This window comes from Benincasa hispida, chromosome 4, assembly GCF_009727055.1.
Source record: "Benincasa hispida cultivar B227 chromosome 4, ASM972705v1, whole genome shotgun sequence".
Classification (NCBI taxonomy): Eukaryota; Viridiplantae; Streptophyta; class Magnoliopsida; order Cucurbitales; family Cucurbitaceae; genus Benincasa; species Benincasa hispida.
This window is the reverse complement of record NC_052352.1, coordinates 38,286,118-38,358,206: the sequence shown is the minus strand read 5'-3', so window position 1 is coordinate 38,358,206 and position 72,089 is coordinate 38,286,118. Positions and strand designations below refer to the sequence as shown.

The 72,089-nt window shown below is 36.1% G+C and overlaps 2 protein-coding genes across 3 annotated transcripts; both read right to left on the bottom strand.

The window, feature by feature from the left end:
• Positions 1–20,308: 20,308 nt before the first annotated feature.
• On the bottom strand, positions 20,309–54,919 carry LOC120075903 (endoribonuclease Dicer homolog 3). 2 transcript variants are annotated; one of them, XM_039029645.1, is made up of 26 exons: positions 54,686–54,919; positions 54,409–54,589; positions 54,195–54,308; positions 53,173–53,307; positions 52,985–53,054; positions 52,483–52,547; positions 52,264–52,395; positions 52,022–52,174; positions 51,187–51,316; positions 48,673–48,778; positions 48,402–48,594; positions 48,160–48,320; positions 47,858–48,076; positions 47,135–47,400; positions 40,616–40,887; positions 39,936–40,477; positions 39,749–39,843; positions 37,574–37,800; positions 37,287–37,496; positions 31,690–32,166; positions 28,263–28,535; positions 27,730–28,056; positions 21,715–21,778; positions 21,461–21,532; positions 20,908–21,019; positions 20,309–20,743 (listed from the first exon to the last, which is right to left on the bottom strand). In XM_039029645.1, exons 1-26 carry the CDS (start codon positions 54,811–54,813, stop codon positions 20,536–20,538), a joined length of 4,932 nt encoding a protein of 1,643 aa, XP_038885573.1. In that variant the 5' UTR covers positions 54,814–54,919; the 3' UTR covers positions 20,309–20,535. The 2 variants fall into 2 exon arrangements, with proteins under 2 accessions (XP_038885573.1, XP_038885574.1); XM_039029646.1 differs by lacking the exons at positions 54,409–54,589; positions 54,686–54,919 and having other exon boundaries at positions 53,202–53,307.
• A 7,467-nt stretch (positions 54,920–62,386) lies between these two features.
• Positions 62,387–63,297, bottom strand: LOC120076188 (secreted RxLR effector protein 161-like). Its single transcript, XM_039029954.1, has 2 exons — positions 62,664–63,297; positions 62,387–62,418 (listed from the first exon to the last, which is right to left on the bottom strand). Exons 1-2 carry the CDS (start codon positions 63,295–63,297, stop codon positions 62,387–62,389), a joined length of 666 nt encoding a protein of 221 aa, XP_038885882.1.
• Between the last annotated feature and the right edge of the window lie 8,792 nt (positions 63,298–72,089).

Genomic DNA, 72,089 nt, shown 5'->3' with positions numbered 1-72,089 from the left:
CTCAATCATTTATGCTCTAAGGCTATCGTGTAGTAAAACTCCTTTTACTCGATGATGAATATGTGAGACGTATCGACTGAATGATTTGGAAAACTATTTTTCCTTTTATCTCACAGTTACTATAAACCATGTATAACCACCCACTAAGGTGGTTATTGGAGAAAAAGAAAATTAATTATCTCATAATTAATAATTTATAAATAAATACAATAACTAACTTATCATATTATATTTATAACCTATAGTTTTAATATTGTATCATATGTAACATAAACCATAGTTCTTTTTCTCTTTTTATGACATTTAATATAAATCATATTTATATTAATTCATCTAATCAAATAATAATGTATCAAATACCACAAATCAATTATATCATATATAATTGAATCAATTTAATTATATCATATATAATCAAATTTCCTTTTGTTAATTTGAACATTTCAAACTAACCTAATAACTTATTTTCAACTTAAATCCACTGAGCTACCAAGGGGACCTTATGAACCTGTAGCTTGAAGCTCCAATGGTACGTAAATAACTAACTAAACTCTTTAATCATGATATCCACCATCCATTAACTGTCGGGCACTCCATTAAAGACCGACAGTTGTACTCTTCGCACTACAAATATATTTCTGTATCCATTTGATATAACCAATCAACAGTACTATCACCCTTCACAAATCACTCGTAAGTACATCTAGGCCAATTTACCGTTTTGCCTCTATAGTTACTTCTAACTTCTTAAGTACCACTGATTCTCTAATGAACAATAGATCATAGTCTCACTATGACTAAACCCTTCTTGGGCCAAGAGAAGGTGTGGCGCCACATTGTTCAAGCCCCGAAATCAACCCTTAAGGGAGCAATTTATCTACTTACCCCTGCTTCAGGGAATGAGTGAATTTTGTCTTGTGTAGCGGAGTCCAGCTCCTCAATTAGATGAATCCTCAAAATGGTAGGCTTGTTGAGTCGACGATCTGGCCACTCTCACCCATGCAAATCAAAGGATCGTTGTTATAGGCAGGAGCTCACAGTTCACTTAAGATTAAGGTCATGTTACCTATGGTCATCCTAGTGAAATAAAAGTCTCAATTATGAACAATATTGTATAACAAGACTAAAAATTTCGTGGTCCGGTCTTATACAAACTCCTTTGTATAATGCATCCCCACTCGCATGTCTAATACATGAATGATTAGGATCAGATCATTTGTAGCACTTTACAATATTTGTAACACCTATAAAGCGAGCCATACTGGTAGTGTCACCAGGATAAGGTATCCCTCCTTTATCCATATACTACAGACCATTTAGGTTATTACTTAAAGCACGATCCACTTGTATGTCTCCACATACATGCTTAATTTACAACGATAACCATGGATCTTAATTTATTGGTTTGTGGTTAATGCAACTAAAATATCTCATATTTTATAGACTGAAGCAAATAAAATTTCATATATTATATATCACAAAGTATTTGTTCATACATGTGTTTACAAACTATAGGATCCTACGAGATTTAGGGCATAAAACCCAACAGAGAGGGTGTGGCCACTATGTTTAAGACTCAAAATCAACCCTTAATGAAGCAATTTATCTGCTTACCCCTACATCGGGAAGGAGTGAATTATGTCTTGTGAAGCTGAGTTCTCAGCTCCCCAATCAGACGAATCCCCAAAATGGTAGGCTTGTTGAGTTAGCAATATGGTCACTCTCACCCATACAAATCGAAGGACCGCCTTCATAAGTAGGAGTTTACAACTCACTCAGGATTCAGGTCATGTCACCTATGGTCATCCTAGTGAAATGTAAGTCTCTATTATCAATGGTGTTATATAAAGAGACTAATCATTTCATGGTCCGATCTTATACAAACTCTTTGTATAGGATACCTCCGCTCGCATGTATCTACATGAATCATTAAGATCAGATCATTTGTAGCACTTCACAAGACTTGTAACATCTACAAAGCGGGCCGTATCCGTAGTATCACAGGATAAGATACCCAACCTTATCCATCTACTACAAACCATTTAGGTTATTATTTAAACGAGATTCACCTGTATGTCTCTACATACTTGTTTAAATTTACATAAAATAACCTCGGATCTTAATTTATTGGATTGAGTAAATGCTTATAAAATAATACTTATTTTATTAATAACAATATGTTTATACAGAGTTTACAAACTATGAGATTATAAGAAGATTTAGGACACCATTCCTAACAATCTCCCACTTGTCCTAAAGCCTAGGGAGACTAATGTACAATACAAAGACAATACAAAATACACTAAACTAGGGCATAAACTATACCCAGTAACATCTTCCACTTGCCTTAGACAAGGTGTCGCATATCCCGTAGACCCAGAATTTTCAGATGACCCTCGAAAACTTTAGCCGTGAGAACCTTTGTAAACAAATTAACAACGTTGTGCTCCGACGCAATCTTCTGACAATCATATCACCGCGATGCACAATCTCCCAGATCAAATGATATTTCCAATTCTATGTGCTTGCCTCTTTGGTGACTCCGAGGTTCCTTAGAATTTTCCACAGCACCACTATTATCACAATAAAGTGTGATGGGCAAAGACATATTTAGAACAACTTCCAAATCAACAAGGAACTTCTTAAGCCAAACAACCTCTTTAGCAGTTTCACAAGCAGCTACGCATTTGGCTTCCATAGTGGAGTCCGCGATGCATCCTTGCTTGATGCTTCGCTATACTATAGCTCCTCCATTCAGAGTGAACACTGACCCTTATGTGGATTTTCGAGAACCTCTATTAGTCTGAAAGTTAGAGTCTGTGTACCTGTAAGAATCAGATCCTTATCTCCATACACGAGCATATAGTCTCTCATTCTTCAAAGATACTTGAGGATCATTTTGACCGCCGTCCAGTGATCTAATCCTGGATTGGACTGATAACAATTGACAATCTCTACTGCATAGCAAATTTTAGGTTTAATACATAACATTGAATACATAAGGCTACCAATAGCCGATGCATAGGGAATCCGTCTCATTTCCTTAACCTCTTGAGGTGTCTTAGGACACTGTTACTTAGAGAAAACAATTCCATGTCTGAAAGGTAATAAACCCTTCTTGGAATTTTGCATCGAATATCTGACAAGCATCTTGTCAATGTAAAATGCTTGAGACAAGGCCAACCTTTTATTCTTATGATCTCTTATGATCTGTATCCCTAGAACAAACTGCACCTCTCCCAAATCTTTCATTTGGAATTGGGTAACTAGCCATTTCTCAATGTCAGTCAAAAAACCTATATCATTCCTAATGAGTGGATATCATCCACATACAGCATAAGGAAAGCTACTGAGCTGTTGATGATTTTCTTGTAAACACAAGGCTCATCAACATTCTGATCAAAGCCATAAGATTTGATCGCAATATCAAATTTTATATTCTAAGATCTAGATGCTTGTTTCAGTCCATAAATGGACCGATTAAGCTTGCAAACCTTTTTCTCTTGATCTTGTTCAATGAATCCTTCTGGTTAAACCATGTAGATGGTCTCCCCAAGATTACCATTTTAAAAGGCAGTCTTGACGTCCATTTATGATATCTCATAGTCATAATATATGGCTATGGATAGGAGAATCCTGATAGACTTTAACATGACAATAGGTGAGAAAGTTTCTTCATAGTTCACTCCCTCAACCTAGGTATAACCCTTTGCCACAAGTCTAACCTTAAAGGTTTGTACCTTTCCATTTACACCTCTTTTCCTCTTGTAGATCCATTTACAACCTATAGGTTTTATCCCATCAGGTTGATCTATAAGCTTCTACATAGAATTAAAGTACATAAACTCCATTCCTTGATTCATGGCTTTAATCCATTCATCTTTGTCAACATCTTCGATCACTTGCTTATAAGACAACGGATCGTTAACTTCATCATCAGATATGATGTTTTGGGCTTCTATTAAACCCATGTAGTGTACATGTGGGTTCACAACCCTTCCACTACGTCGAGGCAAACTCAACTCTTGAGATGGTTGACTAGATGAGCTGACATCAACAAATTTTGTTGATCTATCAGCCTATTCAACAACTCTTGTTGAAGTCTTAGCAGTCTCATTAGAAATCTCATTTAAAACAAGTTTACTTCGTGGCTTATGATCCCTTATGTGGTATTCTTCCACGAAGGTAGCGTTTGTCGATACAAACACTTTATTTTCACTTGGATCATAGAAGTATCCACCTCTTGTTTCTTTGGGGTGACCTACAAATATGCATACTTTCAAACGAGGTTCCAACTTTTTGGGGTTAGCCACAAGCACGTGGGCTGGACATCCCAAAATCCTGAAATAGTGTAAACTACCTTTACAACCTCTCCATAACTCAAAAGGTATTTCAGAAACACTTTTTGAAGGAACATTGTTCAAAATGTAAACTTTAGTCTCTACTGCATATCCCCAAAATGAGTTTGGAAGATGAGCATAACTCATCAAGACTGAACCATGTCCAACAGGGTTCTTTTTCTCCTTTTTGATGCACCATTCTGCTGAGGTGTACCTAGGGCTAAGAGTTAAGACGTGATTCCCTGTCTATCATATAGTTTTGGAATTCTAAGTCCATATACTCTCCACCACGATCAGATCGTAGTGTTTTTATCTTTTTACCTAACAAGTTTTCAACTTTAGTCTTATACTCCTTAAACTTTTCAAGAGCTTCTGACTTATGTTGCATTAAGTATAGATACCCATATCTTGAATAATCATCTATGAACGAGATGAAATATTCATACCCACCTTGTGTTCTTACATTCATCGGACTATAGAGGCCTGAATGTATAAGCTCCAAGGTTTCTTTGGCTCTATAACCTTTTTCAATAAAAGTTCGTTTGGTCATTTTGCCTTCAAGGCAAGATTCACATACTGTCAAAGAGTTTTCTTCTAAACCATTTAGAAGTCCACTTTTCACTAACTTGTCAATCTTATTGAGATTGATGTGACCTTAGATGCCAAAGATGGGCATTTTCTTTAGGAGAAAATCTTGGTCTTTTTACAGTTGTTGTTTTAAACATTTTAGTATTAAGCAAGGCTTTTATGACTAACGACCTTAGTACATACAAGTTATTTTCCATTGAACCAAAACCTATCTCCACACCATTCTTAAAAATAAACACTTTATTCTCTGAGAAGGTAATGGAATAATTTTGTTCAATCAGACAAGAAACTGAAATTAAGTTCCTCTTGATATGAGGAACCACATAAACATTATCCAATAACAAATACCGTTTCTTGTCCAAAAATAACTTAAGCCTGCCTACAGTAACAGCTGAAACGGTCTCACCAGTATTGACTTTAAGAGTCAACTCTCCAGCTTCCAACTGTTTCCAAGAACTAAATCCTTGATGGGAAGAACACACGTGGTTAGTAGCCCTTGAATCAATTGTCCAGGCAGAATCATCATTCTCTACCAAGCACGTCTCTAAGACAAATAAATCACATTTATCGTCTTTAGAGTTCTTCCTTTGCTAGAGTGGGATTAGTATCAAAACCTATATTATAAACTCCAAGTTTCATTTCAAAGGACAGTCCTCGTCGATGAACTTCATCAGAGTCAGCAACAATTGCTTTCTTTGTTAGTCCCTTGACATTCAATAAGGACTATAGATTATCTTGGGAACTGACATCACTGGTTTCATAGTCATCAATCCCATTTTACTTAAAAAGTGAGAATTTACGTTCAAACAATTCTTGCAATGATTCAATGATCTTACGTGCAATGGCCATGTTCTCAAACCTTTTGGCCAATGCATCAGGTATGCTTGCCAAAATGTGAAGTCGAACCTTTGAATTAGCCTTCATCCACACCTTATATGCGTTACGAACATTTCGTGGTGCATCAGGGGTTGGGACTTGAGAACAATCCTCAAACATGACAAACTCGAGGTCGTTTACCACGAATTTTTTTTTAAAAGACTCTTTCCACGTCATGTAATTAAAACCGGTCAAAGTAGAAAAGGCAACTAATGGAAAATCAAACATTGACATTTTACTGAAAAACAAATATATTGATCTACGTTAAATTTTTAACATAACTCTTTTAAAACAAATCTAATCAAGTTTAGCAAAATCTAAATGAACCCAATATTACATCTAGCTTTGCAATGACGCTTTAGTGATTTAGGACAAAAGCCACTGAAGGGTAGTCGATTTCTCCCTTCATTGAATTGAGACACTCTCAACTAATCATTACACCGGAATAACTCTTATTCCTATAATGATCAGTCATCATTGATTTGGTCAAGAAACCATTAACTTGTTTAACAATTTTCCGTAAGTGTGACCCTTCATTTTAGATTCTAGAGTTCCGCCCCAAGTAGCCAATCGAAGGGAAAAACCGATTGGGGAAAAAACTAAAGCGACCCTATCCATTTCTGGAGCTCGCCTTGATATTGACTAACTACACAACCCATCCAAAGGGGGACGTTCCCAGGGCGCCTCGAGGTCGTGCAAGAAGGTCTCGTGGTGCCCAATGAAAGAGACCGCAGGACATGTTAACACACATCCTTCTCCCACTTACTATAAATACTCTCTCCATTCACCTTGATATTGGCTATGCAAACACCATCCGAAGGGGGACGCTCCCATGGCGCCACGAGGCCAAGCATGAATATCACGATGTGAACATTAAGGGAGAAACATGAGTGGAAATGACATATCATATATATCTTTTCCTCCCACTGAGTATTTTAACAACTAAGGGTTTAATTTACTTAGAAAAATACGACTAATTATTTTTATTAAGTGATTGTTTAAGTTGCACAAAAGTAACACTTACTTTGGAAAGTTAAACAATTTTGATTGACATTCATTAAATACTTTAACAAATATTAATCAACAATTGCATGCTTGTAGCAAATCTATCTAATTCACCTTTCCAGGTAGGTTCCTAGGTAGGGGTGTTCCATTTCCGTCAGCTTAAATATCGCCTTAGACAAAAGATCCCTTATAGATAGATTTGTTACAAATTTAATCTTTTATTGAAATCAATTTAATCATATTAAACCGATTTAAAAGATTAATCTAATTTCTAAACTCATTAGAAATTTGTGAGCTTAGGTTTATATCATTCATATTTTAAAACTATTTTCAAAAAGGATTTTACCTAAGTTTGCATGCAACTCTTGGTTATTGATTTGAATTCTAATTTCATTAATTATAACTCTTATAAAGAATGAAACAACTAAAATCAACCACATTGCTAAGCTAGACATTCCAAAGTTATTTATAACTGTAACGACCCGACCCCCTAAGACTTAGGTTAGGTCGTTACTAAAATAAATGCATGCATAGAATTTAAAACGACCCCAGTTATGTTGAAATAAATGTTAATTAAACAAGAGAAGTTCAAAAGACATTTATTAAATGCAATTGTTAAAACAATAATAGGGTATCCATAATTCGTAAAGACTATTAAAAGTATATAAAAGAAATAATCCTTAATAATAAGTTTAAAACAATAAAACTAAACACTAAGGGAAAAATAAGGACTCTAAATGTCATGATGCGGAAGCGTAAAAACTAGTCCCAGTGGCACGATCACGAATTCCGCTGAGCCATCGTCGGTGCATCTCTACCCTTACCTGAAACATCAACATAGGAAAGAATGAGCATGAAATACTCTGTAAGTAACCCCACCACTAGGGTCAGGCTAGGCATCTATGTCCTCTAGATACCCACCTATGGCACATAAACAAATGGAACAAACGACGGACTGAGTCCTATCCTATTGTAGTTAAGTATGCCCACAAAACTGGTGAATCCCGAAGGAAACACAAAACTGGTGAATCCCGAAGGAAACACAAAACTGGTGAATCTCGAAGGAAACACAAAACTAGTGAATCCCGAAGGAAACAAAAACTGGTGAATCCTGAAGGAAACAAAAACTGGTGAATCCCGAAGGAAACACAAACTGGTGAGCATCTAATTAATCAATGAGGATATTCACACAGTCTTAACGTGCTAAGATTCAACATTATACAGTTCTAAAACATATATAAAAATCCTTGATACCATGGCTTCATCACATACACATATTTCTTAACAACATATTATACATCATCCATGCCTAACTTACATCATAAATCCACAACATGCAAGTATGCCTCAACACCAGCAGATCAGACATTGACATATGAAAACACATACTATCACATACTAACGATCAAGTACTTAGGTGTGTATGTAAACAAATCAGAATTCGTGCCAGAACATACTTTGATTCAGGTCATACTGTCAATCAATATGCTAACATTTACCATAACATACGCTTATCATGCTAGCATACAACTAAAGCCTAGCCTGTGGGCAGTTCCAGTAGTAATATTACTTATCTCGAAATCAAATTCTGATTTTTAATCCAAGCTAATGATCTCCAACCAAAAACCCCTGAACTAAGTTCCCTAATACAGAACATAACACAAATTTTAAATTCTTGGAACCAACACTCGCGAGATTTCGACTAAAAAATTTCCTTTTAGCAGATTTTAGAACCCAAAGGACGACGACTTGAAACCTTCGAGAAACTAAAACCAAACTCTCCATTAGTCCAACAACCAAAAGTGCCTAACAATCAACAACAAGGGTCACAACACTTACCAAAATACTTGCCGAACGAACTCGAATCTGCTAAACAGCACGCTACGCACTTCGAAGTACTCCAATCTTGGATCTCGATTCCAAATATAGAGATAAAAAAATTTTAACCCAAAATCCAATGAGAATAATCAAACTAGATCAACCAAAATCCTGCCCAAAAATAATCAATCACTTACTCAAGCACAAGTCTAGTGGTGTAGGCGGTCCGGGAACGAACAGGGGTCTGGCAGTGCTAGAAGTAGCCCGGTAGAGACGCGGTGGGCGGCGGAGGATGTCGGCGACTCGAATCTGGGCGGCTAAGAGCGGCGGACGTGCGGTGAAGGAGTAGGCTAGCAGAAGCTTACACGGCGAGCGCGGTGGAGACCACGCTTTAGGCTCGGGCAGCCGACAGTCTGGAGAGCTGGGCGACTGGCGGCGGTGTCTGACCGCGGATCTGGCCAGCCCGAAACCACAACGGCGGCGATAGGATGGCTGAGAGACGCGGTGAGGAAGTAGAATAACGTGGGGGGGGGGGGGGGTGGGAGGGGAGCTCGCGATGAGTGAGAGAGGAAAGATGAGGGGGGTCATTTTTATCTTAAAAAATTACTAATAATACATTATATAATAATAATATAATAATATAATAATGATAATGATAATAATAATATAAAAAGAAAAATATAACTCTAATTAGATCATTTCCTTAACCACTTATATACTATGTTAATTCCTTTTCTTTTTTTCCAAAATAATTAAATTCCTGCCATAACTTTTCAAATTGAATAATTTTTGAATAAATTCCACGACAACACTTAAATCCTGCCATTTATTACTTTAAATTCATAATTCCAAAACATGCCCTTCAACTAAGGACATTTACTGAAAAGGGAAAATTTTTACATTATTAATAAATAAATAAAAGTGGTTGGGATGTACAATAACTTTTATAAATAAGCCTAAGCATCATCCTTCATGTTAATGTTCATTCATTACTAACATATATAACTTTTATATAACAAGTAATGAGCTAAGCATACATGCTAACATTCATCCTTATATTTAACAGTTAGTTAATTAAAGAAGTGATACATGGATATGCTTTAATCATGCATATTATAACTTATATTATATAATGCCATGAGCATGTTTTAAGTAATTTAATCAATCAAATTACTATATTATAACACCTTATTAATATAAAGATGATGCATGAATAAAAATGCATACCTATGGTGGAGTTTTTAAAACTATATGTCATACATTATGGCATATAAACTAACATAACATCACATGTTCATTTAAATCAAAAAATTGATGGGACCGGGATACATATTGTCTCAAACCAAAAAGAAAATCTAACTATTACAAAGGATCAAGTAAAACCAATTCAAACACACGAATCAGTCATTGAATCGCTCTCAGACGAAGCTCGTCACTGATCGTGTAAGCATCTCCTTTAGATCATCGAGTAACACACATTAAGTATAAACGATCGTATAGCGTTGATCGCATGGCTAAAGAACTATGTGATGAGCATGAAAGTCCACACGATCATGCAACACACATCGTGTAAGCATGCCATGCGTCTGCAGACAACGACTATGCGATGAGCATGATTGTCTAAATGATCGAGTAGCAAGCGTCGAGTATCGTATACCGAGTGATCTTGTAGCTAGTGACTATGTATGAGCATGCTAGCCTCCACGATCGTTTAGCGCGCGTGCTATTTGTCGAGTATCATATACTCTGTGATCGTTTACCTCGAGCGTCTACGTGATCGGTAGCCAACACAACACAATCAAGTAAACTCTTTACTCGATCGTGTAGCATTAGTTATGCGATCATTTAGTAAATACTACACGATCGAGTAGAACATTTCTACACGATCACATAGCCAAATCTAAATGATCGTTTAGCTTAAGCCACATGATGCAACCAACCATTCGTCTTCTTCCTCGAAGCGAACAACAACTCCTTGCGTCTGAAGCTTTATCACGAACAACTCAAACACAACAAAAACTTGAATACAGACTCAATTACTTGTTAATTATGCCCAAAAATTCAGGGGTCCTTACAAATTAACTTTGGTAAATGTAAAGAAAGCTTTAAATAGAGGCAATTATCCCGAAATTATCCATCAACAAACAACATCCACAACCACATTAACACTTAAATGCATTGCAAAATACTTAAAATTCACCAAGACTGTAAATGACATTCAATACAACAATGGAATTTGGAAATCCAAACAACCTGGCTCTGATACCAATTGAAGGAACTCTAAATATAGAGAATCTTTAAGCGGATACAGATCGTTCCAACTCCATTGTGAAAGAACTCAAACATTTACAATTATACAGAAACAATTATGCATTAATCAATAAATTACAGCATGCTTCTTAGATAAATACAAGGGATCGAGTGACAATAAATTTGAAGAACTGTTTCTTCACGTATTTCCCTCGATCATTTAACAATGCAACAAACAAGAACTCGAACGCAACGATCAAGAACTCGAACTCCCTCGAACACTAGCAATGAGTATAAACACGATCCTCGATCAATCGAACACAACCACAAGATTACCTTGGTATTCTCAGTGTGAGAATCCAAGAGTTGTGGGCTCTGGCTGATTTTGGATAGAGGGAAATATTGGAGTAAACGATCGAGTATGCGATCACACAATCGTGTAGTAGAAGAAGTCTATCGTATAAACTCGACGCTCGATCGTTTAGTAAACAAGTACTATCGTATAGACTCGATGCTCGATCGTTTAGGCTCTGTAAAACTATCGTGTAGTAAAACTCCTTTTACTCTATAGTAAATTATGTGAGACGTTTCCGATTGAATGATTTGGAAAACTATTTTTCTTTTATCTCACAATTACCATAAAACCGTGTATAACCACCCACTAAGGTTGGTTATTTAGAAAAAGAAATATTAATTATCATATAATTAATAAATTATAAATAAATACAATAACTAACTTATCATATTATATTTATAACATATAGTTTTAATATTGCATCATATGCAACATATAAACCATAGTTCTTTTCCTATTTTATGGCATTTAATATAAATCATATTTATATTAATTCCTTCAATCTAATAATGTATCAAATATATTATACCAATTATATCATGTATCATTTAATTAATTTAATTATATCATATATAATCAAATTCCCTCTTGTTAATTTGAACATTTCAATCTAACCCAAAAACTGATTCTCAACTTGAATCCATTGAGCTACCAAGGGGACCTTATGGACCTGTAGCTTGAAGCACCAACAATATGTGAATAACTGACTAAACTCTTTAATCACGATATCCACCATCTGTTAACTATTAGACACTCCATTAAAGATTGATAGTTGCATTCTTCGCACTACAGATATATTTCTGTGTCCATTGGATATAATCAATCAACAATGCGATGACCCTTCACAAATTGCTCGTAAGTGAGCTGGGCCAAATTACCATTTACCCCTATAGTTACATCTAACCTCTTAAGTATCACTGATTCCTCTAATGAACAATAAGTCATAGTTCCACTGTGACTGAGTCCTCTCTTCCCAAGAGAGGGTGTGGCCACTATGTTCAAGACTTGGAATCAACCCTTAAGGGAACAATTTATCTACTTATCCCTGCATCGAAGAATGAGTGAATTCCATCTTGTGAAGCTGAGTTCCCAGCTCCCCAATCAGACGAATCCCCAAAATGGTAGGCTTGTTGAGTTGGCAATCTGGCCACTCTCACCCATACAAATAAAAGGACCGCCTTCATGAGTAGGAGTTCACAACTCACTCAGAATTTAGGTCATGTCACTTATGGTCATCCTAGTGAAATGTAATTCTCTATTATCATCGGTGTTATATAAAGAGATTAATCATTTTGTGGTCTGGTCTTATACAAACTCTTTGTATAGGATACTCCCCCCCCGCATGTCTCTACATGAATGATTATGATTGGATCATTTGTAACATCTACAAAGAGGATCGTATCCGTAGTATCACCAGGATAAGGTACCCAAACTTATCCATCCACTACAGACCATTTAGGTTATTATTTAAACAAGATACACCTGTACGTCTCTACATACTTGATTAAATTTACATAAAATAACCTCAGATCTTAGTTTATTGGATTGAGTAAATACTAACACTTATTTTATTAATAACAATATATTTATACATAGTTTACAAACTACGAGATTACAAGGAGATTTAGGACACCATTCCCAACACTCTCCTGGTCCGAGAGGGACTTGGTCATAGTTGGACTATGATTTATTGTTCATTAGAGGGATCAGTGGTACTTAAGGAGTTAGATGTAACTATAGGGGCAAAATGGTAATTTTGGCCCATCTGTACATATGAGCAATTTGTGAAGGATCATCGTACTGTTGATTGATTATATTCAATGGATACAAAAATATATCTATAGTGTGAAGAGTGCAGTTTTCAATCTTTAGTGAAGTGTCCGACAGTTAGCAGATGATGAATAATTTAATTAAAGATTTTAATTAATTATTCATGTATCGTTGGAGTTTCAAGCTACAGGTTCATGAGGTTCCCTCGGTAGCTCAATGGGATTTAATGAAAATCAGTTTTTGGATTAATTTAAATTGTTCAAATTAATTGAGGGAATTAATTATATATGATATAATTAAGTTAAATTGATTATATATGATATAATTGTTATAATGTATTTTATACATTATTTGAGAGGAAATAAATATTTAAATATGATTCAAATGTTAATTACATGAATTGGATTCATATTATTAAATTTCATATAAATGTGATTCATATTAAATGTTATTAGTGGGAGAAAAGAAACTATAGGTTATATTGTATATGAAACAATGTTAAAACTATAGGTTATATGTTATATTTGATATAACATGTAGTTTAATATATATTATATGATAAGATGGTTATCATATTAGTATATATTAAATTATTTATTTAATTAAATATATTATTTAATATTATTTAATTATTTAAATAAATTATTAGGAGGGAGTTAACTCTCTCCTCTCTTTTCTCTCCACTTTCACGTAAGTAGAGAAATAGGATTCTTTTTCTTCCTTCTACAAAACAAAGAAGGGTGTGAGAAAGATATAGAATAGTTCTGTATTTTTTAAGGAAAAAAATTTATAAGATCTTTCTTCCTCTCTTTTTCATCTCCCTTCCCTCATCAAAATCACTCGAGCTCACACCTCTTGGGTTTTCTACCAGAATACTGAGGTCTCCAATTGGTTTTATCCAAATGACCATTTGATTGTCATTCGTGAATTTCACAGAGAAGGGGTTTTTCGTGAAGTTTTGAGTTCTTCAAGGGTAAGTCCTTCTGGATTTTTTCTTCTTATATTTTCTTAAGCATGCTATAATTTCTCTGTAAATGCATAATTGTTTTTCTTTTCTATAAAAATTTTGTTTTGTAAAAGTTGGGATTTGGGAGATCCACTTCCACTCAAGGGTCCCTTCACTGTGGATCCTTCAGTCGGGATATCTATGACAGATGGGTCAGGACTAATGAAAAAGCCAGAGCCTACATTTTAGCAAGCATATCTGATGTGCTTACTAAAAAGTATTAAACCTTGGTCACTACTAGAGAGATCATGGAATCGTTACAAGGGATGTGGACAGTCGTCCTCATAAGTACGACATGATGCTATAAGATACGTTTACAATATCTGCATGAAGGTAGGGACCTATGTTAGGGAACATCTCCTGGACATGATGGTCCACTTTAATATTGTGGAAGCGAATAGCTGTCATAGACGAGAAAAGTCAAGTTAGTATGATCATGGAATCTCTTTCGAAGAGCTTCCTAATTTTTCGCACAAACGCTGTGATGAATAAGATTGATTATTATTTGACAACACTCCTAAATGAACTCCAGACTTATCAATCATTAATGAAAAATAAAGAAGGGGAATAAAAAAATGTGACCCAAAAGAAATTTCTGAAGAGATCTACATCAAGTACAAAACCTTCAAAAAAAAAAATCTGGTCCTTTAAAGGATAAAAGTATCCAAGTGAAGAAGAAAGGAAAATGGAAGGAAAAGGATCCTGCTAAAAAGAGCAAGACAAAAGTTGTAAAAGAAAATGTTTCTACTTAACGTGGATGGGCATTGGAAGCGAAATTGCCCAAAATATCTTGCAGAAAAGAAAGCTAAGAAGACAAACCAAGGTAAATCTGATTTACTTTTAATAGAGACATGTTTAGTGAAAAGTTCTCATTTGACCTGGATACTGGATTCAGGTACCGCTAATCATATTTGCACTTTCATTGGAGAAACTAGTTCTTAGAGGTAGCTGACGAAAAACGAGATGACTTTCAAGATGGGAACAAGTGAAGTCATTTCAGCTGAAACAATGGGAGATATCAAGTTATTTTTTGGAGAATCTTACATTTTGTTAGAAAATATGTATTATGTACCTAAGATGAAAAGGAACTTAATCTCTGTCTCTTGTTTATTAGAACATATGTACAAAGTTACTTTTGATATAAATGAAGTGTTCATTAGTTCAAGAGGTGTTCCAATATGTTTCGCTAAACTTGAAAATAACTTGTATGTGTTAAAACTAACTAAGGCTAAAGCTATTTTAAATATAGAAATGTTTAAAACTCAAAATAAGAAATGAAAGATTACTTCTAACGCCTATCTTTAATACTTAAGACTTGGACACATAAATCTCAACAGGATTGAGAGATTAGTAAAGAATGGACATCTAAATCAATTAGAAGACAATTTTTTACCTCCATGTGAATCATGTCTTGAGGGAAAAAATGACAAAAAGATCTTTTTTAGGAAAATATCTTAGAGTCAAAGAACCTCTAGAACTTATACATTTAGATATTTGTGGTCCAATGAATATTAAAGCTTGAGGAGGATCTAAGTATTTCATCAGTTTTATTGATGATTATAATAGACATGGCTATGTTTACTTGATGCATCATAAGTTCGAAACTATAGAAAAGTTCAAAGAGTATAAATCTGAAGTTGAAAACTTATTAGGTAAATAGATTAAAATCCTTCAATCAGATTGAGGTGACGAGTATATGGATTTACAATTCCATAACTATTTATTAAAACATGGAATTCAATCCCAACTCACTGCACCTACACCACAACAAAACGGTGTAGCAGAAAGGAAAAATCGAACCCTGTTAGACATGGTTCATTCAATGATGAGTTATGCCCAGTTACCTTAGTCCTTTTAGGGGTGTACAGTGCAAGTTGCTGTATATATTTTGAACATGGCTCATTCGAAAAGTGTTTTAGAAACACCATATGAGCTATGGAGAGTAAAGGTAGTTTACGTCACTTCAGAATCAGGGGATGCCCGACATATGTGTTGGTGCAAAACTCTAAAAAATTGGAACGATGTTCAAAAGTATGCCTATTTGTAGGATACCTTAAAGAAACAAAAGGTGGTCTATTTTATGATCCTCAAGAAGACAAAGTACTTGCATCAACAAATGCTACATTCTTAGAGGAAGACCACATAAGAAATCATTAACCTCGTAGTAAACTGGTATTAAATGAGATGTCCAGAGAATCTACATATAGATACACAAAAGTAGTTGATCAAATTGGTCCTTCAACAAAAGTTGTTGATCAAGTTGGTCCTTCAACAAAAGTTGATGAAACTGATCCATCACATCCTTCTCACTAATTAAGAATGCCTTGACGTAGTAGGAGGATTATTCAACAGCCTGACCAATAAATGGGTTTAACAGAAACTCAGGTCGCCATACCTGACGATGACTTAGAGGATCCGTTGACCTTTAAACAGGCAATGAAAGATGTAGATATAGACCAATGGATAAAAGCCATGAGCATTGAAATGGAGTCTATGTACTTCAATTCTTTCTGGGATCTTAGATTCTTGTAGATCCAGATGGGGTAAAACCTATTGATTGAAAGTGGATCTACAAGAGAAAACGAGACCAAACTGGTAAGGTACAAACCTACAAAACCAGACTCGTGGCAAAAGGTTTTATCCAAAGAGAGAGGATAGACTATGAAGAAATCTTCTCTTCTATTGCCATGATTAAATCTATTAGAATACTTTTATCCATTTCTACTTTTTATGATTATGAAATATGGTAAATGGATATCAAGACAGCCTTTTTGACTGGTTATCTTAAAGAAAATATTTATATGTCTCAACCAGAAGGGATCGTTGACCAGGGTCAAGAACAAAATGTTTGCAAGTTTAAAAGATCCATTTATGGGTTAAAATAAGTATCTCGATCCTGTAATATAATATTTGACACTGCGATCAAATCTTATGGCTTTGAACAGAATATTGATGAACCTCGTGTTTATAAGAAAACAGTCAACAAGACTGTAGCTTTTTTGGTACTTTATGTTGATGATATCTTGCACATTGGGAATGAGATAGGAATACTTGTTGACGTAAAGAGATGGTTAGCATCGCAATATTAAATGAAAGATTTGGAAGATACATAATATGTTCTTGGGATCCAAATAATTCATAATTGCTAGAACAGAACGCTAGCACTATCTCAAGCATCTTATATTGATAAAATTTGTCAAGATATAATATGCAAGATTCCAAAAGAGGTTTATTACCTTTTAGACATGGAATTCATTTGTCTAAGGAACAGTGTCCTAAGACATCACAAGAGATTGAGAATATGAAAAGAATTCCATATGCATCAGCAATCAGGAGTTTAATGTAAGCCATGTTGTGCACACACCCTGACATATGCTTTGCAGTCGGAATAGTCAATAGGTTCCAGTCTAACCCTGGTTATAGTCATTGGACTACTGTTAAGAACATTCTCAAGTATCTTCAAAGAACGAGGGACGATATGCTCGTGTATGGCACTAAGGATTTGATTCTTACTAGATACATTGATTCTGATTTTCAGACTAATATGGATTCTAGGAAATCTACTTCACGGTTAGTGTTCACTCTAAAGAAGGAGAAATAGTATGGAGAAGCATTAAACAGAGTGTATTGCTGACTCCACTATGGAAGCTGAATACGTAGCTACATGTGAAGAAACTAAAGAAGCAGTGTGGCTCAGAAAGTTCTTGACTGATTTGGAAATGGTTCCAAATATGCATATGTCAATCACTTTGTATTGTGATAACAGTGGAGTAGTTGCCAACTCAAAAGAACCAAGAAGTCATAAACAAGGAAAGCATATCAAACGAAAGTACCATCTTATCAGGTAACTAATACATAGAGGAGACGTGATCATCACGCAAATAGCCTCAGAAGATAACTTGGTTGATCCATTTACTAAGGCCCTTACGGCTAAAGTGTTCGAGGGTCACCTAATAGGACTAGGACTATGAGCTTCATAAATCTAGGGCAAGTGGGAGAATTCATGGGTATATAGATGTCATAGTTTATTGTATTTATTCTCTCATACTCAACATTATATATTTGTGCATATATATATTTAAAATCTCACTAGAGTTTTAATCCAAGTGGGAGTTTGTTGGAAATATCCTAAAACTCGTAGTACGTAAACATTAAACATATTATATTCACAATAAAGTTATTATTGAAATTCCTATCAATAAAGTAGTTATTGTATTGCACTATTCTATAAATCTAATAAACTAACCCATGGCTATAATATAAATACTTACACTTTATGTAGAGACATAAAAAATGATCAAGTTTTAGTATATAGCCAAAAAGGTCTATAAGTATATGGATAGAGTTGGGTACCTTATCATGAGGACACTATGGATGCAGCCCTCTTAGTATATTGATACAAACGATATGATCCCAAAATCGTTCATGTAGAGACATGAGAGTCGAGGAATCCTATGCAAAAGACATCTGCAAAAGACCGTACCACAAAATAATTGCTTTTCTTTATAAACAATCGTTTACTATTAAAACTGACTATTTCAATTTAATGACCTAAGGTAACTTGATCTTAATCCTAAGTTAACTATGAACTCCTGTTTATTCGGGATTATCCTTTAAGGTGAGAGTGGTTCAACATTACTGCTCAATAAGTCTCCCATTTTAGGGGTAAGACCGGATAGATAGCTGGAGATATAGTCCTACAAGAAGGAATTCACTCCTACCCATCTTAGGGTTAGTAGATAGGTTGTTTCCTAAGTATTGACTTCTGATCTTGAACAAATGGGCCACACCCTCTCATGGCAGAGAGGATTGGGTTTGTTGGTTGAACCATAAACAAATTGTTCAATAGAGAATCAGTGAAGACTTAAGAAGCAAGATGTATTACAGGGGTAAAATAATAATTTTGACTTATTTGTAAATACGAACGACCTGTGAAGGATCAACTTACTGATTATGGTTAAATCAAGTGGACAAAAATATATCTACAATAAGGAGAGTGTAACTACTGAGCTACAGCAGTATGTCTCAGTAGTTAATGAATAGTTATTAATTCGGTTTAAAGAGTTTAGCCAATTAATCCCAAATCGTTGGAGCTCATGATTTGTAGGTACATTAGGTCCCTCTACTAGCTCGTAAAAGAATTAAACCTTAGAATAGCGTGTTGAGATAATTTGAAATATTCAAACTCAATTTAGGGTTTGGATTATTATTGATATAATCGATATTTAATTAACGAATTAAACATTACAGTTTTAGAGAGTTGACAATATTTAACTATGATCTAAATATTTGATGAGGCATCTTATTAATTTAATATTTGATATTAAATTAATTTTATTAAATTGGTTTAATTATTTTTTTCAAATTAATTTATTAAAATTTTGGATTTTTGAAATTCAGAATTATGAAATTAATTTAATTGAATTTTGATTTATGATTTTTAAAATTATAAAACTAATTTAATTAAAATTGGTTTTTAAATCAGGATTTAATTTTAAAAAATTAAATCAATTTTATGGAAAAAAAAAAAAAAAAAAAAAAACAAAGTATAATGGGTTTATTCCACTTTTTCCATTGAAGACCACCTCATGCCACTAATTTGGAAATGGAAAATGAGGTGATTTCTTCTTGTTTCATCCATCTGCATGATCAACAACTTCTATTTATTGAAGTTATTGAACTGATTTTGGGGAGAAAGAACTGAAACTCTGAGATTCACAAAAGTTGAAAAGCTATATTTCTACATTTTCTTCACTCTCTAAAAATCACCTTAAATTCTTCTCAATTTGAAGATCACACTTCAATCTAAGGCTTGAGGATAATAAAGAAGGCTTTAGTGGCAGTCTACTAATAAGATTGTCTTAGCAGTAGAAATTTAAAACTACAAAGGTCATATTCTATGAACCCTATTTCTATTTTTTTAGTGAGCATGCATGTTTTTTTTTTAAATTGATGTAGTCAAAATGCTTAGATCCTTAATTGCTTCCATATGTTGACTCCATCTAATATTCGCTAAGGACTTTTAGAAAATAATAGAATTTTCAAATATAAGAAAGTAGACCATCTTATATTTGAAAATCCTATTATTTTGTTTATTTATATATATATTGATAGTCCTTGATAGACAGTAAGTTAGATATCTATCAATGTCCATACGAATAGATAGTGACATTTCGTTATAATTGAAAATATATACAACAATTTTGTTTATATATATATATATATTAAAAATAAAAGGAATAAAATTGAAATTTAAAAATGATTTTGTACAATTAGTTATAGCTTTGATTGCAAATAATCTTCGAAAATGGAGTTTTGCGCACCTCTGGTATAATTTCCTATTATAACTTGGATAACAGAGTGCACTAATATCAACTATAGTTGTCAAGACTTTATACATTCAACCAAACGGTCTGATGTTCAAATCTCCATCCTAACATTCCTGAATTCAAAATATCAAACATGAGAGGAGAACACCAGCCCTAAAGATCAAGAGAAAAGGCATAAGAGACTACTAATGACGAGGCTCATGAGTCGTTAATAATGACTCTTCCTCGTTGTCGGAGTTCCTGAAGCATGATGAGAGATGCCGAATCAAGCGAGCTCTTCTTATCTGCTCGAGCTTCACCTTCACATTCGATACAGCCAACATTGGGTATTTGCAAAATAACATTTGACAAAAAACTGTTAAATCCTTTTCTCTTCTCTGAGCCTTCGCCAATTTCGATTTGGACCCTGTACGAAGGACAATTACTTGTTACAATAATAAAATATTTGAGTCAACACGATGGTGCTGTTTGTTGTTCAAGGATAGATCCTGAGGGCGTGGACATAGAGGAAAATACAAAGATATTCGTATCCAGTCAGAATAGAGAAGGTGCTAACTAATATTGACTAACCTTGATTTATTTTCTACTGTATTGAAAGTTGGCATTGGCCACTGCAGTTTCTTGCATAGTTCAAACAGCGTACTCCGTGGTCCTCCTTTCTTTAAGTTGATTGGTCCAATAACTGCAACATTGGCAAAAAATTAGTTATAAATCAATGAAAAGAAGCTTGAATTCAGGTCCTAAACTCGACGTGTGCAGCTAGAAATGAATGATATTAACTCCTTTCTTGTCATAAACCCGAGATAAGAATTTTGTGAACGTTGCTGAGAGTACACTTTGGTCTTTGGGTACAAGCCACAACACACCAGTAAACTCCAGCAATTAACATATCGATATAAAGCAGTTGTACAATAAAAAATTCTTTTTTCTTTATTTTTTTTCCTACAAATGCAAAAAAAATTGAAATCATCAAATCATGTATCTCCCAGGCTTCCCAAGTTGTCAAGGTAGTTAAACAAGGTTCATATCAGTGATGATAAAACTTTTGTATGAGTGATAAAATACTCCACCGTTCAAATATCGACCACCAATGAGATCAAATTAAATGAGAACAGAAGCAAACCAGGGGTCTCCAAGTTGGGATCACAGGCTTCTGTAGAACAGTTGACAGATGACGGGAGAACCATAGCAGCCTCTGCCCACCACCCACCCACCCACACAAAAAAAAAAAAAAAAAAAAAAAAACGTGAGAGAGAGAGAGAGATTAGGAGCCATCACCACCTCCATCATTATTTTTTATCTTATGGATTGTAGACCCCAAAGAAAAACTTGAGTTTTTGGCAGGATGCTCAACCGACTCACGAAAATGACACTCACCGATATGACTGGGATTTTGTTTTCTCTTCTTAGAGCCAGAACGAGAGTAAGAAATTCCTCTGGTCTGTTATCAGAAAGTCCAAAATGAGTACCATAACAAATAAAAAGTTAAGATGCCATACAGTGCGGAAAATAAAGATTAAATTCCATGTCTAAGAAAGGATTGCAAAACAGGAAATAAGCTAAGCTACCCCCTAATCAAAAGAGCCATGGGGTTAAGAGAAAAGAAAGAAAAAAGGGATTCCATTTTTGTTTTTATAAGAAATAAGAAATTCAATCTCATCAAAGGAAAAGAAAACCATATATATGGCGGCGGACAAAACATTTTATTAAGTTCTCTTATTCCACCCGGAAGGGATTTCTTTTTGTAATTTTCATTGGCGTAGGGCTTTGGTTTTCCTCCCCATTCTTTCGTTTCTCATCTAAAAATGTGACTACATTCTAGTATCACCCTTTTCCTTGACGAGGGGAAAAACAATATTAAAGTCACAGTTAATGAAACCAAGAACCACAAACAAGAAAATGTCATTAACTCACTAGTCAGAAAACTAATTCAAGCCTTTCTCAATTCGAAACTAATTGGAATAGAGAATATAAGTTCGAAGATTGCTCTAAGATATAAACTCCTTGATTCTAAAAGCTTTTCATAACAAGCAAGCATCGTCAAATAAAGCAGAAACCTCCAACACTAAAAGATCACCAATAGTGACACATTAAATATAAAAGTCAAGAAACACAAAGTTCATAATCCCTCGAGACAGAATATTGTCTGTTTTCAAGTGAATGAACCCCCAAAACTTTTCCAAACTTGATAACTTTCCTTTGTGAACAAAAACATCTTATTTCTAATATTCTCTGCGTCTGTAGAAGACAAAAGTAAAAGAGGGCTCTATTATGATATGTATTTATTTTGTAATTATAACTATTTGTCCTTTATTGTAATTTTATATCTCCTATCTAGGATTTCTGAGTTGCTATATATAATTGAATAAGATCATTATTCTCTCTAAAACTATTGAATATGTGGTATCAGAGCAGTCTAGGGTTTAGAATTTTCGTTTGACGGCTTTGTGGGTTAGGGTTTGTATTTGGGTCATCACTTCGAGTGGCAGTTTGACGACACCACCCACCTCAGGAGGAGCGTTGTCGTCGTCTGCCTCGATCTTCCATTGCCATTCACCGGAAACAGCCGCACGTGAGACGCGCGCCGCTAGTTCAAGTTGCTCCATCGCCACGCACCGGCGCATGGGGCATTTTCTCCACTTTCCGTTAGTTGGGTTCCTCTCGGCTCGTCTTTTCTAATCATTCCGTGCATTTGGTTCCATTGAAATCTACAGTTGTGAATTATTTGGATAAAATACCCTTTTTGTGCTTAGGGTTTGTCGCTGTTTTGTTCAATTTGGAGCTGTTTTGTTCTTTTGTTTCACCTTTGATTTCGATTCTGGTTTGTTCTTTCCGCTCATGAGATCTACAAACTATTTATTAGCTCATAATGGATGAAGTGAAGCATATGGTAGTATCTAATGTAATTTTCCTGGCATCGAAGATAACCGAACACAAGTTAAATAGATCGAATTACTACGATTGGCATCGGATGATTCAATTTTATTTGCTTAGTACAGATATGGATGATCATGTGACTAAGGAGCCACCAAAAGATGAAAAGAAAAAGGCTTGGCTTTGTGATGACACTCAACTTTTATCTTCAAATTAAGAATTCTATTAAAACTAAGGTTGTTGGTTTGGTAGATCATTATGATTCTGTGAAAAAACTCTTAGAATTCTTAGAATTTCTATATTCTAGAAAAGAACACATTCATAGAATGTTTGATGTCTGTATGCAATTCTTTCGAGCTGAACAGAAAACAGAATCTGTTACAAGTTACTTTATGAGACTTAAGAAGACAGTTGTTGAACTTGCTTTACTATTGCCGTTTAGTCCCAATGTCAAAGTTCAACAAGCTCAGCAAGAAAAGATGGTTGTTATGATATTTTTTAATGGACTTTCACCTGAGTTTGGAATGACTAAAACACAGATTTTTTCTGATTCTAAAATTCCATCATTAGAGGAAGCCTTCAATCGTGTTCTTCGTATTGAGAGTTCTCAATCTAGTTTTCCTATTTCTCAACCTAACAGTGCTCTTATGAGTAAGAATAATAACAACTATCGCAGTATTTCAGGGATAACTAACAATTTTCAAAAGCCTAGTTATGATAATCGAATATCAGATTCTCCAGAGATCGTCTGTCACTATTGTTGTAAGTCAGGTCATATGAAATGTGATTATCAAAAGTTATTGTAAAAGACTCAACGATCTCAACATGCTCAGATAGCTTCCACCAGTGATATGGCTGAGAAGTTTTTTACTATCTCTGTCGATGACTTTGCTAAATTTCAAGTATTCCAAGAATCCTTGCTCTTCTTCATCAAATCCTATTGCCACCAATTCTAAGGCAGGTAATACGAAATGTCTTCTTACATCATCTACCAAATGGGTCATAAAGTCTAGTGTCACGCTCATATGACAGGTCATTCTAACCTATTTTCTATGCCTCTGTCTCCTGTCTCATCTTCGCCTGTTACTTTGACAAATGGATCAACCTCCTCTATTCTTGGATCCGACACCATTTCTCCATCACTTTCTTTGTCCTCTGTCTTATATTTGCCTCAATTGTCTCTTAATTTAATTTCTATTAGCCAGCTTACTCGTGACCTTAATTGTTTTGTCTCGTTTTTTTCCTTATTATTGCTTGTTTCAGGATCATATGACGAAGAAGATTATTGGTAAAGGACACGAGTCGGGGAGTCTTCACATTTTTTACCATAAGATATCGAAAGATGTGACTTGTTCTGGAGTTACATCCCCGTTTGAAGTTCATTGTCATTTGGGTCATCCATCGTTGTTTGTGTTGAAGAAACTTTATCCAGAATTTCGTTCCTAATCGTCTTTGAATTGTGATTCGTGTCAGTTCTCTAAATTTCATCGTCTTAGTTCTAGTCCTAGGGTTCATAAATGAGCAATTGCCTTTTGAGGTAGTCCATTCTGATATTTGGGTCCTTATCCAGTCGTATCCCAAACGGGTTTTCGTTACTTTGTTACTTTTGTTGATGATTATTCTCGTGTAACTTGGTTATACTTTAACTTAAAATCGTTTTGAGTTATTGTCCCCTTTTTGTGCTTTTCATGCCGAGATTCGAAATCAATTTAATGTCTCGATCAAAACCTTGCGAACTGATAATGCTAGTGAATATTTCTCCCATGTACTTGGATCTTACTTATGTGGTCATGACATTATTCATCAATCCTCTTGCGCAGACACTCCATCTCAAAATGGAGTTGCTAAGAGAAAGAACAGACACCTCCTTGAAATAGCTCACGCCTTATCCTTTCAAATGCATGTTCCAAAGCATTTTTGAGTTGATGTTGTGTCTACTACTTGCTTCTCGATTAATAGAATACCTTCCTCTGTCCTAAATGGAGAGATTCCTTATCGTACTCTTTTTCCTACGAAATTTTTGTTTCCTGTTGCTCTTAAGATCTTTGGTTGTGATTGTTTTGTTCGGAATATTCGTTCAAATCGAACCAAATTATATCTAAAATCTTTGAAATGCATTTTCTTAGGCTATTTGCGTGTTCAAAAGGGCTATCATTGTTATTGTCCTACTCTGAACAGGTATCTCGTATCTCCTGATGTTACATTCTTCAAAGATATACCCTTTAGTCCATCACTGTAGAGTCCGTGTCAGAGGGAAGATGAAGATCTTTTTTGTCTATGAGATTACATCTTCTACATCATTAAAGATCCCCCGACTCATGTCCTCTACCAATAATCTTCTACATCATCCTCTCCTTCACCTTCCTCTATGTCCTTTCCTTCTGACCCTCCGACTACTCGAATCTACTCCAAGCGTCCTCTACAACCACCTTCAGACCCATGTCCTCCACCACTGGCTTCTTCGACATCTAATCCAAGACCGAGTGATGATCTTCCCATTGCCCTTCGAAAAAGTAAACGCACTTGTACTTGCCCTATTTCTTCGTTTGTTTCATATAACCAGTTGTCTTCTCCCACTTATTCCTTTATTACATCTCTTGATTCCACCTCTATTCCTAACTCTGTTAATGAAGCTTTATTTCATCCCGTGTGGCATAGTGCAATGATTGAGGAGATGACTGCTCTGGATGATAATGGTACTTGGGATCTCGTTTCGCGTTTGGCTGGAAAGAAGGCTATTAGGTGTAAATGAGTGTTCACTACAAAAGGTTAATCCCAATGGAACAGTGACTCGATTGAAAGCTCGTCTTGTTACCAAAGGTTATGCACAAATTTATGGGACTGATTATTCTGATACATTTTCTCCTGTTGCTAAATTAACTTCCATTCGACTATTTTTATCGATGGTTGCTACTCACAATTGGCCTTTGCATCCAACTTGTCATTAAGAATACTTTTCTTCATGGTGATCTTCAAGAGGAAGTCTATATGGAGCAACCAACTTGGGTTTGTTGCTCAAGGGGAGAATGATAAGGTATGTCGGCTTCGAAAATCTTTGTATGGACTGAAACAAAGTCCTCGTGCATGGTTTGGTAAGTTTAGTCAAGCATTCGAATGTTTTGGTATGAAGAAAAGTTCATCTGATCATTCTGTATTCTATCGACGATCTGACAGTGATATTACTTTGCTTGTTGTATATATTGATGATATTTATCACTAGAAATGATGCATTAGGTATATCTTCTCTCAAGACCTTTCCCCAGGGTCAATTTCATATCAAAGATTTGGGGCCATTGAAGTATTTCTTGGGTATTGAAGTAATGAGAAGCAAGAAAGGTATTTATCTATCCCAACAAAAATATGTGCTTGGTTTATTGTCCGAGACAGGTAAACTAGGAGTCAAACCATGTAGTACTCCGATGATACCAAATTTGCAACTTGCTAAGGAAGGAGAATTGTTTAAAGATCCTGAGAGAGATAGAAGAGTAATTGGAAAGTTGAACTATTTAACAATGACACGACCTAACATTGCTTATTCTGTGAGTATTGTGAGTCAATTTATGTCTTCCCCAACTGTGGATCATTGGGTTACAGTTGAACAAATTCTGTGTTATCTAAAAGCTGCACCTGAACATGGGATCTTATATTAAAGATCATGGTCATACAAGGGTTAAATATTTTTCAGATGCTGATTGGGTTGGATCTTGAAAAGATAGAAGATCAACCTCTTAATATTGTGTTTTTGTAGGAGGAAACTTGGTGTCGTGGAAAAGTAAGAAACAAAATGTAGTTTCCTGTTCGAGTGCTGAGTCAGAATATAGAGCTATGACACAATCTATGTGTGAAATAGTGTGGATACATCAACTTTTGTCGGAGATGGGCTTCAGTGTTAATGTGCCAGCTAAACTATGGTGTGATAATCAAGTTGATTTCCATATTGCATCCAACCCAATATTTCATGAACGAACTAAACATATTGAAGTAGACTGTCATTTTATTCGCGAGAAAATACAAGGGTTGATATCTATAGGATATGTGAAGACTGGAGAACAATTAGGAGATATCCTTACTAAAGCAGTAAACGGAGCAAGAATAAGCTACCTGTGCAACAAGCTGGACATGATTGACATATTTGCTCCAGCTTGAGGGGGAATGTTATGATATGTATTTATTTTGTAATTATAATTAGTTGTCCTTTATTGTAATTAGGGTTTCTTAATTGCCTATATATATGTATATTCAGCCTGATTAATTGAATAAGATCATTTATTCTCTCTAAAACTATTGAGGACAGACTCAAAGATCCTGAGCATAAATGATATATAACCATGTGCAATCCACTAGGCAAAATTACCTAAAAGTTGACCAAACCTTAAAAATTCTTAAAATTCAATGAAGGCTTGAGAGCCCAACATTGGACTATTAATCTAATTCTGAATCCCTATGCTTAGATTCTTTTAATTAAAGAAAAGAAGAGAAATAATAAAATTTTGCCTATTGAAGCAGGCAACATTTTACCTCAAGTTGAACTAATAAGCAATGAGCAGCTTCCCCTCTTGCGGCTTTTCTGGTTCGTTCATATCCTTCACCTATCAATAGGGCGTCTTGCAACTGTAATCTAAGTTCTGCATGAAAAATTTCTCCCTTCCTAGTACATTTATCTTTGATGAAATACCCAAGAGAATCACATAATTCAATTAGTTCTCGCAGTGGTGGAAGTTCAAGTTTATCAGGGGTAACAAATGGAGTCAATAGTGGCTTATATATTTTCCACACTTCGTCAAGATTAAGCTTTGTGTCAATCAGTATGGCACCTGCAATACTTTCCACCATATCACCAAGAACCTGCAGTAAAAAAAGATAAGAGTTGAAAGTCAACTTACCAAGAGATCAGGGAGAAGGTAGACTGTATCATATAAAGAACAGTACTGCAAATGGATTTCTAATCTGTAAATAATCTATTATTACACGAAACTCCCAGTCAAGAAATGTGGAATGACAAAATTAGTCTAATAATTGTAGTACATATCATAAATTTGAATGACAAGTACCTTGGGGCCTTTATTGCCATGCAGTGACTTTCCAGTATCATGAGACTCGGACAAATACTTCACATATTCAGTAACTTGACTCATCAGAAGCCCAGAACAATGTTGAAGATGTTGCTGAAGATTCCGTCTCACAGCCACTTGAGCAAAATTTTCATTATTAACAGAAGCTGAACGTAAATCGGTCAACTCCCCTGGGTCAATTTCTGAATGGTTCTGATAATAATGCCAAGTAATGAGCAAGTCTAACACTGAGTCACCAAGAAATTCAAGCCTCTGAGGAAGAGAAGAAAGAGAAATCAGCTGGAATTCTCACATTTCAATAGCATCATTCTTTTGGCATGTAACTTACTTCTGATCTTTGATTTTCTGGAGGAATGTATAACATAAACGAGAAAGAAATCTTGAAATCAACTATGAAATTGGTTACAAATAGCAACATCTTCACTTTTATGATAAAAAGAATTCAATTTATCTCTTTGGACTGAAGTCCATACCCATTACTGGAATTAGGCCACTCCCTCTACACACATAATCATCAAAAAGGAGGTGGGGAGAATTAACACTCTCGTGTTAGGGTTTGAGGACGGTACCCAACTTGATAGGGTCACTGTCCTATATTTATTTGCAGGAGGGGCAGCAGAGGACCTATATCATATTGTTTGAGCTCGTAATTACGCTTTTGCAGTTTGGAGCCGGTTTTTGAGGAGTTTGGTTTTAGCTTGCTTGGTACAGAGACTATCGAGAGATGATTGAGGGGTTCCTTCTCTATCCTCCTTTTTTGTGAGGAAGAAATGTTTTTGTGATAGGGCAGGGGTATTGGGAGCTTCGGGGAAAAAAAAAACTTTAGAGGATTGAGAGACCTCTCAGCGAGTTGTGGTACGATATTAGACTCAATGTATCCGATTGGGCACCTGAACGTTTTCATGGGATTACCGTTGGATGCCGTTTTTGTAGGTTGTCAACCTAGTGAAGACTAAAGAGTCTTGGAGAAATCTTGGAAGAATCTTGAAGCTAAAGTTTGTATTAATTATCAAAATCTAATCAATACAAGAGAGGGATTCTCTATTTATAGAGAATTACATGTGGGATAGGGTAACTAATCTTGAATTTACTAAACTACCCCAATTCTTACTATATCATATTACATCCCTCCCAAAAAAACTCATCCTCGAGTTTTAAAAAGAAGAAAAACAAAATAAAATAAATTTGTACAACGGAGTATGGCCAAACCAACCTCCTGCATCTTGAACAAAAATATTATGGAAAAAAAATCCAAAACATAAAATTTCCATCAAGTTCATTAAGACTCCAAGGGTTGTAGGTGTGCGAGTACCCATCGATCAAGGCAATATCTCTAAGCAAAGAAAAGAACATTTGTGGCCGGCTAGCTATAGGTATTTTTCCATAAGCACATCGGTTGCCTTGAATTTGATCCCACCAAGCCACTCTTTAGTTTCAAAGAAACCAATTTAACCTTATTATTTTTCGGGGTTCCCAAGTAATCGAAGAAATTTTCCCACATTTTTATCCAATCTAAAAAGATCTCAATGTTCATCTTCCCATTGTATGTTGGATATTGATTTTCATTTTGTAGTCGGTTTCTTGCCTACAATATGGTTGACCTTGCCCATTTTGTAGTCGGTTTCATGCGTCCAATATGGTTGATCTTGCCAATCTTGAAAATAATCTTGATTAACACATCTTTGCGGTTGAATGAGAGGAATTTGCCTTTGGGATAAAGGATTTTCTACATGATGATGAGGTTGAAATCTTGGAGGATAGATGGGCTGAGGACTATGGTATTCTTCTACGGATGAGTCATAATGTAAACACATCAAATGTTGTGACATTGGTCTTATTTGTGGATAATTTGGGACTTGAAGAAGGTATGGAATAGGATTAGGCATTAAAACTACTTTATTTAAATCTCCTCGAGATTTTCTGGCTGGTTCTTGATTTCTTGGAAGAACTTGTTGGTTATTTTCTTGGTTTCTTGGTAAGACTTGTTGGTTATTTTCTTGCTTTTGCTGAAAATCCTGAAGTTGCCTATGAATTTCTTGGCTATTTTGTTGATCACACCCATGAAAATCTTGGAGAAAATTCCCACGTTCTTGGCCACAGATTGAATTGTCGTGTTGTTCTTGATTGCACAGAAGGTTATGGTGTTGTTCTTGTATAGGAATTGTATCATTTGGAGCTGCAACATTTGAAATCTCTCTCACTTTTTGAGTAAGATTTTCTACAGCTTGCTGGATGCACAAATTTGAGGCGATAATTCTAGCCATATTGGCTTGAACTTCAAGCAATTTCGTGTTGAACTTTCCTCAAGAAGTCTCTACAAGGGTTAATCGCTAGTTGACAAATTGAGAGGAGAAAAAGGATGCTTTCGCATCTAGAGGTTGGAGGTCAGGAAGCTTGTTGATGTTCTTAATCACCATCAAACCCTTTCACGAAGGCCCTCTGATACTAGGGGTGCACATGGGTTGGGTTGGGTTGGGTTGAAGGTATTTTTTGGACCAACCCGAAAATTCGGGTTGGTTTAATTGGCAACCTAAATGATTCAAATAAAGTTTCCAACCTAACCCAAACCAACCCTTAAAATTCGGGTTGGATTGGGTTGTTGGGTTATAACTTTTCTTTTTTAATTTTTAATGAAAAATATGTAAATTTATATACAACACATGATTAATAACTAAAATCTCATAAAATTACAATGCTAAATACCAAATATCTATGATATTTATTGTAAACTTTAAACAAAGTCAAATATTATAACAATTTTAAAAGAAAAATATTAAAAATTCAAAAATTAATCAATACAAAGAAATCAAACTTTAAACAAAGAGGAATGTGTGTGTGTGTATATATATATATATATATATATATATATAATTCGGATTGGGTTGGGGCAACCCATATTTTTTTTTAGCCAACACACAATCCAACTCAACTCAATAAAAATAGAAAAATTCAACCCAACCCACTAGGAACAAAACTAACCCAACCCAACCTTTACATTTTGGGTTGGGTAGTCTGGGTTGTTCAGGTTGTTAGGTTATTTGAACACCCCTATCTGATACCAATTGGTGAAGACTAAAAAGTCTTGGAAAAATCTTGGAAGAATCTTGGAGCTGAAGTTTTTATTAATTGTCAAAAATTTAATCAATACAAGAGAGGGATTCTCTATTAATAGAGAATTACACGTGGGATATCGTAACTAATCATGAATTTACTTAACTACCCCAATTCTTACTACATCACAACCCTTTTTTGTGGGTTCTTCTTTATGTAGGTTTGTATATTCTTCATTTTTTCTCAATGAAAGTTTAGTTCATTAAAATCAATAAATAAAATAAAAATATGTAGGTTGTGGAGATAGAGTAACTACAGTCGATTATAACACAAAACAGTGAGTTTCCTTGACTACCTGGTAACAGTAATTAACACCAAGTTCTTGATCAGATGTGTGTGTTATAGCCTCCAGCAACAATCCTTTGACGGAAAAATCATATCCAATTTTTGACTCTAAGGTTGCAATCTCAGTATCTTCCAAAGGGCAGGATCTTAGAGATGCAGATGTAATTGCATCAGCAACTAATGCTACGTCAAGATCAGCATCAATTCCAAGCCACTTCATCACGTGGAGTGCAGCAATGATTCCACCATCAACATAATAGGCCCCTATAAGGGCTTCGGCACAGTCAGCTATAGTTTTTGAAACCACCCACCTGTGTCCCTTATCACAGCACTTACCCAAAACAACTTTGGGATCTTCAGTGCAGAACTTGTCATCCAAAGGAACTTCTACTGTATCCACTCCACATTTACAAGGAACAGGACGATTGGTACCTTGTCCTGGTGCCACCCACCGACGTGGATCAAATGCAGAATCACGTATGTATCCCTAAAATTAAGAATAAGAAACAGATATAATTCATATACATATATATTTGTGTGCAAGCACATTTTCTGACGACGATAAAAAGGGTCCGTTCATACTACCTATCCTACAAACAGTTAGAAGTTGGAAATTAAACACAACATTAGGATATTGTACATTCCTCAGGAAGAAAAAGAATTTCATGATGGAATAATAACATGAGATCGAGTTAAAGCTAAGGACATTTGTGAATAACTTCAGCTGAACAAACCTCAAAAAATTTTAACAGAACATATAAAAATATTCACCAAAGCCACGTGTCTTTTAAAAAATAAATGAAAGCATATTCACCAAAGCCAACCACGTTCCAGCTCACACCAGATGAGACATGATTCAACAAGAGTGATCCCTAGTGGAACCTGAGTTACAAAAGTTGGAAACATTCAAAATTTGGTCAACTAGGCTGTGAGGAGGACAAGATTTTTCCTCAGTTTGAGTACATTATAGGTGAATTTGAGAAGAGTGTTCCCACCACCACCCTTGGATAGCTTTTTTCTTTTTTTTTTTCCTTTTTCTTTTTTTTTTTTTTTTTTTGTGTGCTGAGGATGAAGATTAACAATTTCTAGAGGCCTAAATTTTTCCCGACTCCTAAGTCCTAAAGGACACTGCAGACAATGGACTTCTGTGCATGATTCATCCTTTTTAACAAGAGAATATTGTTTTTTATCAATGGTTGAGTAACAATATACTTGAGAACTCCTGTCAGGCATATTACAACGAATTACCAAAAAAGACTTTCAAAGTAATTAAACAAATGCACCCCAACAAGTAGCATTGTAAAGCACAAAGCACACTGAAATGCAATAGCCCTCAAGAGCTTAAGAAGGTTTGAGATTAGGGCTTCTGTTAGCACGAAGCCCCCTCAAGCTGAGCACCAACGTATTACAAATGTAATCATCCATTTAAAACTTCGATAAAAATATCTCCTAATTGCTCTCCAGTTTTCACATATCCAAATATATTAACGTATTACAAATGTAATCATCCATTTAAAACTTCAATAAAAATATCTCCTAATTGCTCTCCAGTTTTCACATATCCAAATATATTGATCATGTTCAACTTGTTACAAAAGTAATCAATTCGAACTCCATTGAAAGCCTTGATGAAAGTATCTCTTAAATTCTTAATTCCTATCCAGTCTTCACATATCCGGTGGACACCAAACATTCTACCAAACAAACAAACAAACCACTACTCGAACTAACAAGCAACCTGCAACTACAAAGACATCAACTAAACTATTTTTTTGAAAAAGGAACAGAACTTTATGAAAATAGACTAATACTCAAGTTACGGTGCGGCAACCAAGTTATGGCACAATCAGTATGTAGTGTAAAACTCCTAGGTCTGAGAGAATCTGAATCAGCCCCTTACTTGGAGGTTGAACTTTAGAAGTTGAATGGGCTACATTCACCCATCCATCCCTAATCCACCCCTTATTGACCGTGAAGATGCATGGTCTTGGAAGCTAGAGCCTAAAGGTTTCTCCACCAAATCATCATACACTCATCTCACCACCAACATGCCTTCTCATACTGACAGTTCATTCAAGATCGTTTGGAGTTGTCCATGTCCGAAAAGAGTAAAATTCCTCCTTTGAGAAGTGAGCCCACTCTTGTCTAAATACAATGGATAGGCTTCAAAAACGCTGCCCTTGGATCAACCTCTCTCCATCTTGGTGTTGCCTTTGCCAAAAGAATAATGAAATTGTACAGCATGTTTTTTTTACTGTCCATTCTTTAGAGAGATTTGGTTCGAGATTTTGGAGGCTTTTTGCTAGTCGGTTGTTCTCCCTCAAGATACTCAAAGTTGCCTTTGATTACTGTTATGTCACCATCCTTTCAAAGCTTCTAAGGGGCGTGTATGATTAGTGCTGTTTTGTGGAAGATTTGGGACGAAAGGAATTCAAGAATCTTCCAAGGAAAATATAGAACGACAAAGGACATTATCGACAAATGTATTCATTCAGCGTTTTTTTTGTGTATTGATATACCCGGCTATAAACATAGTCAGCTTTTCCTCTCATTTCAAATTGGAAACATTTTTTGTAGACCCTTTGGATGGGACCCTGTTGTTCCATCGATATCTTTGGATATTGAAATTATTTCTTATCCAAAAAACACGTGGAATCAGTATGTGAAGAAGAAGAAGAAGTTGAAATCATCCATAACTTAGTTTTGAAATAGGGTGGATACATCAACTCTTGAATGAGTTAGGCTTCAACATTATAGTTTCAACCGAGTTATGGTGTGACAACTAAGTTGCTCACAATATTGTATCCAATTCAGTATTTCATCACCAGACCAAAAATATTGAAATAGATTATCTTTTTTGTTTTTTCTTTTAAAAAGAAATCGACACTTTTCATTAAGGGTATTAAAATACACAAGGTTACAGAAAACAATGACAAACCAAACAAATACAACTAAAAACCAAAAAGCCAAAAATAGAATTAGAAAGGAGTGATGAAGGCACTCCAGTCACTATATGTATCCAAAATTGAGAACCTTTCAAATTTCTTGGAAAGGGAACACCAAGAAGAAGACCTGAAACGAACAAAAGCAAAACGAGTATAAGGAGCTTGAGTAGAATTTTAAAAAATCCGTTAAACCAGAGGTCATAAAGAATTGGGTCGAATGAGTATAATGGCCTTCACAACAGTGTTGTTATTAAAATCGTATGATACAACTCGTGTATCATACAATTCAACTCGAAATGGAGGTATGAGTTAAATTTTGCTTTGAATCGAATTTTAGAGGTACCATACGTTCCAGAATATTGAATCATCTGAATTGGGTCGAATCGTAACGCTCCGTTTCAAGAATATCAGTAAAATTGAAAATAAGAATAATAAAAACTATAAATATTGTGGCTCTTGGTGTCGCTGGTGTGTCAGTCGGGGAAGAAAATGTTATTTTGTGTCGGCCAGATAAGAAAAGCAAGCAGCTAGTGAGGATTCATTCAAGAAAAATGAAAATGAAAAGTCTGGTATGGAGAACAAAAGGCCTGTAAAAGAAGATGAAATAGAAGAGGAACAAAATGAAAGGGAAAAAAGAAAGAAAATATGAATATCAAAGGTCTGGAAAATGAAAAGACAGTTGTAGAAAGAATAATAGAGGAAAAAATGTGGAAAACGAAGAGGCTGACAAGTGGTGGACATTGAAATACGAGAAATTTAATAAACAAATAACTAAAAATGTGGAAAACGAAGGGCTAACTTTATTATTTATATATTTTTAGAACATTTCTTTTTTATCTCATTAATGTGTCATATCAAATTTACTCATTTTTATTTTTTTAAATAGAAACGAGTCTCTTCATTAATAAAATGAAATGCTCAAAGTATAAGAGATTTATATAAAGAGCAAATTACAAAAGGTCAAAGGATCAGGAGGCACACCAAGTCACCTCAACGGGTGGACATCCAATTTACACATTTTTTTTAGAAATTCAAATAGATTAATTTTATTGAATGTTTGAAGGTATATAATACATGGCTATTTATTTCTCTCTCTATCTATATTTGACTATTCATATTTATATTTCAAGATTATTTATGAAATTAAAACATATTATACACTATATGTTACAATACAAGATACACTAAATTTTAATTTCGATACTAGTTCCATTTAACGAGTTAACAACCTTGCTTCACAAGGTTAATCCCCAAATGCCACAAAGAAGCTGAAGCACATTTGCCTTCCAAGAATCAGAAAAAAGCCATTGAATAGAAAAAGCATCAAACAACATCAACCAACAGTCTTGCGAATAAACACTCAAAGAAGATGTGGTTGAGAGATTCTCCTTCTTTGAAACATAAGGAGCAAACTGATGGCAAAAGACACTGTGATGGCTGTCTTTTTCAGCAAAATTTCAGCCAAATTGAGACTACCATTTAACATGATCCAAATGAGGATATTGGTTTTCTTTGGACTTCTTGACTTCCAAATTGCTGTAAATAAGATAGTCTATAATTGTTGAAGAAGCCAAGTGACAAGATAAGGATTTCAACAAAAACAATCCTGAAGGTTCAAGAGTCTATATCGGAGCATCACCGCATGTTCTTAAGGAAAAGGAAGAGAGGTTGGAAAGAAGATTCTAAAACTCAACCACTTTTGTTCCTGAGAAAAGTGGTTGAGTTTAAATAAGGCATTGTCTACATAGATTGTCATTTTGTTCAGGAGAAAATACAAGAAGGTTTGGTGTCTACTAGATATGTGAAGAATGGAGAGCAATTAGGCGATATTTTAATTAAGACAAATGGAGTCAAACTTATTACCTTTTGTAACAAGTTGAGCATGATCAATATATATGCTCTAGCTTGAGAGGGAGTGTAATAGTATATATATGTATAAATATAGAAGCTTATTAGTCTTTTGTCCTTTATTGTCCTTTTTCTATTCTTAGTTTAGGGCTTTCATGTATGCATATATTATATATATTGAACTCTAACGTATAGAATAATTAGGATTCTTCTATATTTTGGTCTCACAATAACAGTCTATTATATTTGGCCAACTGTTAGTTGCTTTATCACTTATTAGGTAGTCAGATAATTAGTTAAGAATGCCGCATCTATTAAATATGGTCTTCTACTGTTTAATCTGAATTTTTTGTATTGAATAAAGAACCTCATTGGATTGTTATACACATTTGGCTGCTCGGCTGCAGCAGTTATTGTCATGTTACAAACTTATATATATATACTTCTGCTTTTATTTCACGTTCTCACAAAATTGAATATTTGAATTCAGTATGCATGCATAAATTTTCAAACGGTTTGAAAAATTATGCCTTAACACGTCAGTCCCATAATTGTCCTTTATGGTGTCCAACTTGTATTAAAATCGGTGTCTGAAACTTGAGAGAAAAAAAAAAAAAAAAAAAAAAAGACGAGAAAGGACAAATTACAGAACCTAAAGTATCTAGCTGGTAGCTAAAAGTAGAAATTAATTCCTAAAAAAAGGGTAACCATACAAGATATTTGATTGAAAAGACGTGAGTATATATGTGTAAGCACTAAGCATAGGTAACCAACAGAGAAATTCGAGGACATCTGACCACAGAAGATCACATACCTGTAACATGCACTTTGTTCCCAAAGCATGTAAAGTTGCATTACAGATAACCTGTTGGCGCCTAGAAGATAAGTGCCCTTCGTGTTTTTCAGGGAACTTGAGAAAGAGGTGGCAGCTCACAGCATACTTCAACACTGAATCACCAAGCAATTCCAACCGCTCTAAGGAAAAATTCTCACAACTTCCAAGGGTTGTAAGTGCTTCCAATATCTAATCAAGATGATAGATTAAGATTAATCATATAAAAAGTAATCAAAGTCAAGTGGACATCAACAAGAAGAACATACCAAAGAGCTTGATATACAGAGGCTGTTTGAATGATAATTAATCTCCTTCCTAAGCTGGCTGGCTAACATCAAAGATTCAAAGCGGTGCATCAAAGATGGTAGCAGGTATGAAGACTTCAAAACCCCCTTTGGGACATCCATGCTAAGCACAAGTTCAGGAGGCATATGGACATGCATTTGTGGCTTTCTGAATGCAGGGCCAGATAGCAACTTATCGCTAGTATTACCTACATGACACCAAAATTCAAAAATATTTGTTACAACTTTCTAAAACAAAAAAATAAACTTCTTAAAGATTAGGCTGTTCAGTAGATAGCAAAGTTTATCCAAGCAAAGATTTTTTTCCTAACAAGGATCCAAGCAATTTATATGTCAATAAGAAAAAAATTATAATTATACAAAATTAAATAAATAAAACTGTACTAGAATTATGATCACAAATGAGAGAAACCAAAACGTTGCATCACCATCAATCAAATTGCCTTACCTTAGAATGGACTACTAAGACTTTGATGTTGGCTACCGCATTACCCTTCCAAAGAAACCCACCCCTTGATTATAGAAGAAATGGGATCATTACGCCAAGACTTTGATAACTCACACAAATAAGAAACCACCACCAAACAGAACCATCCAACAAAAAGCTCTGAGACCTCTCAATACTATTAGAGAATACATTGCATGAATTCTTATACAATGCAAAGAAGAACCCTAGAGCACTAAAACATAGAACCAATTCCTCCCCTATGAAGTCATGCCCCACACAAAATGGATCAAATACTCTTTAATACTCCCTGGTAAAAATCCATGATAACCGTAATAGTCAGATAGCTTCCAGCACTGCCGAACCTTTTGATATTCAATAAAAATTGTAAAATTCTTGGAGAGTTCTTAGTTTGCTATATCAAAATCTTCCCGGGGTAAGAACTAACTGAAGCTGTAGATGGGTTTATTGATTTCAAGCAGGACCTCAACGTGTTTTCTCCAACAGATGTTGTTTATTGATTCAAGAGGGACCGCAATGTGATCGTTCCAATGGATCTGTGTTCTTCAGCCTTCCAACTCATCTATCTGAGAATGGGGCTATTCTTTTTCAAATTTTTTCAAAGAGTAAACTAATGGATGAAGAAATGGCTCTTTCTTATCCTTTATATGAATTTAACTAGAAAGCCAAGTACCAAAAAAACCAGGTGTTCATCTATTTCATACAAGACCTGACATTGGCTTTGTTGTATGCACAATCAGCCATGTTTGAGAAAAATCTAGAAGCCTGTTTTTATAGTCCAAATAGAAGGTTTAAAAATTTATTGAAGATGAATGTCTAAGTTTTAGAAATATACATAAGTATAGAGAAGCTTAGTAATATGGAGGAGGAAAAGGAAAACAGTAGTTTCCAGAAACACACTGAGGCTAAACATGGGGCATTTGGATCAAAATGGATCATTTTAATTGTGAGACAGGGAAAAGTGAGGACTTTTTTTCAAGTTCACAAGAGAAAAATTCAAATAAACACTTGACTTGACAATACAGTTAAGTAAACTAAATGACAATAAACCTATCAAAGGCCTTTGCAGATTATTCAATTCAAGATATATGTATCAATTGGAGAGCTTCATAAACCCAGACCTCTAAGATGCTGCCCCTGCTTATCTGCCATTCTTCTACCATGCAGACCCTTTTTCTAGCATTGATCTTTGAGTTTCTTGTTCCCTTTTGGGTGTTTGTATCAAATTCCTTTGCTTGTTTTGCTGTTTGTATCACTTGGTATTAGATGGACCCTCAGTGTTTGGGTCTTGATCTGTTTCCCAATTGTATTTTTGCTTATATTGTTCTCCAGAGAAGTGATGAGGGTGCGATGGGGGTGTCAACCTAGTTAAGATGTTAGGGTACACCTCCTGATCCTAAAGTTTTGTTCTACTAGTATCTTGTTGTATTTTGAACATTAGTCTAATTCCATTATCTTAATGAAGAGGCTTGTTTCTTGTTTAAAAAAAAATAACTAAAGTGACAATAAAGTTTAAATATTATATTTAGGTGTTCTTAACAAGCCCGGATCAAAATTATAGTATAAGAAACATAATGGTAAACTAAAAAAGTTATTGCATGAACTTGAGGCAGAGTACAAAACTAAATATAATCTTTAAGGACAGATCTTAACAACTAAAACTGACAAACCTTCATCCTTAAAGTTGACAAGTAAATTGTGAGGATTATGACTTTGCTTTAAACGCAACAGAGGCTGTTTCGGAAAACTTAGTGAAATCCCGTACCTGGACACCTAGTATAATCATTAGCAGCTCAAAATAAAAGTACTGATACCAAGGAAATGCAACCAAGATATAATTAAATAGAATCTGCACACCTTTTGTTGAAGTAGTCCGCAAAGGTAATGTAGTCAGGTGGTGCTTTGTCACTGTTCCCATCGAAAGGGCTCTCGGCAGATGTATTACTCACAACTTCAACGATTGAGTAGATCCTTCCAGTATGAATAGCCAATACCACCCTGTCCTTTAAAGAATGAACATCTAGAACACAATTTGCAAAGTGAATTAAACTTGCAGCTTTGCTTCCAGTTTCAGTAGAGTTGTTTCTAGAAGGCGATGAATCTGATGTAGCACCAGCACCACAATTTCTTTCAGCATCCAAAGATGAATTTTTCTTCAAAAACTCTACCACCGAAACACAGGAATCAATTGCTCTCCAATGTATTTTCCATAAATCATGAGTTGAATCATCCGGCAAATTGATTGGTAGAAGCAGATACATGTTTGATGAAATCCAAAAAGGTTTTGTATCTTTCTGAAGTAAAAAATCCCTCTTTTTTCCAGTTGATTTTGACCCAATAAACAGTCTCCCAAACAATCCGTTGAAGAAAAGCTCCTGAAAGCACTTTGCTTTTGTTATCTGCTTTTTTTGGGGAGGAGGTGGGGCAATGGTATCACATTAGAGGCAATTCACGGTTGCTTACCAAAAAAAAAAAAAAAAGACCATTTAGAGGTGATGGTGAAGAACAATGAATCTGATGAAAATTGACATATTTACCTGTTCAGCATCCAAATGAACCTCCCCGCCAAAAGACACAAAAGCCTTAACTGTCTTTGAGAGTAGATAAAGTTCGAGTTCAAAATTTCCCACGTCGTCATCAAGTTTTGATTCTATCAGAAGAACAAATCCAGAATAAAGCTCGTACATAACACTACAGGAGAAGTCAAATTTATAAGCCTGAAAAGTGGCCCCTTCGACTTGTTCTCCCCAAGTTCCAGATAAAGCTCTAATCGCAGTTCTGCCGTGTAGTTCCTTCCTTTTTGTTGATCCTTTAAGACCCAAAAATAGTGCCATCGAATTGTAAATTAAAAACATTAGAAGGAGATTAGCAAAGGACACCTAGCCAATGACCAAGTCGTAGAAACACATACAGAAATATCCCTTCAATGCTACTAGTACTTATCAGTCAAATTCACAGAAAATACCAGGCACCAGGAACAAATACAAGTTTGATTCTTTTTCTTTTGTAAAATAAAAACTTCCATTAATAAAAGAGAGATGCATGTAGGTTGAGTAAAGTTAGATCACACAAAAATCAAAGAAACAATATAGGAATGTAGGTAAATAGACAATTCAAGAGGTCTATAATGATATGTATATAAATACGAATGAGCTGATTACTATTTGGGCATCATAGCTACAAAGGACACAGTTCAGGCTCAACTTTTCCATATTTTCAAAGGGAAAAATGAAGTCATAGCATAAAGAAACTTTTTTGTAGCATATATTCGTACCGCTGTATTTGAATGTTCGTGATGGGGAGATGAAACTTTTTATGGTTTCAAACAAGCACGTCTTTTCTAACAAGAAACAACCTTTATCTAGAATAGAAAATATTGTGCAAATTTTATATATATACAATTTGAATATTTTAATCAATATGCTAATGTAAGGCCACAAATTATTTACACTTACAAAAGAAGGGGTAAAAAGGGAAAAGAACAACTATCCAAAGAAGCCAAGGAAAAGAATGTTGGAGAAAAAGGATGAGGGGGACACGAGGCCGTTTATAAAGGACAGAGATCGTATGGAGAGGAGGCAGAGATGAATTTGTTGAAAGTTGTGTAGGCTTTTTTGGGAGGAGAGAAGTTCCCGGCTCTCTCTAAGGTGCTGGAGGAGTCCTTGTCGTTTTTTCTTTTTAGGTCAGCAGTCGAGAGGGATTAGAGAGGAAGTAGTTTGGGTGTATTTTGGGTAGTGTTTTCCAGGGAGGTTGTTAAGTGATCGAGAGAGACTAGAAGGAGAAGTTGATAGATAAATAAAGAGCATTCTTATTGTTGTGTTCTTCATTCCTCTATTTTCCTACTATTTTCTTGCGTTTGGTTGGTTGTTTTCATTGTGCAAGGTAGCGAGAAGCTTACAAGTGGTATCAGAGCCGTTTCTCATCCTGGGGTGAATGTGTGCGATGGCTCAGAAACAAATAGAAGAAAGGATGGAAAAAAATGAGAGAGAAGTCTCCGAAATGAAGGAAATGCTGCTGGGGCTTTGCAAAAATATAGAGAAACTGACAGAGGAAATGAGGGAGAGTAATGCAGCTCAGAAGGCCGAAGAGTCGGGTGAAGGGGAAGATCGACGAAGTCGATTCAACTCCCAGCAATGGAGGAGGGGGATCCGACAAGAGCAAGTACAAAAGGTTAGAAATACCTGTTTTCACAAGAGAAAACCTGGAATCGTGGGTATACAGGGCAGAACATTACTTTGAAATCCACGAGTTGTCCGATCAAGAGAAGGTGAAGGTAGCGGTCATTAGTTTTGGGCCAGAGGAAGTCGATTGGTTCCGATGGAGCCACAGCCGGAGACCTATCAGTACTTGGGAGGAGCGGAAAAGAAGAATGTTCAAGTACTACAGACCTACCAGAGAAGGGAGTCTAGTCTAGGCGCGAGGTTGCTGAGAATAAAGCAGGACGGCTCATATTCAGACTACGTGAAGAAGTTCGTTACTTATTCAGCACCCCTACCTGATTTGGCCGAAGATGTTCTCAAGGATGCATTCATAAATGGGTTGGAACCGACGTTGAGGGTCGAGGTCATTAGTAGAAAACCAAATACACTGGAGGAATGTATGCACGAAGCCCAATTGGTGAGCGACAAAAACATGGCCCTGAAGTTGGCCTTAGCTAATCTGGGGGTAGTTGGGCCTGGCAAAAAAGAAGCCCACGTGAAAGAGAGTCTGACAATTGAAAGGAAGAGTGGGAAGGTTGTGCTTCCACAGGTGACCAAATGAATCACATTGCCTATGAAGAACAACTTCATAAAGAAGGATCCACCCATGAAACGCCTCTCCGATAGTGAGTTCCGAGAACGGTTGGACAAGGGACTCTGCTTCAGGTGTAATGAGAAATATGCACCGAGGCATCGATGCAAGACTAAGGAAAATCACAAGTTGATGTTGTTTATCACCAACGAAAGAGATGAGGCAACTGGAGAAGAGGAGGAAGGGGAAAAGTTAAGAGAAGAAGATCTAGAAACAGAGGAATCCGCCGAAATAGCCTTGAGATCAATGTGTGGCCTATCTGCCCGAGGTACGATGAAGTTGAAAGGGAAGATGAAGGGGAAAGAAGTAGTAGTGTTGATTGACTGTGGAGCAACACACAATTTCGTGCATCATAAGATAGTGGAGGAGCTGGAATTACCAATGAATAAGAAGAGTTTCTCAGTGGTGATCGGCAATGGCGCGGCTATACGAGGGGAAAGAGTATGCAAAGCAGCAGAACTGAGGCTCCCCAACTTGAATGTAAAGGCGGATTTCTTGGCTATCGATTTGGGACAGATGGACATGGTGTTAGGGATGCCTTAGTTATGCACAACTGGTTTAATGGGGTCCATTGGCCATCACTGACCATGTCTTTCTTGGCAGGGGAATCGCACGTCATGTTGAAGGGTTATCCATCTTTGACCAAAGCAGAGGTTTCATTCAAGGTCCTAACAAAGTCATGGGAGGAGGAAGACCAGGGATTTCTGGTAGAATTGCAGAACTATGAATTCAATAGTGAGGAAGGGAATGATGATAAAGGAGAGGCCAACGAATCTGGGGAGCTTCCTGTCATGATCCGAGCCCTGCTGGAGCAAAATGTGGACATATTTGAAGAGCTCACAACACTTCCTCCTAGGAGAGCCGTGGACCATCGCATTTTGATGAGTGCTGACCAGAAACCAATCAATATGAGACCCTACAAGTACGGTCACAACCAAAAAGAAGAGATTGAGAAATTAGTGGAAGAGATGCTCAAGGCTGGAATTATTCGACCAAATCAAAGTCCATACTCCAGTCCTGTCCTATTAGTAAAGAAGAAAGATGGTGGGTGGAGATTCTGTGTCGATTATCAAAAGCTAAATCAAGCAACTGTGGTCGACAAGTTCCCTATACCGATATAATTGAGGAGTTGTTTGATGAACTACATGGATCGGCGGTCTATTCCAAGCTTGATTTGAGGTCGGGTTACCATCAGATTAGAATGAATGAAAAGGACATTGAGAAGACAGCCTTCAGGACTCATGAAGGACACTATGAATTCCTTGTGATGCCGTTCGGACTCACAAATGCACCAGCCACCTTCCAATCATTGATACACCAGGTTTTTCGACCTTTCCTTCGTAAATTTGTACTAATTTTTTTTTTACGATATATTAGTGTACAGCCCGGACATTTCGACACACTTAGGAGTAGTATTCAATGTCCTTAGAGATCATAAGCTGTTTGCAAATCAGAAGAAATGTACATTCTGCCAAACCAGGGCCCAATACTTAGGCCACTGGACATCAGCCATGGGAGTAGAAGTAGATGATAGAAAGGTCAAAGTGATGAGGGAATGGCCACAACCGCAAAATGTATCTGAATTAAGGGGATTCCTTGGACTTACAGGGTATTATAGGAGGTTTGTTCAGGGGTATAGAAGCATCACAGCTCCACTTATCAAACTTCTTCAAAAGAACTCGTTCAAATGGAATGAAGAAGCCAATCAGGCCTTTGAAAAATTGAAGCAAGCCTGGTGACAGCCCCGGTCCTAGCTCTCCTTGACTTCTCCAAGGGCTTTGTGATAGAAACCGACGCATCAGGAACGGGGTTAGGTGCTGTATTATCACAAGACTCGAAGCCTATAGCCTACTTCAGTCAGAAACTATCAACGAGGGCCCAAGCCAAGTCCATTTATGAGAAAGAGTTGATGGCAGTTGTCCTAGTAGTGCAGAAATGGAGACATTACCTATTGGGAAGCAAATTCACGGTGATTTCAGACCAAAAGGCATTAAAGTTCCTGATCGAGCAACGAGAAGTGCAACCTCAATTCCAACGGTGGCTAACAAAGCTGCTTGGATACGACTTTGAGATCTTATATCAACCAGGCTTGCAAAACAAGGCGGCAGATGCTTTGTCAAGGGTGCCAGCTCGGGTGGAGTTGAGTGTCTTATCAGCCCCAACCATCATATACATTGAAGTGGTATTGAAGGAGGTTGAGGAAGATGAGGAGCTCCAGAAGATCATCACCATTCTGAAGGATAATCCTGAGGGGAAACCGAAGTATAGATGGCAACATGACAGGTTAATCTATAAAGATAGATGGGTGCTCTCTCGAAGGTCAAGTCTAATTCCCTCACTACTTCACACGTTCCATGACTCAGTGCTAGGGGGCATTCCGGATTCCTGGGGACCTATAAAAGAATGAGTGGGAAACTATATTGGCAAGGGATGAAGTCTGATGTGAAGAAATATGTGGAAGGCTGCGAGATATGTCAAAGAAACAAATATGAGACTCTAACACCGGCTGGTTTACTACAACCCCTCCCCATTCCCTACCTGATTTTGGAGAATTGGAGCATGGATTTCGTGGAAGGTTTACCAAAGGCAGAGGGCTTTGATGCCATAATGGTAGTAGTGGATCGCTTGAGCAAGTATGCACATTTCATACCCCTCAAACACTCCTTCTCGGCCAAGCAAGTAGCTGATATATTTGTACAAGAAGTAATGCGACACCATAGAGTTCCCTTATCCATCTTGACTGACAGAGATAAAATATTTAATTTTTGGAAGGAGATGTTTACTACTATAGGGACTAAATTGAAAGGGAGTACATCGTTCCATCCTCAAACGGACGGGCAAACTGAGAGGGTGAACCGTTGCCTAGAGACCTACCTACATTGTTTATGTAATGAACAACCAAGGAAATGGAACAAATGGATAGTGTGGGCTGAACTGTGGTACAACACGACCTTCCACGTCTTGATCAAGACAACCCCATACCAGGCAGTCTACGGTAGGCCTCCACCACCCTTAGTCACGTATGGAGATAGGAGAACCTTCAACAAAGCGGTGGAACAACAGTTACAAGAGCGTGATCTGGCTCTCAGTGCACCGAAGGAAAATTTGGTCATTGCTCAAAACCGGATGAAAAAGCAGGCAGATAAACATAGACAAGAACTGACTTTTGAAGTTGGAGAAGAAGTTTACTTGAAATTAAGACCATATAGACAGAAATCATTGACAAGGAGGAGGAGTGAGAAGTTGGCACCGAGGTTCTATGGTCCTTACAGAGTAATTGAACGAGTGGGGGAAGTTGCCTACAGACTAGCCTTGCCAGCCAAAGCTGAAGTACACAATGTGTTCCATATATCGCAACTTAAGAAGAAATTAGGAGGCCATCAAGTACAACAACATCCACCACCCATTTTGACTGAGGAAGGAGACTTTATTGGGAGTAAGATGGAATGGAGATCTTGCAACAAATGAATGGTTGGTCAAATGGAAGGGAATGTCGGACAATGAAGCAACCTAGAAAGATGTTCGGGCCATGAACCAACAATTTCCACGTTTTAACCTTGAGGACAAGGTTCTTTTCGAAAAGGGAGGTATTGTAAGGCCACAAATTATTTACACTTACAAAAGAAGGGGTAAAAAGGGAAAAGAACAACTATCCAAAGAAGCCAAGGAAAAGAATGTTGGAGAAAAGGAGAGGGGGACCATGAGGCCGTTATAAAGGACTGAGATCGTACGGGAGAGGAGGCAAAGATGAATTTGCTGAAAGCTATGTAGGCTTTTGTGGGAGGAGAGAAGTTTCCGGCTCTCTCTAAGGTGCTGGGGGAGTCCTTGTCGTTTTTCTTCTTTTAGGTCAACAGTCGAGAAGGATTAGAGAGGAGTGTTGGTGTATTTTGGGTAGTGTTTTCCAGGGAGGTTGTTAAGTGATCGAGAGAGACTAGAAGGAGAAGTTGATAGATAAATAAAGAGCATTCTTATTGCTGTGTTCTTCATTCATCTATTTTCCTTATGTTTTCTTGCGTTTGGTTGGCTGTTTTCATTGTGCAGGGTAGCGAGAAGCTTACAGCTAACTCCCAAGCCATTAATAGCAACAAATATCTTAACCAGTAATGTCCATACAGTATCATCGATATCTTTGCACATGGAGAAACTCTCAAATGTATACATTTCATGCCTGGAAAAATTTTGGCCATTGTGACAATTTTTTGTGTGCGTAGCATATATCAAAACAATCATTAATAAAGTCAGTATATAGCATTGGGGATATGTACCTGCTCTAGAAGTGGATGCATTGCTTTTCAGACCCACATCAAATTCTGATATCTCTTCAATAGAGGGGAGAAGATGGTCATTAAGTGAACCCATTTGATGTAGCCTCTTACATGCTTCCAGGCATACAAGCTGCTTAGACAAATTAGAATTCCTAGTTGAAGGACCAACTATGGTTTGAAAAGGTGCTGTAGGAGGTAAAGTTAGCTGACACTCGTAGGATCCTTCACCGTATGAGAGTTGAAAGATTGGTTTCGGACTGAAATATCTATAATTTATAGCAGCAAATCAAAATGTGATCCCTTTGAATTGGCAACTACCAAAAAAGTTAGAGAACATTAAAAATCGATATTAACTGCTTTCAGTATAAGTTCTAGACAGATAAGAGCTCTAGCCCTAGTTTCGCCCATGATCATACCGGTAGAAAATGGAAAGGCACTAATAGTAAGTACATGTTTAAGCATTGATTGACCAACTCCTTATAAATTCTGGTTTACTTCAATAGGAACAAGCTTTTAATAGATTTAATTCATGAGACCAAAAAAAGAAACACATTCACACACACACACACAAAACACAAAACAATAGAATATCTCGATAATTTATTAAATAAAATAATTTTGATTTTAGACCGACATCCTCATAGTATAGAACTATAGAACTTAGAAGAATGGAAATGTCTTGAGTTGTGGAGAAAAGAATTCAAGAGGAAAGATAATCTGTACTTATCACCAGGGAGCTTTTTGCAGTATTGATATATGAGACCAACACTAGAATCTGCAGTAACCGATGCCCCAGTTGCCTCCACAATGTAACAATCTGTCTCCACAATTGAAAAAGGTTTCAAAATGCATGCATCAGGGTCTCTACTCATAGCTGCATCTGTCATTGATCGGTCACTTCTTATGATATCACATAGCTGAGCTCTTTGCTTCAGGTTTCCCCTGTAAGCATTACAATATTTAGGATATCAACAGTACATGGCAGGGAAATAAGAAAAAGGAGTTTAACCCAAGTAAGGCCTGACCTCTCCAGCAACAAAATATATTGAGAGTTGTTCTGTCGAGCACGACCTCGAGATTGTACATAACTACGAACAGTCTTAGGAAGGTCAAACCGTACCACAAATGAGCAATTTGGAACATGAAGTCCCTCCTCAACTACATCAGTGGAAAATAATAGATTGAGCTGCAAACATTAAAAGGTTTTAGCCGTAAACAACTGAAGTTTCTTAAACCAAAATACAATCTGAATGATGTAAATGAACACCTTGCCATGACAAAACAACTTTAATGTCTCCTTCTGGACTTTCGGTGCCAGTGCACCAACTGATGCATTACATCCCGTCACATATGAAACCGTAAAATGAGATAAATTTGCTACTTTTTTCACAATTCTTTCGATAACATTAGCGGCAATTATTCTTTCAACAAATATGAGACAGAGCACCTGCCTAGATACTCTGATACAAAAACGTGAGGCAATTATGCAATGGAAATTAGAACCACAGTTGATGGTTAACAAATAGATTTGTATTTACCCAAATGATTCAAAGAGTTGGAGAAGTTCAAACAATTTAGGAGAAATGTATCCCGAGTCTATAGCTTTCCAAAAGTCAAAACCAAAATTCGGAATATTCTCATTTCCTGAATCCAAAAGGAAAATTGGTAAGCAGCAAACACCAAAAAAGAAATGCACCTTTTGGTGATTTTGATTAAAATAGTAAACGTATAAAAGAAAACCAAACTATGAGAAAAATGGTCCCACTTCAGCAGCAATTGTACCATCTCCTAACCTTGTTACCACCGAGCAAGCACCGTTATATTATGATTTCGTAAAACAAAAATAGGAAAGCAATGATTTCATATAACAAAAATAGAAAAGCAAATCCCACATTCACATATCTCCCTCGTCCTTTCCATTCCTCTTGTCTCTACTCTCTAAGCAAATTTTTCTCCGTTTCTTCACTCTTTTAGCCATGATGCTTGAGTTTTTTTTCATCATGAAGTCACAATTGTCATGGGCATTGTCTTGTTAAAAGACAAGGAAACCCTTGAAGATTGATTTTGTTGACAAGTCCAAAGGAGGTAGAGTAAGATGCTCGGTTTTTTCATAAACTACTTCCTCTTTTACTATGGTGTTGCTGTAGGTTCTACAGATGTTTGAAGTTATCTGATTGTTGGAACTTAAAACAACAAACTTGAGACTTGCACATTAGAAGACACCTCTTTCATAGAGAGTTGAATAATAACCAGAAGGATGACAAAGTTGGGCATTCTCATAGTGAAAGCAATCTAGAACAAGGTTTTCCTTTGGTCATTGGCTTGTAGAAGCTTGATCACCCATGAACAGAACTTTAAGATACCAATACTTCAAAAGAAGGGTGGGGGGGTTTGAGAGAACAGAACTTTAAGATTCTCTCCAAGATGATTTTGGTTAAAAAAAAATTAATAGCTGCATGAGCTTCGAGAAGATCCAATTGATACCGACGACTAGATCAAGAAGCTTATGGATAGAAAGCTTCCTACAACGAATCATTTCCTCTTGAATCAAAGACAATTCCTCATCAAGAAGATCAAACCCAGCAGAAAGAACTGAAACAAAACCCTCATCTTTGGTCTCCATCATAAAAAGAGAAGAATCTTGACCAGATAAAGATTGAAAATAGCAAGTCATGCTAGCACCTGTATATAAATAAATAGACGAAAGCTCCAAACGTAGCAATTAATTCAAGAAGACTTTCTACATTCACAACAATCAAACCAAGGAGCTTTTAAAATTCCAAATGGGAAACACCGAAAAACAGCCATACCCATTAATAATCAACCTTTCATCTACCAATTTAATGTGTATCACTTCTTAATCAGTCTCACAATCAATGAGTGGCTAATGTCTTACTTAAAAATGCCTCTCGGTGGTTACCTTCACCCAGAAGATTTTGGGTCAACCAGTGCAAGACAAGATTGAAAGGAGATTGCCAACGTGGAATTAGATTTGCACCTCAGGGGAGCGTAGACTAATTCTTTTGCAGTCATATTTTTCTAGCTTTTATAAAACCCCCTCTCTTCACAGCGTCAATGAAGATAAAGACAAACTTATATTTCTTCCCTCATGGGTTGTGAGGTGAGCCATCTTGCTTCCTCTTACCTAGGGCTCCCTTTCAATAGTTGTTTAGTCAATTATGTGGATAAGTAGTTCTTAGACAAGCTTCTTAATTATTCAGTCCCACGATCAATGAGAGGCTAATGTCTTACTTAAGAATGCCTCTCGGAGGTTACCTTCACCCAGAAGATTTTGGGTCAACCAGTGCAAGACAAGATTGAACGCAGATTGCCAATGTGGAATTAGATTTGCACCTCAAAGGGACACAGACTAATCCTTTTGCAGTCATATTTTTCTAGCTTTTATAAAATCACCTCTTCACAGTGCCGATGAAGATGCATGGGTTGTGAGGGAGCCATCTTGCTTCCACTTACCTAGGGCTCCTTTTCCATGGCAACCCAAAGAGTATGTAGACAGGCCTGTAGCTGTCTCTTATACACATCTAGATGTGTATAAGAGACAGGACTAATCCTTTTGCAGTCATATTTTTCTAGCTTTTATAAAATCACCTCTTCACAGTGCCGATGAAGATGCATGGGTCTGTCTCTTATACACATCTAGATGTGTATAAGAGACAGGGGATTGAGAGTACATGCGAAGAGGTGTGAGATATGGTTAGATTTAACTCCTCTTTGCAGGCATCAGCTTCTCAAGAGTTTGTGTAATTATCAGCTAGGTTTTATTCTTTTGGATTGGAGTTCATTTCTCTATAGTACAGCACCGGGTTGGAGCTGGCCTTTGATATGCTCTTGTTTTTGTATGTATTTGCATTATTCTCAATAAGAGCTTCGTTTTATCAAATAAAACAAAATACAAAATTTGTTTCTTATCAAGCAACATTGTATGAAATTTATTGTAACAGCACGAAATTGAATTGTAATGGAGGATAAAACAAGCAAAGAGTTCAACAATGTATATAAAGTTATGTGGAATGAAGCAAATACTCACATACCAAGTGGAAATGATTCCCCAATTACTAGTAATGCTTCCTCAAGAAAACGTTTATATTGCAAAAAGCTTTCTCTATAAACCTCAGGTTCCTCATTTGGAAAATTGACATTCTCTAATAAAACTTTAATCGCCTACAGAAGTTATAGAGAGAATACACAAATCACACTAACAGAATCTTCAAAAAAAAAAAAAAGATGGAAAGAATTCAACATATGCAGATGATAATCGAAAGGCATTCGAGTCTTAACTTGTTAACCGTAAATATTACAAGAGGGCCGCGCCAGGCCTGGGCGGTAGTGCAATGACGGTCAAGGGCCAGGGGGAAATATTATAATAAAGAAATTCATACATCTTAATCTGAGTTCTGTTGTATACCCGAAGACAAATTCCCAAGAAGAAAAAAAGAAAGGATGAGAAAAGAGAACGATTGAAAGGGGGAAATGGATGAATTTAGTCGTATGGCCTTTTGGACTAGTCAATGCCCCTTATTAATGGAAAATAAAACTTAGAATTGATTAGTATGCTTGTAAGTTGCAATGAATACACCCAGTTGTCAATGGGAAATTTTTAGGCTTCAATCGAAGTAAGAACTCCCATCTTTGGTGTGTCAGAAAATTGTATATTGTATGCATATTAGCTGACATTTTCTGAATTCACTAATGGCTCTAATTTAATTATAGTTTATCCAATAAGGCTATCCATGCTAGCTTATGACTTTGTATTGTAGTTTACGGTAACTTAATTGGAATGGACATATTTATGTACCTTATTTTGAGGCATGCTAGTTTTTTTCTGAAACTAAAATCTAATAAATATAAAACAAACTACAATCGTACCTCATAGGCACACATAACACCAAGTTCGTCAAGACAATAAGTGATCTTTAAATGATCATTGGACAGTCGTTTCTTCAGTGCCTTAAGCTTACTGTCTACATCTTTATAATGACCTTGCATTGCCCCTTTTGAGTTTGACAATAAAGCATCAAACTGTTCCCAAAAAAAAAAAAAAAAAAAATCACCAATATGAACATAGTAAAATATCATTTAAATTAAGATAATTGCACACATAGGAACACCTCAGACCACAGGGCTTCTATCTTTGCCTTCAACTCCACAGTTTGAGGCTTAGCTGGTTCATAAAATATGCAAATTTCCTTTGCAGAGGGAACATATATCTCCACTTCTTTCTTATCTTCAATAGCATAAATCTACATCAGCAGAAAGACCAGAGGTACTTGAGTATAAAATCATGAATTCTATACTGAGGTTTACTGATTGAATCTCTTTCAAAGTACCTGAGAATCCAAGATACTTTCAAGGTCTGCTATTTGGCATTCACAATCGAAGGAAGAGGAAACACCTAATGTAGGATGATACATGTTTAGCAATATAGTGTTGTCTGCGAATCAGTCGTAAAGACCACATGTAACTTGTAGATAATGTAGGATAACTTGTGATTTCATGCTTTTCTCTCGCTTAGTTTTTCACTTAACCTCTTCTTTTGTGGTCTTTTTTTCCTCTTTGATGCCCTGTGGGCTGACATCAAAGATGAAATCCACTTTGCAGCTCAAACAATAGGATATTTCTGCTGCCTGTAATGTCATTATACTTTCTACCTTATTTATGCCCTGTGGGCTTATGATCTCTAGTAAACTTTCATCTCTCTTAATGAGTGCGATTCATATTGAACAAAGGCATACAGTTCACCATGTAGATTGACATAAGCGCAACTTACAATACTGTTGATACGCATTATGATATATTTACCAAAGATACATGACAACCCTGAGACCATACCTTTTCTAATAACAGGTGAGGCAGTCATTCCAAAAATCTTTGGTTTGTTGTCAGATTTGTGATAAAATTCCTTCATCAAAAGAAGATTAGAAAAATATTCTTCTTTTAGTAAAAAGAACAAAAACATGACAAAATACAGGCACAACACATAATACAGGGAAAAATAGATTCGCAGCAGAGATATTAACCTTCATGATTTTCGTATAAGGGTGATTACCAGTAACACGATGGCATTCATCAATGATCATCAAGCATACGGTTCCCAGTCTAAAATATGCCTTCCTCAGTGCATCAAGAAGAATTTGGGGGGTCATAACGAGTACCTATTCAGCAATTATATATGAAATGGTACAAAAAGAATACCCAGAATCAAAATCAAGAAGCAAGAGTGGGCCCAGAGATATTTGCAAGTTAAATAATTTGAAATTTTAGTCTGTTTTTAAAAAATAGTTGGTTCAATAGGTAGTGTCCTTAAAAAATAAGGTATAAAAAGGGCAAAAAAAAAAAAGGGAAGAAATTGGTGCACGAATGTTGTGGTCCAGTATTGTTGTTAATATCAGTGATGGTCCTTATCAATAAGCATTGTGAATGAAACGTATTTTTTTAATTTCAGTGGCAATAGCGACTAGATGGTCTCTCCCTTTCTGATCTAATCAAATCATAAGCAGCAGAATTATAATAGAACGTCACCTTTAACTGGTATTGACTGATAGCAATGCCATACTATGAAAATATGTACTAAATTTATATCAGACCGCTGGTCCAGTAGACATGATCTACGTTAATTAAAATGAAAGGTTCTTATATTTGCATTCTGCAGACTGTCCGCATCTTTTCAAATGACCGTCGCGCTTCAGATTTTATCAGGTAATATTGCTTTAAAACCCAATCGAGGAGGCAGGGAATATATACAGTAGGAGCAAAGAAAACAATAATCATGACCAATTCCAACATCAAACTGAATGTTGCAGTCCTTAATGCTTACGCAAGATTCAAAATCATAGTCGATTTTTTCTTAATAATATTACATTATCAATGAATGAGGACTCAAACCGAGGAAAGGCATATGGACATTAACGTTTAATCGCCAAAAACAGGGGAGTGGAAAAGATTGCAACAGTAACACATTGGAGCAAAAGTCAAAAGTAACCAACGTGAAAGATAGGAATACATGTATACATAGTTATACGGCCTTTAGGTAAAAACATACATCACGTTCGCTTGTTTCCTTGTCCCAGCAGTTCATATTCCAATCATCGACCCCCATGGCACCATAATACTCCGCCACTTCAAAATCAGTATGAACTTTAATAACGTTAAATTGCTGCAATAACAAATACCAAGGTTTCAAAATACAAATCAAGCGTCGGCAAATTGCAGGAACATTCCTTATTAAGGAAAAACTAATAGCCTAAAGTACGTGCCTGATGAACCAAATGAACAGTCGGAGCCAAGAAAATGATGAACTTCTTATCACCACTGGACTTCATAGCTTTTCCAATTTCTTTTATAAGCATCACTGCGATCATAGTCTTTCCAGATCCTGTTTCCAACACGGCTATGGTGTTCCTCCTCATCCCAACTTCAAAAACCTCCCTTTGATACCTACAATGCACCAACATTTAAGCAGCAAATTATTTATCGATTGGTGCGTCGGGAAGTAAAGAAAATGATCAAACAAAAAGAAAAATGCAAAGACACCTTCTAGGAATAAAGCCCTCGTCCATGGTTTGGTTGAAATTGGACTGATCAGAAGCAGCACTGGGCTCCAGGTCACTGAATTTTCTCTTGTGAGCACCATCACGATTTTCCTCCTCAGGCTCATGCATGGCAAACGTTGCTGATAAAATGACAAGTTATTCGCAAGAGCTGGGAAAGAATGATAGTAAGAGGAAAATGATCAGAACCCTAAAAATTATGGAAGAACTATTTAGAAAAATAGGGTTTTTTTTAAAAAAAAAAAAAAAAAAAAAATCTAATGCGTCTCTTAAGTATTCAATATTCATCAAAACAAGCAACTTGAGAATGTCTAATTTTAGACCTATCAGCATGTGTAACGTCATTTATAAGTTGGTGAAGAAATCGATTACTAAGGAGTGTTTGATGGTGGACTTGAGTGAGTTGAGTGGGCTTAAAAAGCTCACTCGGTGTTTGATAGTGGTGAATTTTAAAACCAGTGGGTTTCAAACCCATCGTCTTACCCCCTCGTTTCACGCCCCATTTTGCAAGTCTATTCTTCAACCTTCTCTCTTCTGTCACGCGTAATTAATCACCACTCTCTTTCTCTCTTCTCATTTTCTCCTTTCTTTCGTTGTTTGGGTTCTCTTCTTCGTTTGATCTCTTCGTTCTCCCTCCGGCTGGAATGGGTTGTATGTCTTTCATTTATCCGGCTGCAATGGGTTGTATTTCTCTCCATCTCTTTGTTCTCTGCTTTGGTTCCTCCGTGTATGTTTTTTTCTTTGTACGTCTCTTCGTTTTTCTGATTTTGATTGGGTTTTTTGGCTTCTCTGTATGTCTATTCTTCGATTTCGAACGATTTTGTTGTAGATCTAACAATATTTCAGTTTTTTTATTTTATAGTAGATCTAGGTTTTTTTGTGCAAATCTACTTTTTTTTTTTTTTTAGATTATCTTGTTCTACACTGACGATTAGTGTTAGATATAGGTTTTTTTGTTCAGATCTACTTTTTTTTTCTGCGATTATCTTGTTTTACGCCGACAATTAGTGTTAAATTCGTCTTGATTTTCTCATGCATGTTTGATATTATTCATATTTTTTTTATTTCGATTCCTGTTGTCCAAAGGAAAACCTTTATAATTTTTTTTTTATCTATTTATATGTTATTAGATCTGTTTTTGTTCTTCCTCATGCATGTTTTATATTATTCCTTCAAGAAGTTTGATGTTCTTCCTTCGTTGTTTGATTTTCTGGTTTGAGACTGTTTAATGTTCTATTTTGCGATTTCGATTACGGACTGTCAACATCAAACCTTGATGATTTTTATCTTCCTACTATCTACTGTTCTACTTGCTTGAATGAGTTTTTTTTAAAAAAAAAAAAAAAAAAATCAATTTATATGTTATTAAATCCGTTTTTGTTCCTCCTCATACATGTTTGATATTCTTCCTTGAAGATGTTTGATGTTCTTCCTTCGTTGTTTGATTTTCTGATTCTGGACTATTGAATGTTCTTTTTGTGATTCTGATTCCGAACTATCCAAAGCAAACCTTGATGATTTTTATGTTTCTGTTGTCTACTATTCCACTTGCTTGAATGAGTTTGTTTTTTTTAGCAATTTATATGTTATTAAGTTCGTCTCTGTTCTTCCTCATTAATGTTTGACTTTCTTCCTTGCAAACCTCTATAATTTTTATAATCTTCTTCTTTCTCTTACAACTACTGTCTACTTTTCTGATCTGCTTCCAAACTTTTTTTATCCAGATTTTCTCTTGTCGCTTCAATATTAAATCATGTGTCTTCCCTTGCCCTTTTTCTTTTGCTTTTCCATGTAAATTGTGATGGCTTTTATGTCCTAAAACTCATGGTTTGTAAACAATAGAACTTATTTTGGAAATTCAATAAGTTGTTATTGAATATATTGCTTATTAGAAATCCAATAAACCTAAAGGTCCCTTGATTATTACATGAGTACTTGAACTTTATGTGGAGACATAAAAGTGGACCAGTAAATAGTAAAAAATGATCTATAATATATGAACAAGGTTGGGTGTCTTATTCTGGTAACGCTATTGGATGCGGCCTACTCTATAATTATTACAAAGAGTTTTAAAGTGTTACAAATGAAGTTATTTTAATTCGTACATGTTATGACATGAAGAGTGGGAGCGTCCTGTGCAAATGAGTTTTGTACAAAATTGGACCACGAAATCAATCACTATTACTTTATAACGTTGTTTACTATTTAAGACTGACTATTTCAAAGCGATTACCTAGGTAACTTGACCTTAATCCTAAGCTAACTATAAACTCCTGTTTATTTAGGATTATCCTTTGATCTGCAAACGGTGAGAGTAGTCCAACGTCACTACTCAATAAACCTCTCATTTTAGGATAAGACCGAATAGATAGCTAGGGACATAGAGTACAAGATGGAATTCACTCCTACCCGATTAGGGTTAGTAGAGAGGTTATTCAAGTTATAGTATATAGCCAAAAAGGTCTATAAAAATGTGGATGAGATTGGGTACCTCTGAAGGAAATCTAAACAGAGATCTCCATAAGTAGTGGAAGTGGATCGTTCCAAATTCCATTCATAATGAACACAACAATTATAGTCTAACCGGAAACGAACAAATTATACATAACTAGAAATTACAGCATGCTACAAGAAGATACAAGGGATAGAGTATTCATACCTTTGAAGAACTATTCTTCAAGTATCCCTCGATCAGTCTCCAATGCGTCCAATGATGCACTCGAACGCAACGAACGGAACAACCAACAACATAAACAACTGGATGCCCTCGAACCCGATCGAGTCCAACTTGATTCACGAACGAATTTAGAACACCACCACAAGTGTTACCTTGGTATTCTCAGTGTAAGAATCCAAGAGTTGTGGTTTTTGTATGATTTTGGATTGAGGAAAATAGGAGGTATATGATCGAATAAGTGGGAGATGAAGATTGTCTATCATATAGACGATGTACTCACTTGTTTAGAAGATGAAGCCTATCGTATAGACTTTGCTACTCAATCGTCTAACAACGATCAACGAGTAACTATCGTATAGTCAACTCTTAGCTCGATCGTGTATGCTGTCAACGGACCAAGGAGGTCTGAATAATCATCTATGAAAGAGATGAAATATTCATACTCACCTCAAGCTTGAACATTCATCAGACCACAGAGGTCTGAATGTATAAGCTCTAAGGTTTCCTTGGCTCTATAACCCTTTCCAGTAAAAGATCATTTGGTCATCTTGCATTCAAGGCATGATTCACATACCGACAAAGAGTTTTCTTCTAAAGTATTTAGAAGTCCACATTCTAACAACTTCTCATGCCTATTGAGGTTTATGTGACCTAACCTTAGATGCCAAAGATGGGGGTTTTCAATAAAAGAAACCTTTGGTCTTTTTACAGTTGTCGCTGTTTCGAACATTTCAGTATTAAGCAAGGCTTTTATGACTAACAGTCTTAATACATACAAGTTATTTTCTATTGAGCCAAAACCAATCTCCATACCATTCTTGAAAATAAACACTTAATTCTAAAAAACAAAAAAAGAGATGGTATAACCTTGTTCAATCAAACAAGAAACTGAAATTAAGTTCCTCTTGACATGAGGAACTACATAAACATTATCCAGTAACAGATAACGTTGCTTATCCAAAAATAACTTCAGCCTGCCTACAGCAACAGCTGAAACAACCTCACCAGTACCGATTCGAAGAGTCAACTCTCCATCTTCTAACGTTTTCCAAGAACTAAATCCTTGGTAGAAAGAACTTACGTGATTAGTAGCACCTGAATCAAGTATCTAGGCTAAATCATCATTCTCTACCAAACACATCTCCAAGAAAAATAAATCACATTTACTTTCTTTAAACTTCTTCCTCTTTTGGAGAGTAGTGGGATCAGTGTTAGAACCTATATAAGCTCCAATTTCTATTTTAGAGAACAATTCTCGTCGATGAACTTTTCCAGAGTCAGCAACAATTCCTTTCTCTTTTAGTCCCTTGGCATTCAAGAAAGATTGGAGATTATCTTGGGAATGACACTACTGGTTTTTTTTTTTGTCATCCATCCCTTTGTGCTCAAAAAGTGAGAATGACGTTCAAACAATTCTTGCAACGAGTCCATGACTGACATGCAATGCTCATGTTCTTAACCTTTTTGGCCAATGTGATGCGTGTAATTGTGATGTATTATGGTGTGAGTTTATGGTGATGTGTATTATGTGGTGAACATGCAAGTTTCCCTAATAAGACCCAAGTATAAGCCTTCTTAGGTTTCCTGGTAAGTCCAGGGTCAAACACAGGGCTACTAAGTAAATATGTGCCAGACTCTTCGATTCTATTACGGTGGTAAATAAATGAAGTGGGTAGTGTTTGAGTAAGAATCTTTCCTATGCGACGGAGTTGAACGTAGAGTTGATGAAAGCGTAAAGTTACAATGAGTATGCGATTATATTTATAACCTATTGTTTTAATATTTCATCATATGAAACATATAAACCATAATTCTTATTCTATTTTATGATACTTAATATAAATCATATTTATATTAATTCCTCCAATTAATGTATCTAATACATCATATCAATTATATCACATATAACTAAATTTCCTCTTGTTAATTTCAACACTTCAAATCAACCCAAAATCTTATTCTTAACTTGAACCCATTGAGCTACTAAGGGCACCTCATGGATCTGTAGCTTGAAGCTCCAATGGTACGTGAATAACTGACTAAACTCTTTAGTCACGAGATCCACCATCCGTTAACTGTTGGTCACTCCACTAAAGAACGATAGCTACAATCTTCGCACTACATATATATTTCTGTGTTCATATGACCAATCAACAGTGCGATAACCCTTCACAAATCGCTCGTAAGTACAACTGGCCAATTTACCGTTTTGCTCCTATAGTTACATCTAACTCCTTAAGTACCACTAATTCCTCTAATGAACAATAAGTCATAGTTCTACTATGACTGAGTCCTCTCTTCCCAAGAGAGTGTGTGGCCACTATGTTCAAGATTCGGAATCAACCTTTAAGGGAGCAATTTATCTACTTACCTCTGTTTCGGGGAAGGAGTGAATTTCATCTTGTGTAGCTGAGTTCCCGACTCCTCAATCAAACAAATCCCCAAAAGGTAGGCTTGTTAAGTTGGCAATCTGACCACTCTCGCCCATACTAATCAAAGGACCACCCTCATAGGCAGGAGTTCCAACCTCACTCAGGATTAAGGTCATGTCACCTATGGTCATTTTAGTGAAATGTAAGTCTCAATTATCAACGACGTTATATAAAGAGACTAATCATCTTGTGGTCCGGACTTATACAAACTCTTTGTATAAGACATCCCCACTCGCATGTCTCCATATGAATGGTTAGGGTTAGACTATTTGTAGCACTTTACAACACTTGTAACATCTACAAAGCAAGCTGTAATCGTAGTATTGCCAGGATAAGGTATCCCTCCTTTATCCTTATACTACAGATCATTTAGGTTATTACTTAAGGCATGATCCACTTGTATGTCTCACATACATGCTTTAGTTACATGAAATAGCCACGGATATTAGTTTATTGGATATGAGTAAATGCAAATAAAATAACATTTATTTTATTAATAACAATGTGTGTACAAAATGTTTACAAACTATGAGAACACCGAGAGAATTAGGACACCAACCCCAACAACCTCATCCTGGGGATACTATGGATGTGGCCTACTTTGTATCCTTATATAAACGATATGATCCTGAGACCGTTCATGTGGAGACATGCGAGTGAGGACATCCTATGCAAAAGAGTTTTGCATAAGACCAAACCAAGAAATAACCATTTTTTCTTTATAATGATCGTTTACTATTAAAACTAATTGTTTCAATTTGATGACCTAGGATAATTCGATCTTAATCTTGAGCTAACTATGAACTCTCGTTTATTTGAGATTATCTTTTGAGTTGCATAGGTGAGAGTAGTTCAACAGCACTGTTTAACAAGCCTCCAATTTTAGGGATAAGACCGGATAGATAGTTGGGGATATATTCCTGCAAGATGGATTCGCTCCTACTCGTTTTAGGGTTAGCAGATAGGTTGTTCCTTTAAGTATTGATTCCCAATCTTGAACAAAGGGGCCCCGCCCTCTCATGGCCGAGAGGGACATGGTTTATTAGTTGGAATATAAATTAATTGTTCAATAGAGGATCAGTGGGAGCATAAGGAGCAAGATGTATTTACAGAGGTAAAACGGTAATTTTGACCTAGCTGTAAATAAAAACGACCTGTGAAGGACTGACTTATTGATCATGGTTAAATCAAGTGGACAGAAATGTATCTATAGTGAGGAGAGTGCAACCATCAAGTTAAGTAGTATGTCTTGATGGTTAACGAATATTGATTAATTCGGTTTAAAGAGTTTAGTCAATTAATCTTAAATCGTTTGAGCTCATGATTTGTTGGTCCATAAGATCCCTCTAGCTCGTAAAACATTACACCCTGGATTAGAAAATTGAGCGAATTTGAAGTGTTCAAGTTTGGAATTAGGGCCTGAACTTGAAATATTCAAATTCAGTTTAGGATCTAGATAATTATTTTTTATATAATTAAACGTTTAAATTCATCAAAGTCAAATGTAATTGGAGAGTTTAAAATATTTAAATATTGATTTAAATATTGGTCACATGAAGAGGATTCATGTTTGAATCAGGTGTTTCATTAATTTAAATTTGATATTAAATTATTATATATTTATTTAATTAATTATTTAAATTAAATCAAAATTAAAATTTAGATTTTTTTTTTAGAAAAATGAATTTTAGTTTAATTTAATTAAGTTAATTAAAATTAAATTTGAAGTGGTTAGTGGGAAAATCCAAGTTTTAAAATTGTTTAAGTGGATTAATCCAAGATGTTACACCTATCCTACTTTCTTGGTGCTGATTAAAATGTCAATCAGTTGAACCAAGTTGTGCTTGCATGTATTTACATGATAAAAGACTCAATTTTAAGAGATTGAACCCCATGCAAGTGGTTTTTCACAGAAAATTTTGAACTCCCTCAAACCCTCTTCTTCTCTATTTCTACTAAACTCAATTCAGAGTTTCCACCACTCAATCCAAGGCTGATAATAGTAGAGAAGCTACTCTCGATGGTCTACTAGAGATTTGGAGATCAATTTCGTGGAGTTCAACAAGAATCAAGAAGAATTCTACAAAGGTATACACATATGGAACCCTCTTTCTATTGAAGCTATTTTAGCATCCTTTGAATTCAAATTAATTATAATTAGAGTGCTTAATGATTATATCTGCTTCCGCATTTTGCTTCTTTACTCTATTAGTACAAACATCTTACTTATTTAATAAAATATATGTTGTTTTGTTTCATTTTTAGTTGTATTAATCCAAAAACCAATAAACTAACTATTGCGAAATCGACAATTAAAGAACACAAAAAGAAATGTAGAGATAGAGAAGATCGACATACAAATATACGTGGTTCACTAACAGTGTGTTAGCTACGTCCACGGGCAGAGGGAGAACAATATTATTAGAGACCCTCGTACTTGGTTGTTCGAAGTGCCAGCAAATAGATTTAAGGCATTTCAACAAATCTCCACCTTGACTTGAATTCTCTCCCAGATAACAGATGTACCAAAAATGCAACATAAATCAATATTGTCAGACATACCCAGACTTCTCCCTCATGCCTCAAAGTGTCCCATAAAGGGGGCCACTAACAATTCAAAACATTCAGCAAGTCCAAACAATGTTGGAACTTGCCTTGTGGAACAGATTTGGTGAACATATCAGCAGGGTTATCAATAGTACCAATTTTCATCACTTTAACTCTATGCTCACCTCTTAAGAAGTGATATCTTACATCTATGTGCTTAGTTCTCCCATGATGAACTTGATCCTTGGCTAGGCATATGGCACTCAAACTATCACAATATACAATAGCTTGGTCATGATGCAAACCAAGATCACGAACTAACCCCCTCAGCCTTATTCCCTCTTTAGCAACTTCTGTCAAGGCCATGTACTCTGCTTCAGTAGTAGACAAAGTAATTGTAGGCTGTAAGGTTGCCTTCCAACTAACAACAGAACCACCCAGAGTGAACACATAGCCAGTCATATACCTTCTACTGTCAACATCTCCAGCATAGTCAGAATCAGAATAACCGGTCACCAAACACTCTGTGCAATTCCCATAAATAGGACCAACATCAGATGTACCTCTAAGGTAACGAAAAATCCTTTTAACGACTTGCCAATGCTTCTTCCCAGGTTGACCTATGAACCTGCTGACAACACTAACAACATGGGCAAGATCAAGCCTATTACAGACCATAACATATATCAAACTTCCCACTGCATTAGTATAAGGAACTCGAGACACGTACTTCTTCTCAGCCTCAGACTGTGATGAGAATACTGATGACAAACGAGCATTTACAGCACTAGGAGTATCTATAAGCTTAGCTAATGACATACCAAACCTGGACAATATTTTCTGAATATATCCTTTCTGCAACAAGAAGAGCTTATTCTTATCTTTGTCTCTATAAATCTCTATACCTAGAATTTTCTGAGCAGCACCCAAATCCTTCATATCAAACTCAGCACTGAGAAGATTCTTCAATTTTAGAATATCAGACTTGGACTTTGCAGCTATGAGCATATCATCTACATATAAAAGTAGATAAATCATCGAACCATCATCAACTTTGTTGTGATATACATAACAATCATACAAACTCCTGTTATAGCCAAATCCAAACATATAGCTGTCAAATCGTTTGTACCACTGCCTTGGAGACGCTTTAACCCATATAAAGATTTCTTCAACTTGCAAACATAATCTTCTTTACCTGGACACTGGAACTCATCTAGTTGGGTCATATAAATCTCTTCCTCAAACTCTCCATTTAAGAAAGTTGTCTTCACATCTAGTTGTTCAAGTTCCAAATTCTGATGTGCTATTATAGCTAGTAACACCCTGATAGAAGTATGTCTAACTACTGGTGAGAAGATCTCATTATAATCAACCCCTTCCCTTTGTGTGAACCCTCTAACAACAACTCGAGCTTTATATTTAATGCCCTCTGAAGATGATATTCCCTCATTTTTCTTGAAGACCCATTTACAAGTGTCAATTTTTCTCTCCTTAGGTCGTTTAACTAATTCCCAAGTCTGATTTTTGTCAAGAGATTCCATCTCATCCCCCATAGCAGCAAACCATTGAGCAGACTCACCACATGACACAGCTTCTCTATAGGTGGATGGCTCATGAGGATCCACCTCTTCAGCAACCTGCAATGCAAAAGTAACCATATCTTCAAAACCATACCTCACAGGAGGTCCAACACCAACTCTTCTAGCTCTATCACGAGCTATGCTCGGTTGATCTACTCGTGATCTAGAATTCTCAGGCAAAGCAACTTCTGACGTTTCAGGCACATTAATTTCTGGTTGTACATCAGTTTCTTTAGTAACTTGTTGATCTTCTCCACCTTGATGTTGTAATCTTTCACAGCTGAAGTGAATTTCATCTCCACCTGTTTATCAACACTACTACTTTCTCCCACATCAGTAGACGTTACAAAAGGCTTTACAGTTGAGTTAAGCATGGAATTTTCATCAAATATCACAGTCCTACTAAGTATGACTCTATTCTCAAAAGGTGACCAGACTCTATATCCTTTAACTCCATCCCTAGAACCCACAAATATACCATTTCTAGCTCTTGGTTCTAATTTACCCTCATTAATATGATAGTAGACAGTACAACCAAAAACTTGTAATAAAGAATAATCTGCAGACTAACCAGACCACACCTCGTAAGGTGTTTTACAATCAATAACTGTGTGAGGTACACGATTAATTAGATAACATGATGTATTTATTGCTTCTTCCTAAAACTTTCTAGCCAACCCTGCATTAGAGAGCATGCATCTTGCTCTCTCAAACAACATCTGATTCATACGTTTTGCAACCCCATTTTTCTATGGAGTATTCTTAACAATGTGATGGAGAACAATCCCCTTAGCTTTGTAGAACTCATTAAATTCAAATCCACAGAATTCTAGACCATTATCAGTTCGCAGCCTTTTGATCTTCTTCCCAGTTTGATTTTCAATCAATATCTTCCACTGCTTGAAATTCTTGAAGGCTTCACTTTTATGTTTCATCATAAAAACCCAAGTCATTCTTGAGTAATCATCAATTATCGACAAAAAATACCTACTACCTCCAATAGATTCAACTTTGAAAGGTCCACAATAGTCTGAATGAATATAATCAAGTGTTCGTTTTGTACGATGAACACCTTTTAGAAACTTGCTGCGATGAAGCTTCTCAAATACACAATGTTCACAAAATTCAAAATCCTGCACCTTGTGCCCACAAAGAAGATCTCTTTGATAGAATTTGCATCCCTTTTTCACTCATATGACCAAGTCTCATATACCATAACTTAGTCAAATCATCCTTGTGAACGACCGACAATGCAACAACAACATAACCTATTATCGTGGAACCTAATAGAAAATACAGTGTTCTACGCTTTATGCCTTTCAGAACTAGCTCAGAACCCTTATAGACATACATTGCTCCACCTTTACCTTCAAAACTGTAACCCTTGCTGAAGGAAAAATAGGCATGCGCAGCGGAAATGAGGATCAATTTTACTCTAATTGCATAAATTAAACATACAACCCTAAATTAATTAATTAGGATTTTTTTTTTAAATATTACCTTTGAAGCTCCCGAAACTCTTCTATCTCTGCTCGAACACGAATTGGACAACTACTAGAGTTGACCTACTGTTGACCTACTATCCTCTGGACTCAGAACTGGGTTGTGAGACCGGATGGATGAAGAACCTGAGAGAGAGAAAGAGATGGAAATAGAAGATGGATTTTTGGGTTAGGTTTAGGTTTTGAATTTTTCTAAAAAATAGTGATTTTTTCCACCCCAAATTTAGAAACCAATTTTGGCAAAATATCAAAAGTCTTTTATCCAAATTGAAAGCCCAAATTTATAGACAAAAGCCATGTAAAATTACATGAAACAACTTCATAAAAACCCAACACCTCAAAATCCACTATCTAAGTGGGCTTGATGTCTCCACTATAAGCCAACACTTAGCCCACTATCTTGTTAATGGAATTATCCAACACAAATTTGAATTTTTCCACTAACTTTAGTCAATGGGCAAAATAGTCATTTTGTCAAAGTCAAACTTTGACCGAAAAGTCAACATTTTGACTTTTTATGTTTTTTTTCGTGTTGACTAAATCTGATCTCCCGAGCATGAATCCATATTCATTTTCTCGAAATTCAAATCATATTTGAATATAAGGCCCGTTAAAGTTTGACTTTTCAAAGTCAAAAGTCAATTCTTTGACTTTTTACATCTTTGACCATTTCCATTATTTTCGAGCTGCCAAATATGAACGTATTCATATTCTTGATATTTAAATCACATTTAATCATTAAAGTTGTATCTCTAAACTGAAATCGACCACTATATCACATATACTTGTCAGTTTCTCTCTCTTCACCTAATTCGAACAATTCGAATCATTCTATCATACTGTTCTATGTTTATTCCATATGAGCTAGTAGGGGAACCTAGTGAACCTATAGATCATGGGCTCCAACAATCCGAGATTAGCTGGCTAAACTCTTTTAGATGGAGCTAATTACTATTCGTTAACTAACGGGTCATTCCACTATAGTCCCGTAGTTGCACTCTCGTCACTATAGATATATTTGTATCCATTTGATATAACCATGATTAGTAAGCTAATCCTTCATAGGTTGTTTGTAATCTCGGTTAGGTCATAAAAACCGTTTTACCCTCGAAACTACATCTTGTTCCTTAAGTTCCACTGATCCTCTAATGAACAATTGGTTTAAGGTCCAACCTATAAACCGAACCCTTCTCGGGCTAAGGAGAGGGTGGGGCTTCTTTTCAAGACCTGGATTCAGTACTAAAGGGAACAACCTATCTACTATCCCTATAACAGGTAGGAGTGAATTCCGTCTTGCACCTTATGTTCTCAGCTATCCAGCTGATCTTACCCTTGAAATGGGAGGCTTATTGAGCCAGTGATAATGAACTGCCCTCACCGATGTAGATCTAAGGATAATTCCGAGTGAATAGAAGTTCATAGTTAGCTCAAGAGTAAGATTAAGTTACCTAGGTCATCAATTAACGAAATAGTCAGTTTTATACATTAAACGGCGTTTCGAACGTACAAAGTGACTATTTCATGGGGAACTCTTTACATAGGATTCCCCCATTTTCATGTCTTCACATGAACGGTTTAGGATCACATAGTTTGTACTAACTACAAAATGGGCCGTATCCATAGTGTCCCCAGAATAAGGCGTCCAACCTTATTCATATACTATAGACCATTTTGGCTATATATTTGAACTTGATCCACATTTATGTCACTACATAAAGTTCAAACTTAAACTTAATAGCCTCAGATCCTTAGTTTAGTGGATTCATGAATATAGAATTTAAATTTACTAAAGATTTTCAATAACAGCTTTATTGAACAAGAATATGATATTACAAACTACGAGTTTTAGGACATAAAATCCAACACTTGCTATCGAGTACACTAAAGGATATCAACCTCTTCTTCATTAGTGGAACATGCCTAACCTCTTTTAAAGTGTAGAAGGCACCATTATGTGTTTGTATATTGACTAAACCGATTCCAACTATCTTGCACGCTACACCATTAGCCGTACTAACTTTCCCTCCATCTATTTGCTGATAGGTTGAGAACCACTTTCTATTTGGGCACATATGTTAAGATGCCCCAGAATCAAGAACCCACACATCATCAGAATGTGAATGTTCATTCACAACTAAAGCTAGATCTCCTTCAGAATCGATCTCGACTTCTTTAGAATCAATCTCAATTTGTGCAACAGGGGCGGATGCTTCCCTTTTGTCACTCTTTTCCTTCTTTTCCTGATTCCTTTTTATCTTAGGACATTCGGTTTTCCAATGCCCCTTTTCTTTACAGTAGTTACAAATATCATCTGACTTAGAACCCTTTGACTTTGAAGAACTTTTATTCTGGTTCAACTTCTGCTTACTAGAATTCATATGTCCCTTGCTCTCTATAGCAGCTAACCCAGATGCCTGACTTTCTGTAACTGAACTTCCTGCATTCTGTTGGTCCTTTCTCATAAGCAGCATGGACTTTGTATCTTCTAAGGTCATAGTTTTTTTCTCTCCAATATACGAGTCAACGAAAGTATCATACAACGGGGGCAAAGATGTCAACAGAATTAGGGCAACATCCTCATCATCAACCTTAACCTCTACGTTACGCAGATCTAATAAAATTCTATTTAATTGATCTAGATGGTCTCGTAGAGATGTACCTTCCTGCATACGTAGATGATACAGACGTTTCTTCAGAAACAACTTCTTGGTTAAAGATTTCGTCATGTAAAGACTTTCTAACTTCAACCAAAGACCAGCGATAGTTTCTTCATCTACGACCTCGATGATGACGTCATCAGTCAAACGTAGCATGATCATCGAATGAGCCTTCTCCTCAAGAGTCTGCCACTCTTCGTCATCCACGACAACCTTCTTTGACTTACCCGCCAGCGGCGCCCACAGCCCCTACTGCTTTAGCAAGGATCGCATCTTGATCTGCCATAAACCAAAACTGTTCCTCCCGGTAAATTTTTCAATCTTTATGTTCACGACAGACATCTTCAATTGTCAAACAAATGCGGAATTTCGAAAAACCCTAACAAGGCCTTGATACTAATTTATTGCGAAATTGACAATTAAAGAACACAAAAAGGAACGTAAAGATAGAGAAGATCGACACACAGATATACGTGGTTCATTAACAGTGTGTTAGCTACGTCCACGGGCAGAGGGAGAACAATATTGTTAGAGAGAATGTTTTCAAAAATTACATCAAAACGATGCCTCTAGGTTAAAGAGTTTATATAGCAAGACCCCTGTACTTGGTTGTTCGAAGCGCTAGCAAACAGATTCAAGGCATTTCAACACTAACATCCAAGGTTATCTTGTAGCTTAGACATATATGTAGAGATATACGGGTGGATCATGCTTCAATAGAAATAAATGGGTTTCATGACATACCTTTGAAGAACTTCCTCTAAGCTTTGAACCAGCTGCAAATCTCCACAGAATCTTGTAGTAGACCACACCAAGATCTTCTCTACTGTCATCTTGGAGCTCAAGATTGAGTAGTGGGATTCAAAATAAGTTGGAGAAGCTCACAACAACAACCCAGTAGAAGAACAACCTTCTTCTCTCACGAATTTTTCAGAAAAATTGTTCGGTTGCATTACCTTCAAAACACTTCAATATCTTCAATATATTGCAGACATTCATGCAAATAAATTTTTTGCATGAGATGCAGCTCATGCTTGGAGTTAATGAAGAGTTAAAGGAAGCTACACGATCGCTTAGTGTCTAACACTATCGCGTAGCTCCATCGTTTAGCACAGAAAATTTACTACACAATCGCTTAGCTCCATCATCTAACGCCTGAAGCCGATCGTTTAGCGTGCGCAAAAGGTAAGCGATCACTTAATGCCATCACATAGCATTCAACACATCGCCCAGCTGCTGCACATAGGTAAGCGATCACGTAGTGCTATCGCTTAGCATCTCGACGCATCACTTAGCTGTCGATAGAGGTAAACGATCGCGTTTACTATTGCTTAGCATCTCAACGCATCGTTTAGCTCCCGATCAAAGGTTAACGATCGTGGTAAGCAATCGCTCAACATTATCATATAACTCTTCATCACATCGCTTAGCTCCCACCCAAAGCTACACGATCGTGTAGTGCCATCGTATAGCAATACAACACATCGCTTAGCTTCAGCAGGTACACGATCGTCTAGCACATAACACCTCAACGATCAACGCCCAAAGCTACATGATTGCTTAGCTTTTCTTCACATCGTCTAACGCAGAAGCTAAACAATTGCTTAGCTACTGAAGCTCAACAATGATATGAACAGAGGCTGATTTTTTGGAATCTGCAACTCGACCTCTTCGCTTGTTTCTTCGATTTACAGCTTAATTTCAACTCTAATGACTTCAAATAAATTATAGACTCTTGGGAACACATTAAAGCTCATCAAGCAAGAGCCAATTTCAAATTTAAATGAGAAATTAAAAGCCAAAACTGAAAGAACCATATCAGTACAATGGTTTCATATTTTTCATAAAAAAACACCCACCAAACAAAAATTAAACCAAATTGAATGCTTATTAATGCTCTGATACCAATTTTTGGAAGGTACCAATGTACAACGGAAGAAACCAGGATCCATAAGCACTCTAGTTCATTAATTTTGGCAGAAAAGAAAACATGCTTCAACAGAAATAAATGGGTTTCATGACATACCTTTGAAGAACTTCCTCTAAGCTTTGAACCAACTGCAAATCTCCACAGAATCTTGTAGTAGACCACCCCAAGATCTTCCCTACTATCCTCTTAGAGCTCAAGATTCAGTAGTGAGATTCAAAATAAGCTGGAATTAAGAGAATTTGGAGAAGCTTACAGCAGCAATCCAGGAGAAGAACAACCTTCTTCTCTCACGAATTCTTCAGAAAAATTGTTCGGTTGCATTACCTTCAAAACACTCCAATCTCTTCAATATATTGCAGACATTCATGCAACGAAATTTGTTGCATGAGATGCAGCTCATGCGTGGAGTTAATGAAGAGTTAAAGTGGGTTGTTGGTGAGTTAGTAGAAGAAGACAATGGAAAATCAATTTTTTTGAACTTTTGTGTTTTTCTTTTCTTTTTCAATTTTATCAAAATTGATTTCTAAATCAATTTTATCAAAATTGATTTCTAAATCAATTTTATTTAATAAAACTGAAAATATTATTAATTTTAAAAAATTAATTTTCTTAATAAAATTAATAAATAATTAGTTAAACAATTTAAATAATTCCAATTAATTTAATATCAAATATTAAATTAATTTTTACACAATTCCATCTTCAAATATTTAAATCATATTTAAATATTATTTCTCCAAATTCATTTAATTCTAAGTGAACACTTCAAATTAACTTATCACGTTATTATAGAGCTTATCCATTTACGAAGCTAGTAGGGGGACTTCGCAGACCTACAGATCATAGGCTCCAACGATTCGAGATTAATCGACTACACTCATTAGACCGATCTAACCCCTATTCGTTAACTAATGGGTGATTCCACTAAAGTCCATAGCTGAACTCCCCTCACTGTAGATATATTATGTCCACTCGATATAACCATGATTAGTAAGTTAACCCTTCACAAGTTACTCGTAATAACGGCTTGGTCGAATCTCTATTTTACCCCCGAAATGACCGTTTGTTCCTTAAGTCCCGATGATCCCCCAATGAACAATTGGTTTGCGATCCAACGAACAAATCGAATCCCTCTCAGGCCAATGAGAGGGTGAGGCCTCTTGTTCAAGATACAGAATCAACACTTAAAGGGAACAACCTCTCTACTAACCCTAACTGAGTAGGAGTGAATTCCCTCTTGCACCCTATGTTCCCAACTATTCATCCGGTCTTATCTCCAAAGTGATAAGCTTATTGAGCAGAGCCAATTGGTCTACTCTCGCCGTTGCAGATCAAAGGATAATCTTGAACAAATAGGAGTTCATAGTTAGCTCAGGATTAAGGTTAAGTGATGACAGAAAATTAGATGTCAATTACTCGACAACTAAAACTCCAAGGACATAATATGCGATGCATGTCTTAAAGTATGCGTTGAAGGTCATGCGTTGGAATGAACTATGCGTTAACGAATGTATGCGATGACCATGCGTTCCTATCACAATTTTTCTTACGCTCACGCCAAGTATAACATGAATGCAAGTTTCTCGGGTAATTCGAGGTCGAACTCAGGGACTTGTAGCTAGATGAATGCGGTAATGTGCATGCGGCGGTTGAATAAAAGAATGATGGAGGGGTTTCTATGCTAACACTACTCCTACTCTTAACTAACAGACAACGCAATGAGAATATGAATGAGAGGTAGAGACCTGACAACTATTGACAGGAAGTAAGTGGATGGGAAACATAGATAAAATGTAGAGATGTCTTCACTGCAACAATGAGCTTGACCGCAAGGGCAACCTCAGCCAACGTAAGCTACGCGATCATACTACACACACTAAAAGCCTAAATCTAAGATGTATGCGGTGTGTATGCATAAGGGTCAAGATGACCGCATACAATCACCATATCCTACTTCCTGGACGCAGCAATTGTCCTCTCCATAGGGTGCATACGCTATGTAATAGCAAACAGAGCTAATTTCTAAGTCTCCATTCTTGCTTATGCAAATCTAATCTAG

Excerpts from the sequence above, each read along its gene's own strand:
- LOC120075903 (XM_039029645.1), bottom strand. The coding sequence starts at position 54,813 with ATGCATGAGCCTGAGGAGGAAAATCGTGATGGTGCTCACAAGAGAAAA. Across the intron at positions 53,308-54,194 it reads AGGAAACAAGCGAACGTGAT|GTACTCGTTATGACCCCCCA; the intron begins GTATGTTTTTAC and ends ATTGCTGAATAG. Across the intron at positions 48,321-48,401 it reads AGTTGTTTTGTCATGGCAAG|CTCAATCTATTATTTTCCAC; the intron begins GTGTTCATTTAC and ends TAATGTTTGCAG.
- LOC120076188 (XM_039029954.1), bottom strand. The coding sequence starts at position 63,297 with ATGAAGGATTTGGGTGCTGCTCAGAAAATTCTAGGTATAGAGATTTAT. Across the intron at positions 62,419-62,663 it reads GGGGTTAGTTCGTGATCTTG|TGGCCCCCTTTATGGGACAC; the intron begins GTTTGCATCATG and ends TTGAATTGTTAG.